This window comes from Nicotiana tabacum, chromosome 24 (assembly GCF_000715075.1).
Source record: "Nicotiana tabacum cultivar K326 chromosome 24, ASM71507v2, whole genome shotgun sequence".
NCBI classification, from domain to species: domain Eukaryota; kingdom Viridiplantae; phylum Streptophyta; class Magnoliopsida; order Solanales; family Solanaceae; genus Nicotiana; species Nicotiana tabacum.
In genome coordinates, this window is record NC_134103.1 from 74,545,951 (window position 1) to 74,618,039 (window position 72,089).

General features: G+C 39.7%; 1 protein-coding gene across 2 annotated transcripts; it reads right to left on the bottom strand.

The window, feature by feature from the left end:
* Positions 1-20,711: 20,711 nt before the first annotated feature.
* On the bottom strand, positions 20,712-34,660 carry LOC107816554 (kinesin-like protein KIN-7D, mitochondrial). Of its 2 annotated transcripts, none has more exons than XM_016642280.2 (25): positions 33,936-34,660; positions 33,555-33,652; positions 33,303-33,392; positions 33,130-33,182; positions 32,751-32,816; positions 32,510-32,563; positions 32,121-32,180; positions 29,533-29,611; positions 29,362-29,429; positions 29,131-29,187; positions 28,940-29,044; positions 28,639-28,743; positions 28,319-28,426; positions 28,113-28,244; positions 27,768-27,950; positions 27,109-27,300; positions 25,155-25,295; positions 24,294-24,413; positions 24,159-24,209; positions 24,029-24,076; positions 23,738-23,878; positions 22,019-22,762; positions 21,392-21,521; positions 21,190-21,310; positions 20,712-21,081 (listed from the first exon to the last, which is right to left on the bottom strand). In XM_016642280.2, the coding sequence occupies exons 1-24, from the start codon at positions 34,277-34,279 to the stop codon at positions 21,228-21,230; spliced, it is 3,252 nt and encodes a 1,083-aa protein (XP_016497766.2). In that variant the 5' UTR covers positions 34,280-34,660; the 3' UTR covers positions 20,712-21,081; positions 21,190-21,227. The 2 variants fall into 2 exon arrangements, with proteins under 2 accessions (XP_016497766.2, XP_075103252.1); XM_075247151.1 differs by having other exon boundaries at positions 33,303-33,388; positions 33,936-34,592.
* Positions 34,661-72,089: the final 37,429 nt, after the last annotated feature.

Here is a 72,089-nt window from a genome sequence, read left to right on the forward strand (position 1 = left end):
TATTTGTGGACCTATTCACCCACCTAGGGGGTCATTTAGATATTTTATGGTCTTAATAAATGCATTTTCTAGATGGTCTCATGTATGCCTATTGTCATCTCGCAAACTGGCATTTGCAAAATTAATGGCACAAATAATTCGATTACGGGCATAATTTCCCGATAATCCAATTAAGTCTATTAGACTTGATAATGCCACTGAGTTTTCATCCCAAGTATTTAATAATTATTGCTTATCAATTGGGATAAAAGTGAAACATTCTGTAGCTCATGTTCACACTCAAAATGTCCTTGCAGAATCTTTGATTAAACGTCTTCAATTGATAGCAAGACCATTACTCATGAAAACCAAGTTACCTACTTCAGTTTGGAGTCATGCCATTTTTCATACGGCAATGCTAATTCGTCTCAGACCGATAAATTATCATAAATATTCCTTGTTGCAATTAGTTTTGGGTCATGAACCTAATATATCCCATCTAAGAATTTTTGGATGTGTTGTATATATGCCTGTAGCACCGCTATATCCCACCAAGATGGGTCCCCAAAGAAGGTTAGGAATATATGTTGGGTTTGAATCTCCCTCTATTATTTGCTGCCTTGAAATATTAACGGGAGATTTATTCACTGCTCAATTTGCAGATTGTCGCTTCGATGAGCCATTTTCCCCAAAATTAGGGGGAGAAATTGGTGAAACCAAACGTGAAATTTTATGAAAAAATACATCATTGTCTCATCTTGATCCACATACCTCTATTAATTTTGTGAAAAAATACATCATTGTCTCATCTTGATCCATGTGCCTCTATTTGTAAAAAAGAGGTGCAAAAGATTATCCATTTATAGAAAATAGCAAATTAAATGCCAGATGCATTTACGGATCTGAAAAGGATAACGAAATCACATATCCCTGCAGAGAATGTTCCAATCCGTATTGATATCCCTGTTAGAAAATCTTCTAGTGTCATAGCTAATGAGTCAAAAGCACGCCTAAAGCGTGGCAGACCATTGGGTTCTAAGGATCGAAATCCTAAAAAAAGGAAAATAAATGATCAAGATGACACTACGAATGAGTCTCATAAAGAAACTCATATTTAACTAATCCTGAGATTCATGAGGAAATCAATGAGACTGAGACTCAAGAAAATAAGGAACTATCAATAAACCTAATCGATATTGAGACAAATTTTAATTGATTGAATATAATGGTAGATTATGTCTTTGCATACAATATTGCATCTAGCATTATGCAAAATAATGAGGATCTTGAACCTCAATCTGTTGGAGAATGTCGACAAAGACGTGATTGGCCAAAATGGCAAGAAGCAATCCAATCTGAGTTGGATTCACTTGCGAAACATGAAATATTTGGGCATGTAGTCCAAACACCTAATGGTGTTAAGCCTGTTGGATATAAATGGGTCATTGTACGTAAAATGAATAAGAAAAATGAGGTAAAGATATAAGGCACGCCTTGTTGCACAAGAATTTTCACAAAGGCCTGGCGTCGATTATGAAGAGATGTATTCTCCTGTTATGGATGCCATAACGTTCCGTTATCTTATTAGTCTTGTTGTCCATGAAAAACTTGATATGCATTTAATGGATGTGGTTACAGCCTACCTTTACGGCTCACTTGATAATGAGATATACATGAAAATTCCCGAGGGATTTAAATTCCTAACGCATATAATTCAAAGTCCAGGGAAATAATTTCAATCAAATTGCAAAGATCTTTGTATGGCCTAAAGCAATCAGGAAGAATATGGTATAACCACCTTAGTGAATATTTATTAAAGGAAGGTTATATAAATGATGTCATTTGTCCATGTGTTTTTATAAAGAAAATAACATTGGAGTTTGTTGTAATTTCCGTATATGTTGATGACATAAACCTTATTGGAACTCCTACACAACTCCAAAAGGTAATTGATTATTTAAAGAAGGAATTCGAGATGAAAGATCTCGAAAAGACAAAATTATGTCTTGGTTTGCAAATTGAACATTTGGCAAACGAGATTTGTTTTCATCAATCTGCCTACATAGAAAAGGTATTGAAACGGTTTTACATAGATGGAGCACATCCATTAAGCACTCTGATGGTTGTTCGATCACTTGATGTGAATAAAGACCCGTTCCGACCTCAAGAAAAGAATGAGGAGCTTCTTGGTCCTGAAGTACTATATCTTAGTGCAATTGGTGCACTAATGTATCTTGCTAACACTACAAGGCCTGACATAACTTTTTCAGTTAATGTCTTAGCAAGATATAGCTCTGCTCCTATAAGTAGACATTTGAATGGAATCAAACACATATTGCGGTATCTAAAAGGGACTACCGATATGGGCTTATTTCATGGCAATGATTGCAATTCCGATCTTGTTGGTAATGCCGATGCTGGGCATTTATCTGACCCACACAAGGCTCGATCTCAAACAGGTTATGTGTTTACATGTGGAGGCACTGCCGTATCTTGGCGATAGACTAAGCAATCAATCGTGGCTACTTCTTCTAATCATACTGAGATAATTGCTATTTATGAAGCAAATCGAGAATGTGTTTAGTTGAGATCTATAATACATCTTATTCGAGACAAATGTGGTTTGAAGTGTGACAAACTACCCACAATTTTGTATGAAGATAATGCAGCATGCATAACCCAATTGAAGTGAGGATTCATAAAAGGATATAGGACAAAGCACATTTCACCAAAGTTATTTTTTACACAAAATCTTCAAAAAAATGGTGATATCAATGTGCAACAGATTCGTTCAAGTGATAATATGGCTGATTTGTTCACCAAATCTCTATCGACGTCAACCTTCAAGAAACTAGTGTACAAGATTGGGATGCAAAGACTCAAGGATGTGAACTGATGCTCTCATCGGGAGGAGTTAATACGCGTTGTTCTCTTTTTCCCTTACAAGGTTTTGTCCCACTGGGTTTTCCTTGCAAGATTTTTAATGAGTCAACCAAAAAGCGTATTTCTAAACATGTGTACTTTTTTTCCTTCACTAGATTTTTTTTAAATAAAGTTTTAACGAAGCACATTATCTATGGACATCCAAGGGGGAGTGTTATAAGAAATATCAAATTATGATGGATGTCTACTCTTCCTCCATGATCTTCATCTCAAATGCTTAATGACATATTCAATGACATGTTTTCTATGTTTAATGACATATTCAATGACATATTTTTTTCACTTTTCATGCCTATATAAAGGCCTTGTAATAGATAGAAAAATACACACAATTGAAGAAGAAATAAGAATCTCTTCTTTCTTTCTCAATTTATCTCTTAGCTTGTTTTTCCTTGTTACTTTGAGTTATATTTTATAACAATAATCAAATATTCATATTTATCTATGTTCCATCGAGATTAGAGGGAGATACAATATATGAAATATGGTCCACTATATCATCTAAAGTCAACCATATAAATATATGAAAAGATACCAAATTCATTTTATCTCCTTCCAAAAGAAAAATATTAAAAAGAATTTTAGTATTGTTTACCCTTAAAAATGAGTAACAATTAAATTTGTACGCGGTTTAAAGGATACGTGATTTAATTCAATACGAATGATCTAAGAACAGCAAGTAATTAAACCAAAGAGAGAATGAACGATCAAACCAATCGTAATGGAATAGTCAAGCCTAGTCTTAAGTTGAATAGTGAAACTCGTCCTCGATCGAACCCTCGATATGGGCTTGGTTGCAATTAAAGAAGAGATTAACTGAAGAACACTTTGAATAATACCAAAAAGACAGAAATAAACTCTTATTTCTTTGATATGCGTGTCAACAGTATGTTAAAATAAAAAAAATTATCCCCTTTATATAGTAGAGGAATTTCAATCCTAGTACAAGTCTAAATAAGGTAAGCTCCGACACGAGGGATCCTTCGGCTTCTCTTGAAGTTGCATTGGATCGTGCTTCCCTCTCATTTCTGTATTGGGGAATCGGGGGTAACATTGTCCTCAATTTTACCTGTACACAGATAGACCCCTCACTTTTCGGAGAAGTGATTAATTAACCCTTGTTCCTTATTCCGTACGCTACACCCGGGTCGACGGGTCAGTGAAACGTCCCATTAGTCACGTCGTTATGACTTCGGACACGTGTCATCCATCAGTTGACCGCCCTCGAATGCGAAAAGTCACGCATTAATTACCTCTTCTCTATAAAAGCGTCGGTCCATTTTTCACTTTTTTACTTTCGGATTCTAGAACTCCTCAATTTACCCCCGAACTTTTCACTTGCTCTTAACCCCTTCAAATCTTCATACATAGTTCTTCATATCTTCATATCTTCATCTTCCCATCTTCAAATCTTCATACTTCATCCTTGAACCTTTAAGTTTGACCTTCAAATCTTCATCCTCATCTTCAAATCTTCATACTCACCTTCATACATTCATATTTCCCTAAACTCGATGGCGAAGACTTTGAAATCTGTGCCCCAACAGACTGTCCCTTCAACTTCTAACTCGACCACGGATGCTAAGGTGGTCATACCTGAAGTAGCCCTGGAACCTCCTCTAAAGAATTTCATCCACGGAGGCTGCTCTATAGAAAACGACTTCAAGGTCGAAAAAGCTTCTAGTCAAGGGGATCGAGGAGAGGAGGTATAGAGTTACATATGCTCCATAACCGAGGACACTCTCCCTACGGTTCGGGAGGACTACAAATGGGAGGGCAAAGAAGTGGTCGTCCCCAGTCTTGATGAGGACATCACCACACATGTGGAGGGGTATCTAAGTTCTTGCACATACTGCTTCACACTTGCCCCGGTGGACACCATAGTACTCGACTTTTGCCAAAGGTTTGAGGTCTACCTTGGGCAGATTCACCCGTCCTTTTGGAGGATCGTGATCCTTCTCCACCAATTTGTTAATAACACTGAGGCACCCTAGTTTATCCTCGACCATCTGCTTTGTCTCTACAATCCCCCAATCTTCCGAGGGGGATTAATCAAGCTCGTTCGTCGGGCAAAGAAAGCTCCATTCTCGAGCATTGACGAAGATAGGGATCGAGGATGGCATGGAAGATTCGCTTAGGTGAAAAATGAGGATCTCCTTCCCTCCGAGTTACTACCGTTCCCTGAAAAGTGGAACCTATCCCGTAAGTTTCTCTCCTTTTTGAGTATGTAGAATTTCTTTTGGATTTTTGTTCTTTTTTTTCATTGCCTGGTTCTACCATCATGTAGCGGTTGCCCGATTCCCCAACGCAGTTCCCTGCTTTAAAGAGTGGGTCGAGGGGATCTGCAACAACTGTCGTACTTCGAGCGCAAATGGCACAAACTCTCGAAGGGCAAGTGGGAGGCCCGTTCCCATTGTGAGTGCTCTCCATGACCAAGTCCACTTTCATACTCATCTTTCATTTACTCTAATTCCCTCTCTTTCTTTCATAGGTTTGCCAAAGACCACTGAACTCCGGGCATTGGACGAGGGCGAGGCTTCTTCCTCACCCGATAAACCCTCCGCTTTGGGACAGCCTGAGGCTATTACGAAGAAGGAGGAGAAAAGAGAAGAAAGAGGAAGTCTTCGGGTTCCCCGGACGCCGAAGCCAAGAAGAAGAGGGTAGCTAGAGGCGGAGCCAGAATTTGAAGTTACTGGGTTCAGGATTTTATCCTTTTTATGTTACTGGGTTCTAAAGTAAGAATTTGTACTTATTCAATGAATTTCTTAAGACAAATATAGGGTTTGCACTAAAGCTACTCGGTTCAGCCGAACCCGTTATCGAAGCTATAGCTCCGCCCCTGAGGGTAGCGGTCCGAGCCCAAAAGAGTAACAAGAAGAGTACTCGGCACAGGGTACCGGACCCCGATTCCCTTTACCGGCTCAGTGACTATCCTGAAGATGATGACCTAGAGTTCGTCGCCCATGGGCCGGCCGTTGATGAAGAAGAACGAGCAGCGACCGAGGGAAGTGACCGAGAAGTCGACCTTTCTTTTGTTCGGGAGCCCGAAGGAGAACCAGTGGCTATGAACTCCCAAGAAGCTACCCCTGCTCCGAGGTAAGCCGTAGGTGTCATTGACATCACGGAATTTCCATCTCACATAGAGTCTTTATTCTATGAGGCTCACGCCATCAAAGACAAACCAAACGAGACATCGCGGGGCCGCAAACGAGGCCCTCAACCTAATCTTTGAAGGCGTATACATCGGCGCATTGGAGGATTACTACGGGTTCGGTCACATGGAGATCCCGAAAAAAGACGTGCTACCATAAGCAAGCGGGCCAAGCTCGAGCCCAAAGCTGGTGAAGTAGTTCCCTGCTCCAAGGGTGGATCCCTATCGCAAAATAACGGTCGCGTTTACGATCCTGACGGATAAACGAGTATTGTCCGGACCCGTTGTTGTGGCCAACTATCTTTGTTGTTGGGTGACCCAAGAGGATCAGACGAAGGTGAACGAGGTGAGCGTATTGAGCCTCTTCAACGAGGCACAACAGGCACTAAACTGGGTATATTTCCCTTTCTTTGTGTCCTTCGTGTAGCTCATTTAACCTCACGTATCTTAATGATCGCATCAATTTGTTTTTGAGGCCTTGGTACTCCATTATGAAAGCTTCCATCGGTCTCGGATGGAAATGAGCCAGCTCGAGTTCGAGCTCAAGAGCAAGCCTGACAGACATACATGTACAAAGCTCTCAACGAGCAGAGAAATGAGGCCCTCAAGGACCTCCCCATTCTCCAAGCTGAGCTGGAAAAGGCTCAAAGGGAGGTTTCGTGCGTGAAACGGGAGCATGCCGAACTGGTCGAGAAGGTAAGGATATTTGAGTTTGAAGATGAGAGGTTAAGCGTAGTAGCTAATGACGCAACCTCGCAGGTTCAAGAGAAGATAGACCTGATTGACCAGCTTCGAGCCGAGATGAACGAGCTCAAAGCTTCGGCCGAGATGTTGAGGAGCAGGATGAACCTTCTAGCCTCCGAAATGGAGGCTACCAAAGAGGAGTTGGCATCGGTCAAGGACAAGCTTAGGGTGATGAAGGATAAGGTCGACAAGTAGTCTCGGCTAAATGATGAGCTCCGAGCACAACTGAGTTCAACCGTTTCAGAACGGGACGACCTCGGTCAGGAGTATACCGCGTTGAAGTCCAAGTTAGAGGCAACTTTGACTAATTCCTCTGAGGTCCAGGAGATGCTGGCCTAATATAAAAACGATATGGAAATAACCGGGGGCCGCTTGATAACAAAGGCTGAGTACATAAAGTGGCTATCCCGAAGGAAGACCCTCGAGGAAATTCACGCCCAGGGGTTCGATTTAATGGTTGAGATTGAAGAGGCAAAGAGGCTTGAGGCGGAGGCTAAAGAGATATATGAGCCCACGGGTTCCGGCATGAATCACGCTCTAGTGAAGACTAGGCGGAGATGCCTTAGTTTATTTTTTGTTTTCTTTTGTAATTTATTTTTTGTTTATTTTGAGGCCGTTTTATCGTGCCTTTTGAAATATATATATAAAATTTTCCCTTCGGCCATAATGTGTCTTTTACTTTTTAGTATCCATTTGAAACTCTTTATTTGAAGAATGTCATTAATGCCTTAGCATAAAATTTGACATAATCTAGAGTGCTCATTTCCCCGAAGCTCGAATGAGGCCTGGTTTCAATAACAACTATGAGTTGCTTAGGCTTCGAAATACCCGATAAAAATAAAGACTTTAAGATACTTGAATGTTTCAATCGTACCCAATGGTGTTTTGCCGAGGGCGACCTTTTAATAGGTTTTAATCATATGTAAGGACCTTACTTTCTGATTACGGACTTGGACGTCTCCGAGAAATTTTGAGTTGGCCGTAGCCTTTCATGTTCGAGCCCTTCCTAATAGGCTCGATGCCTCCGGGATTCGATGGCCCGAGCTGTCCGATCTTATTATCAGACAACAGTCCCCGACTCAGGGAGGCCTGTAGGCTCTAGGATTTAGGATCCCTTATTTGTTCTAAGTAACTCAATGAATATATCGATGGTGCAAATGCGACGTGATAAAATATAGAGGGAAAATTACTTTCATTACTTTGCATGTAGAGTATCGGAGACGCATAAGCTCTCTGTCATGGCAAGAATGAGCTACACGGGTACAGTTCGTTTGACCGTTTGATCCTTACAATGAATCCATTAATATACCTTAGATTTTAATATCAAATAAGAACACCTTCTAAAGATCCTAACTTAGGGCGTAATCCCCCCCCCCCCCCACACAGTATTTGAGACTAAACTTGCGAGGGCTCGAATACTGTCGGTCCAATACGGGTGGTCAGAAATTTCGGCCTTAGGCCGGTCTTCGTAAACAAGGTAGCACGTTTTACTGTTGCCTCATAAAACTCTTGTCGTAAAACCCACTTCTGGAAAAACTGGTCCGAGAGAAAAAGAGTACAACACATGCTTTCAGACCTAATTGTCAAATTTACCCTTGACCGAGTACCTGCATAAGTTAGTCCAAAGCATAACAAATTTCAAAGGAAATTGTGTTTGCACCTTAGCAGTAGTACTGTTTTAAGTGTGCCATGTTCCAGTTGTTCGGTAGTTGCACACCGTTCCCTGACTCGAGCTTATATGAACCTTTCCCTGTTATTCCGGCAACTCTATATGGACCTTCCCAGTTTGGGCCTAGTTTCCCGTCGTTTGGGTTCTTGGTGTGTAGTGTAACTTTCCTTAATACCAAGTCCCCGACTTGGAAATGTCGAAGGTTAGCCCTTTGGTTATAGTACATCCCCATTCACTGCTTTTGGGCAGCTAACCGGACCAGGGTGGCTTCTCGCCTTTCGTCTAATTAGTTCAAACTCGTGGCCATGGCCTCGCCGTTTAACGTCTCAGTAGCTAATCGCAACCTTAGGCTTGGTTTCCCCACCTCGACCAAGATTAGATCTTCCGCGCCATAGACTAAATAGAATGGGGTCGCACTGGTACTTGACTTCGGAGTCGTTCGATATGCCCATAAGATTTCGGGCAAGATTTCTTTCCACTTTCCCTTCCAATCGGCCGTTCTTTTCTTTAAGTTTGGGAGTATATCTTTGTTTTTTGACTCCGCTTGTCCGTTCCCACTAGGGTGGTAAGGTGTTGATAAGTTCTTTTTAATTTTTTGGTCTTCGAGAAACTTACTTACCCCTTGTTGCCGACGAATTGCTTCCCACTGTCGCAAACAATCTCGGGTAGTATCTCAAATCGGCATATTATATGATCCCATATGAAGTCGATGACCTCTTTCTCCCGAACCTTCTCGAACGCTTGAGCTTCGACCCACTTGGAGAAATAATCGGTCATGAGTAGTAGTATTGGGCTTTACTAGGTGCCCATGGCAGGGGACCGATGATGTCCATCCCCCAATTCATAAACGGCCATGACGATAGGACTGGGTGAAGCATTTTCCCTTGTTGATAAATCATCGTGGCATGTCTTTGTCACTCGTTACATTTTTGTATGAAGTATTTTGTATCCTTCTCCATCTTGTTCCTGTAGTAACCGGCTCTAATCAATTTCTGAACTAAAGATTCTACTCCCGAGTGGTTTCCACAAGTGCCTTCGTGTACTTCTCTCATGGCGTAGTCGGTCTCCCCCGGACCTAAGCACCGAGCTAGTATCCCGAAAAAAAATCTTCTAAACAATTTCCCCTCGACCAAGCTGAACCTGGCAGCTTTAGCTTGTAGGCTCTTGACTCCTTGGGATTCGATGGCAATTTTCCTTTCTTTAGTTAGTCTATGTATTTTTTTTCTCTAGTCTCAAGTCAAGCTCATCGAGTTCACCTCGGCTTGACATTCTTCTACCACCGAGTTCATCAGTTGTACTACTACTTCGAGGTCGAATTCATCGGAATCGACCTATGACCCCAAATTAGCCAATGCACCGGCCTCGTTATTTTGATCTCGAGGTACGTATTGTAGAGTTCATTCCTTGAATTGGTATAAGGTCGCATGCAACTTATCCAAGTATCTCCGCATCCATTCCTCATTTACTTCAAGCATTATATTGACTTGGTTCATGACTAGGAGGGAGTCACATTTGGTTTCGATCACTTCTCCCCCAGGCTCTTAGCTAGTTCTAGACCTGCAATCATAGCCTCATACTCTGCCTCGTTGTATGTCAAATTTAGGGTTCTAATAGACTGCCTAATTACGTTACCCGTAGGTGATTTTAATACGATGCCCAGCCCAAACCCCTTCACATTATAAGCACTATCCGTGGATAGGGTCTAGATCCTTGAGCTAATCCCCGAAGTGAGAAGTAATTCCTTCTCGACCTCGGGGACCAAGGCCGGCATAAAGTCCGCCAAAATCTAAGATTTTATGGCGGTTCGGGGTTTGTACTTAATATCATACCCGCTGATTTCTACGACCCATTTGGCCAATAGGCCCGAGAGCTCGGGCTTATGCATAACATTCCTCAGGTGGTGCGAAGTCACGACACATATGAGGTGGCATTCAAAGTACGATTTTAATTTTCTAGAAGCACTTTACAAGGCGAACGCTAATTTTTCTAAGAGTGGATACCTTGTTTCGTCATCGCCTAGGGTTCTACTAATATAATAAATAGGAAATTGCGTACCTTCTTCTTCCCGAACGAGGACACCACTTACCTCCACCTTGGAATCCGCCAAGTAGAGGTATAGATGTTCGTCCGCCTTTGAAGTGTGCAGTGAGGGAGGGCTCGACAAGTAACGCTTGAGTTCTTCTAAAGCTTGGTGGCACTCGGGGTCCAAGAGAAGTCTTTCTTCTTTTTCAATAATGAGAAAAACTGATGGCTCTTATCCGACGATCTCGAAATAAACCAGCCCAATGCGGCTATTCTCCCGGTCAGTCTTTATACTCCCATAACGTTGTCAATTATGGTGATATCTTCTATAGCTTTTATTTTTGTCTGGGTTGATTTCTATTCCCCGGTTAGATACCATGAACCCGAGGAACTTGCCCGATCTCACCCCGAAGGCACACTTCTCCGGTTTTAGCTTCATGTTGTACTTCCTCAATAGGTCGAAGCTTTCTTGCAAATGTTTCAAATGGTCCTCTGCTCGCAAGGACTTAACCAACATATCGTCAATATAAACCTCCATTGATTTCCCCATTTGTTCTTTGAACATCCAGTTAACTAGCCGTTGGTATGTGGCACCGACGTTCTTCAGCCCAAACGGCATTACGTTATAACAGTAGGTGCCAAATTTGGTTATGAAAGAAGTTTTTTCTTGATCGCCCGGGTTCATCCGAATTTGGTTGCACCTAGAATAAGCGTTGAGAAAACTCAGTATCTTATGTCCGATCGTCGCGTCGATCATTCGATCGATATTAGGCAAAGTGAAAGAATCCTCCGGGCCCTCCTTGTTTACATCCTTATAATCAACACATCCTAAGTTTGTTTCCTTTTTTAAGTACGACTACTACGTTAGCTAACTAACCCGGGTATTTAGCTTCCCGGATGGAACCTATTTTCAAAAGTTTAGATACCTCGTCTTTGAGGAATGCGTGTTTGATCTTGGACTATGGCCTTCTCTTCTATTTGACCGGATGGAGCTTTGGATCCAGGTTTAATTTGTCAGCTGTTATCTCCGGTGGGATCCCTGTCATGTCTAGATTGGACCAGGTGAAACAATCGGCGTTAGCTTTAATAAAATCAATAAGTGTTTTCCTGATCTTGGGAGTTAGTCCCATGCACAGGTATACCTTTTGATCTGGTAGGTGCTCGATCAGTATAACCTGCTACAAATCCTCGATCGTCGACTTAGTGGCATCGGTGTCATCGGGCGCTATAAAAGATCACACTGTAATCATCCTCTTTGTCCACTATGTGCTCCTCCTATTTTTTCGGCCCGGTTGAGGTCGGGATCATTGATTGCTATTTGGTTTCCTTTACTTCGGCTAGTTCCCTGCTTTTTGATGTCGAAACCACAAGCACCGGGATTACTTCATCGACATCGAACATTTCCTTTGCGGCAGGTTGTTCCTTGTAGATTGTTTTGACTCCTCCCAAAGTGGAAAATTCCAGCGCCTAATCTAAGGTTGAAGGCACACCTCTCATAATATGAACCCATGGCCTTCCGAACAAGGCATTATACCTCATACCCCCTTCGATTACGTAGAACTTAGTTTCTTGGGTGGTCCTGGAAGTGTTTACTGGTAAAGTTATCTCACCCTTCGTTGGTTCGCATGCCATGTTGAAGCCATTCAATACCCAGATAGTCGGTACGATTTGGTCCAACAATCCCAGTTGTTCTACGACCCTCCATTGGATGATGTTGGTCGAGCTACCTAGATCAATCAACACACGTTTAACCCAATATTTATTGATAAGTACGGATATTACCCGTGCATCATTTTAAGGCTGGATGATGCCCTCGGCGTCTTCGTCGCTAAACGAGATGGCCCCTTCCGGAACATAATCCCGGGTGCGTTTTTCCTCGTGATAGAAACTTTGGTGCATTTTATCATTGGCCCTTGGGGGACATCCACTCCCTCAATGATCATGTTGATCACATGTTGGGGCTACTCTTGTTCGACCTGTTTGTTGGAGTCCCTGGTTCTGAAGTGATTTTTGGCCCGTTTGCTTAGTAATTTTTGAAGGTGCCCGTTGTTGTATAATCGAGCTACTTCTTCCCTTAGTTGTCGACAATCTTCGGTCCTATGACCGTGAGTATCGTGGTATTTACACACCAAGCTATGATCCCTCTACGCCACTTGGTCTATTTGATGCGCCCTATAGCCGACACTATACTTGCAGCATCCACATTAAAATTGTATTCCAATAATCTCGGAGCTTCCCTACCCCTGGGCGACCTGTCAAAACCGCTTTTGCTCATCATGCCTCCGCTTCTCGGTCCTTGATCATTTCTCTTTTTGTTCCTTGTTGTGTGGTTACCGGATCCATTTCCCTTCCGATCTGCACCGTACGGCTTGTATCGATCTTGGACCTACCTTGGCTCATAATCGATGATTCTCTTAGACCTGTCATTTCCTCTGTTGGGGTAAACAGACCCTGGGGGGGCCTAGTTGGTCGTCCTCGACTCTGATCTTTGATTGATATCCGTTATGGACATCAACCTAGGTGACCGCCGGATACTCCACTGAGTTTTGCTTCAATTGTTGAGAAGCCACAAAACTTCGGGGATTGAGCCTGTAAGGCCCAGTAAAATTTTGCAAAGGAAAAATAATGTTTAGTTGTGCCAAACTGGGCTTACGTGAATGGACTAGAAAGTAAAGGGAAAAAAATTTGGGTAGAAGAAATGCACTTCTGCAGCCCATTATGTGATCACAAAATCACTCTACGAACCGCATAATGGCTGCAGAGTGAGACAGTCTTTTGGGACATTTTTTTATGCCATTTTTGCGGCCCATTATGCGACCGCAAGACCATTTTCGCGAGGGAGAGAGGTTCTGTGGCGCATTATGCGACCGTAGAACAGGTCTGCGGGCCGCATAATGACCGCAAACCGAGTTAGATTTGCCCAGTTCTGGAGGGCAATTATGCGGCCTATTATGCGGATTGCATAAGCATTATGCGTTCGCATATTCGACCACATACCCTGTTTCGGAGCTTCATTTTTGGGTTTTTATAACCCGACCCTACTTCGTTAAATAGACGATTTGTACCATTTTTGAGCTAAAATCTGATATTTTGAGGGTGAGGGATTGCCCTAGAGTGGGAGAGTGATCTTCAACAATTTTTTCTTCAATTCTTACTCGAATCTTTGAAGATTAACAAGGAAAACTCACTAGGTCTTCATCCTAGAGGTAAGATTCTACTCCCAAGCCCTTAATTTCGAAATTTATCTAAAAATGGGTAACTAGCAAGACAATTCTTGGGTATGGGAGTTGTTATCTTGCATGCATGTGTTATCAAAGAATGTGGGAAGGTTGTGAGCTAAAAATGGTAGAGAATGGGTTGGAGAATGATGGAACCTTTCACAAAAGGGCCTTAAAAATATTAATGCACATCTAGTGTTTAATAATGTGCTCAAATGAGGTAGAATCATGACCATCTTTCTTATTTTGGTCCAACTTGTTATATTTCTAAAATTGATCGAAGTTGCTAAGAATTTCGAAATATTTTAGAGTTTAAAGAAAGCTCAATTGAGGTATGTTGGCTAACCCCACCCCACCCCCCACCCCTCTTAGAATCGAATCCCACGGTGTTCATGTAATTGGTGTAAGTCCCAAGTTGATCCTAATAGAATTTGCTATTCTGAATGTGCTTGTGTTGAAGGATATATGCTCAATATATATTGTAAATACTTCATCATGTCACCTTATCATTGAGAATGTGTTCAAAACATGGAATATGTGTTAAAAATGTTAAGACTTCAAGTCAAAGTCGAAATAAAGGTTATGCCAAATTGTATGAAAAGCCTCTATATTCCTAAGATTCCCAAATTGCTCATACGTGAATTTAATGTCTTGAATGGGAAGTCTTATTGTTGTTGATAATGATAATGTTGTTTGAATGTGGAAAAGGGAAACTAGAATTATGAAATACGGCCAAGTGCTAAGAATGACTTTATAGTTGTGGCCACTAGTGCCAATGAATCAAAAGGATATGAAAGAGGTATGATGTGAGATGATTGATTGAAAAAGGTAATATCTCGGGTGAGACGGCCTAGCCGATCAGTCCGTGATCGGACGTCGTGCCGCACACATGGTGGTGACTATGATAGAAATTATAATGAAATTATGGTTATGGTTGATGTCTAAAATGAGACGACCTAGCCGATTGGGTCGTGATCGGACTCCGTGTAAGAATACGGTGGTATTGTGAATTATAGTATATCGGCAATAAAGATCACCCAACCTAATAACATGGAGATTGACTTGAAAACTTATGTGGTCCTTAACTTGATGTTTTAGTATTATTTGAAGCTCTAATTGAATTCTTGACTATTTCTCCCTTATATTATTATTCATTCTATTGAGATGGTGTTTAGTTTTACATACTAGTACTATTCGACAGTACTAACGTCCCTTTTACCGGGGGCGCTGCATCTTTAAATGGATGCAAGTAGTTCCATAGCAGGCAGTGTTGATCAGCGATAGTGGTACATCCTCTTCTCAGCAGACTTGGTGAGCACCACTTCATCCTGGGGTCACGTATTGTATCTTTTGTTCACATTATTATCACATCACGAGGTATAGCTGTGGCCTTATTTCCGACACTATCATAACACTCTTTTGTATCTTTTAGAGGATCCATAGATACTATGTGGGTTGTACATGGGTGCTAGAAAAGTCAAACAAGTTATGTTGTGTTTTGATCACTTGTTCCACTCAAACTATAAGAATATGTGTATTTTGAGACTTAAAAGTGAAGTAACTAATGAAATAATTTAGTATTGTGTACATGATCTCCCTACTGTCTAATTAACGAAACTATGTCTTCTCTTGATCATGGGTGCGTTGGGTAGAAAGCGTCTAACAGGCTTGTTTGATCGGGTTCAATCGGTTGGGCGCCGGTCGCGCTTTTCGAGTTTGGGGCGTGACAGAGCCCTTGAGTAAATGCCTGAACGGCCAATCGTTCGTGACCGGGGCCGGGTCCATCCGTTCTATCGGGAACCTCGATACGAACTCCATAAGCATCTCGTTATCCCTTTGCTTGACCATGAAAAGATCAAACTTCCTCGTCTCGACCTTGATGGCGATGGCATGGGCCTTTACGAAAGCATCTGCAAGCGTAGCATACGAGTGAATAGAATTTAGAGGCAAGTTATGATACAATATCATTGCTCCCTTGGACAAGGTTAAAAATAATTTTTTTCAACAACACCGACTTGTTCTCGTCGTCTTCTAGGTCATTACCCTTGAATACACATGTATAGGAGGTTACATGCTCGTTTGGATCTATAGTCCCATTATACTTGAGAATATCGGGCATTCGAAACCTCTTCGGGATCTGCTTCGGTGCCGCGCTCGGGGGGAAAGGTGTCTGAATGAATTTTATGGAATCCGGCCCCTTTAATATTGGAAGTGCTCCCGAGATCTGATCGACCCTAGAATTATAAGTTTCCACCTTCTTGTTATTGGCCTCTATCTTTTTCTCACCATACTTCACCCGCTTTTTCAATGCTTCGATCATCTTCATCACTTCGGAAGTTTCCCCGGACTTGAATTCATTCGGTTACACGGCAACTTGTTCATCCCTCCGAGTATTTTCCCTGATTCGCTCGGGCTCCATCTTGTTAGGGACGTGACTCTGGGTTTGCAACTACGCTATTGCTGCTTGTTAAGCTTACAACATTTAGAAAATCAACTGCAAGCTAACACCATCTTCTCCTTCGGGTGCTTCTCGAGCCGATGGTCGGGGTGCCCCGCGAATGCTATTTTCGGGGTCGGTTGGTAGATTGGTGTTGATAGAAACCTGTGAGTTGGCGTCGACCGGGTCGGCGACTGGGGCACCATTGGGATCAACAAAGGGCACATCATTATAGGGTACCACATTATTGGTTCCGCCGTGGTGTCCTGACTCGGCGTCAACATTCAAGTAGGAAGACTGAGAATTTGCCATCCTTAGGTTAACCTAAAATCAAAACTTCAAAGAACAAGTGTAAAACAGGGTGTGTTATGGAGATTCGTATCAAATCACCACTATTATCCTTTGCCCCACGGTGGGCGCCAAACTGTTTACTCTTAAAAATGAGTAACAATTAAATTTGTACGCGGTTTAAAGGATACATGATTTAATTCAATACGAATGATCTGAGAATAGGGAGTAATTAAACTAAAGAGAGAATGAACGATCAAACCAATCGTAATGGAACAGTCAAGCCTGGTCTTAAGTTGAACACTGAAATCTGACCTCGATCGAACCCTCGATATGGGCTCGGTTGCAAGTAAAGAAGTGAGTAACTGAAGAACACTTTGAATAATTGCTAGAAGACAGAAATGAACTATTATTGCTTTGATATGCGTGTCAACAGTGTGTTAAAATAAAAAACATGCACCACTTTATATAGTTGGGGAATTTCAATCCTAGTACAAGTCTAAATAAGGTAAAAAAAAATCCGGTAAATGTCAATCCGCAGTTGATATCGGACGAGATTTAAGTCGTAATATCCGGTTAAGGGCGAATATTACGGCTCCCTACTTGTCATGCTCAACCGTTTAACTTTTTCTCGTGGTCTCGAAACTTTACTTGGTTTGGATTCGTTGTTTAGCTGTGCCCGATCCAGATGCATCGTTCATCCCTCCCGAGCTTCGACACGAGGAATCCTTCGGCTTCACTTGAAGTTGCGTTGGACCGTGCTTCCCTCTCGTTTCTTTATTGGAGAATTGGGGGTAACATTGTCCCCGATTTTATCCGTACACAAGTGTCTTACTCAATTACAAGAAGAAACCACGAATTACTAGGTCTTATTGTGATTTACTCAATTCCGTTCTATTCAAGCCCATTTCATACTTGCCATATCAATCAACTAAAGTCTCAATCCTAAACAAGTTGGGGCAAGCTATATGAATCCTCTAAATTAATTTCAATTACTCCCTATGTTTTAATTTAGATGACACACTTTTCTTATTAGTTTGTTTCAAAAAGAATTAGACATTTTTATATTTAAAAATAATTTAACTTTAAACTTTTTACTTTACCCACTTTACCTTAATGAGAAGATTTATAGCCGCAAAAATGTCATGGTTCCATAAAGCTTTTGACTCTTAAGCTTTTAGGACCACATGTATCAAGTCTTTTTTTAAAAAAAATTTATACCAAGTCAAATTACATTATCTAAATTGAAACGGAAGGAGTGGTAGGGTTTTTTTGCTCATTATAGATTCAGACACGTTAATGAATTCCCATGAAGACAACTCCTCAAGGGCATCATAGGTATTGATTTGTGACTCGGAACTTGTGGCCATAGTGCGGTCTCTTCCTAGGAAACAAACTCGGTCTGATTTTTCTGAAATTGGATCAGGAGTTTTTTTCTTCTTTTGAGAATGGCTAAAGTAGTACTAGTTTGGAGCTGACCTGGGTAATCGGCTCTTAGATATAGTGATCTTACGAGTCCGGAACCTAATTATGATTCTTTTTGTCAAATGGGACGAAAATAAGTGTAAAAAAAAGAGTGATTTTTTTATGTATATCGCTCTTTTAAAGAACGCTATACATTAACGGACGTTTTGGGCGTTAACATATAGCGTTCTCATAGTTTTACGTTTCTCACTATTCCTCTCTTTTCTTGGCACGTATATTTATGCAGTATCTCAAAATTCAAGATTTAAAGCAACTAGGCCTATAAACTAATGACATCCAGCATGAAATATGGGCAAAGTGCACTACATGACAATTCCAGTATTATTCGCGAAAAAATATTGCTCTTACATGACAATTCCATATATAAATATATGGTGAGGCTCTTTTCTTCTCATTACAAGTCAGTTGGAGGGGGAATCCAGAGTAATTGGAAACACTATAGTAAGTGTATATATATATTAAGGGTGACAGACGAGCGGAGCGGGAGGGCGGATATGGACAGGTAGAAATGAGTATAAATTATCCGACCTAACCTATATATAATATGGATAGAAAATAAGTTAATCGAATACGATCGCTTTTGAGAATTCTCAATCTTCTAAACTTGAGCAACCCTCGATTTGACTCTTTAAAATATAAAAGTTAAACTCATTAGTTATTCATTGATGATTCATTTTCTAAGTGGATAATATGATTTTTATCCATATTTGACCCGTTTTTAAAAAGTTCATACCCATTTTTTAGTAGATAATATGGATGGATAACTATTTGTTATCCATATATATATATATATATATCTACTTTTATCTCACTACGTTTAAATTCTAAATCAACCACTACACTAATTATTTAGTAAACATCGAGATTTGCATAAATGGATCAGATTGCATTTGTTTTCTTGGTATTCACCAAATATCTTCAATCTACGTATAACGCTTTTATATATAGCGCTATACTTACATGTCTTATCAACTTCCATATAAAACGTGGTTTTTAAAAGAGCGCTATACGCTAACTTCCAAAACGTCCTTTAATGTATAGTGCTTTTTAAAAGAGCGTTATACATAGAAAAGTCACTCTTTTTTTTTTACACTTATTTTTGTCCTACTTGGCAAAAGAACTACAATTAGGTTCTGGACTCGTGATCTTATAGCGGTTTACCTGACGTGGTCTGCCATTTAGTGCTGCAATATTTACAAATATTGCCAAATGAACAATTTAGTTTAATTATAAGATTTTACACATTTTATAAATTAAAGTAAAAATATGTATTATTTAACCATAGTTAAGTAATCAAAGTTTGTATGCTAGTCTGTTGTGAGTAAGTTTTCTCTAATGTGTGTTACTCCTTCATTCTAATTTATGTAATGTATTTTGATTGGAAATAAAGTTTAAGAAAAAAAGAAATATTTTTAAAACATATGATTTGAAATTAACTATACCTATTTATGTAATTATAAATCATTTCAGGAAAGGTAAAATGAAAAAAGATACTATACATGACACTTCACCTTGTTCTATTTTTACTAGGAAAAAGGGTCAAAAATACCCCTCTACTATTCAAAAAGGATTATTTATGTCCTTTGTTATACTATCGGACCATTATTATCCCGCTGTTACAAAACAGGTGCATAAATACTCCTCATCCGTTAAGGCCCTCCACCATGGCCAACACCATCCCACATGACCTGATATTTTGTTGAGATAGATGCCACGTGGCATGCCACCTCACCGCCTTCTTTCCCCACTTCTTCCTCTACCACCATCTCCATTTTCATCTGGAAGCTCTTGGACCACCACCAACTTAGAATGTGGATTTCAATGCGGCAATTAGTAAACTCACAACTTTAAAATTAGTAGTATTTGTGAATTGAACTAAAATTCAATCTTAGTGAGAAGGATTTGGAGAAACCTGCCTGTTCATTTTCTTTTGGCACCCATGCTAAATATAACTTCTTCCATACTTTGCAATTGGCAAAGTTGCATTCCTCAATTTCTTTTTATTATAAATTAGACATATTCTCTATTCTCAATTGGAATTTGAGACTCATATCTTGGCTTATTTATGCAATTTCCATGTCTGCTAATGTATTTTAAGTTTTAACCAAGATACACTGTTTTTGCTTCGTGAAACTGAGGTTCCCCAAGAATGAATTTTGAATGTGCTGCTTTCTCAAATGTGCATTAGATACGATCTTGGTGTGTTTTTAATGAAAGTCTTTTGATTTGTTTAATTATTTGAAGGGAATGTCTTCTAAATGTACATTGTACATGATGTACCTTTTTTTTTAAAACAAAATCTCAGAGGCACACCCATAGCTGATTTTACAGAATGTGATGATAAACATTAATTACTTTGAAATCAAATGCTTCGGTTGGGATTTTATTTTAAAGAAATGGTGGATGAAGGGCGAGATGGTGGTGGAAGAAGAGGTGGGGAGGAGGTGGTGAGGTGGCATGCCATGTGGCATTCATCTCAGCAAAATATCAGGCCATGTTAGATGGTGTTGGCCATGGTGGAGGGCCTTAACAAAGGAGGGGCATTTTTGCACCTGTTTTATAACGTCGGGGGCAATAATGGCCCGATAGTATAACGAATGGCATAAATAATCCTTTTCAAATAGTAGAGGGATAAAATTAAACCGACCACACAAGAAGTAAACAAACACCGAAAGATGAAATATCAAATACCAAGTATTCCACCTCCCCTGAAAACGTGATAAATTGAAAGACATGGAGAGAACAAAAGTCAAAATGTTTAAAGCTCTGACGTTCTGTACGCTATCTATAAATGTTTCACACTAATCAGAAAAAATTGATCGAGATATGCGAAGTATAAAGACAGCCGAAAACTATTAATAGTCAAAAATTTACAGACACAAAAGCTATATGGTACTAGTTTGTATTGTTCTATACATTGCAGCTGAAGGTCAAGAGATCATAAATATGCCACATTACCTCCCTGACGACTTCAGATTTACTCATTTACATCCTTTCCTCTTTCTTCCCTTCATATTTTTGGGTCGTCTTATTTTACAGTTGTTGGAGAAGTACACAAGGGATAATTATATATCATTGTAAGGTTACAAAATACAGGTGAATTAATTAAAGAATGTCACTGAAATGGCGAGTTGACAATGAAAACCTGCAGTAAGGAAAAAAGGGAGGAAAGTAAGAAACTCCCACTAGTTTAAAAGTAATTTCGAAATTTGAACTGTATGAAGAACTGGAAAATACGAGGAACGGAAATCACCTTTCTTTTCACCATAATCATGAGTTTAAAAATTAATGTCAAGTAAAGGCAAAAATCCTATCTGCAATATTTGTCCGACATATGGGACACTCGAAGCAGGCAAGGGAACAAGACTTGCACACTGCAAAAAATCATCACATTGGAACAGCTTATACCGTGGGAGCAAAGATAATACGAGCGTAGAATGAAAAAGGAGACTTACAGCAAAAATGGCGGCATGGAAGAAGCATTGCAGCAGTGGATGATTCAAAACACACTTTACATACATTTGAATTTGCATCACCATTCCCCGAGTACCTATGTTCTTTTTCCTTCATCTCTTGCATACGAGCCTAGAGACATAAGTGTAAAAGATCATAAAACTTACAAATTTCTGGATTAATCAAGGCGCGTAAATAAACAATCACATGTCTTTCACAAATTTCAAGAAGTCAGCCATTTGAAGTTCTTTTTTTTTTTTTTGTGGTTTTCCTAATCAAACTAACTTCCAAGTGCCATTTTCTATTTTCTCCACTGCTACCAATACAATCTACAACTCAATGAAACAACATGGCTGATGAAACTGTCACATAAGTGTAATAGAGTAGCATAAAATGGCAGAGAGATTTCCATACAGAGCCAGTAAAGAAAATAGCTAACATTGCTGCTCCTACTAATGATTCTATGAAACATTTCAGAAGTAGCACTCTGTGGAATGACAGGAAGTCGGTGACTCAACACATAAAAGCCGAAGATTTAATTCAAGAGGAAAGACACCGAAGTGTCCAAACCCATACAAGTGTGTAAATATAGGTGCAGACAAGTGAAAAGAAAATGATAATGACATTACCTTCAAGCGGGCAACAAGCGGTTCTACCTTGGGAGCCTCAGCAATGGAAGTTGTATGATTCACGGCTTGGCTATCAATGAGGTTCGGGTCCTTGTGATCGATATCATTGATTTTTGCATCACTCAGACTGTCTTCTACATTTTGCCTTTCAGCTGCCAGCTTTGGATCTTGCCTAGCACCACTTTCTTTCTTCAGCTGAGCAACAAGTACCCACATATTTGCTAAATCGTTTTCCAAGGCTGCCTCCCTTTTCTTTCCCTCTTCAACCTTTTGCCTGTACTCATCTTCCACAACTTCCTTCTCAGCCAATACAGCCTCCAGAGCTGCCTCTCGCTGTTTCCTGGCCTGCAACTCCATCTTTAGATCTTCAGGGTCTAGGTCCCATGTGTCAAAGTCATCATGAATCGCTCCTGGAATTTCACTTCCTCTGCCAGGGATCCGACTTCTACGCCCTGATCGTAGGTTTTCACCATGCTTTCGGCTGCCAAAATTACCAGTTTGTGTAATGGAACTTCGAGAATTCAATATCTCTCTAGCAGCCAACAACTCTTTCTCTTGTTTTGCATTCTGTAACGAGAGCTTTGTGACTTCACCAGCTAAGTTTTTAAGTTCAACAGCAGCAGCAGATGCTAATTCTTTTGCATACAAAGCTTCCTCAGACAATTTCTGGTTCTGTACATGTAACCCGCTATTTTCCTCTACGATCTGGACATGTTCTAGCTTCAGTTTACCATTTTCAATATCCTGCTCAAATTGCAAAACAATATATAAGATCTGTGATACAAACTCATGCAGCACAAATGCAATGTTAATAATGTGCCTGTGAGGTGAAGACAGCAAAACTATGCATAATATCATATGAAAAAAGTTATAAAGATCCAGTCTGATAATTGGGATGGATATCAACTAACAGAATCAAAGAATTCTAACACAGAAGTACCCCATGGAAACAGAAAAATTGCAGATAGTTAATCAAAACAAATATTTGAAAAAAAATTAGCACCACACAAGCATAAAACACTTAATGAGGAAAGAAACAAGAGAAAGGTACGCCTGATAGATTCACTAATCAGATCACTGAAATTCCTCCAATGAACATGAACATATCTTAGAATAATTTTTGGTCTCAACATATCATCATGTTTTTTAACCACTGTTTGATAATATATGTGTTCTTATTCACATTCTATCCCATATAAAATAATACATAGATCCCCACAAAAATTAATACAGATATCAGTTAAAATCGCCAACCAAATGCTGCATTAGTTATGCAGGGATTTTTCTAATCTCTCAAACCAAAGATAGTATTGTTTTATGGGGGACTTTATGCTGGTATTATTATTTCTTATACCTCCAAACCAAACAACCCACTAGTGTTCACTTGCGTTTATTTTAATGCAAGGAAAGTTTTACATATCTAGACTCTGGAGGTAACAAGGGTTCACATGATCCCTTCTTTGTAACTTTTCCCTAATTAAAACATTGATATGACTCCAAAGGGACACCATGAAAAGAAGTTTGTTCATCACATCAAAGACCACTGTAAACATATACTGCGAGGAGTTTGGTTTAAGGCTTCAGATGCTCCCCACAGCTTCCTAAGTACTAGCAATTGATACTATATGTACCAAAAGTTTGTTTCAAAGGCAAGCAGTCCACTCAATTCATTAGATAAAGATGCAGACCAAGTGCTGGATAGAATGATATAGAAATCACCTTGGACTGAATTTTCTTTCTAAGCTCATCAACATATTCATCAGATACACGTTGTAATGGGTATGACTTTTCAGCCTTTACTGCATCCAGCTGCTGCTCAAGATGATAAATCTTTTCCAGCAGTTCCTTGTTCTCTGAACACTGGAAACAACAAAAAGATAACAGTCACATTACTCTTTAGAAAAAAGAAAGAAAAAAAAAAAACTACTAGCTTGAAATTGCATACAAGGTCGACAAAAATCAGTACAAATAGTGGACTTGCAATGAAGATAAATAACACTGCTATTTGACCTTGTTTTGCAGCTCTTCCTGAAGAATTCTATTGTCCGCTGATTTTATCTGCATCAGAGGATCAAATTTTAAACAGCTCAGAATAGAGATAGCTGCATAGCGTGTCAACAAACTCTTATCTGCTACAAACCTCAAGCTCAAAGCACTTCTCGCTACACTGTGTCATCAATTTCATCAGAGTCTGCTAAAAGACAGAAATATGAGACACACAAATTTGAAAGGAAAAATAAAAACAAAGAGGTTGAGAAGGATAATATGAGGCCACCTGCTGCATTTCAACTAATGATGCTTTAGAAACTGATGCTTCACCGTTTTCCACAATGCGCTGTTCCAGGATCCTCATTTGATTTCTCTTTTCTTGTATTTCGCGCTCTAAATGTTCGATCTGTCATAGGAGTTAGAATAAATACAGTTGCCTTGTATAACGAAAAACAGAACATTTATGAAGAACAAGACTATACTTCCTGCGATAATGATTCAACAAGCCTAAGGACTTCAAATATCGGAGATGTTTAATCATTTTTGCTAACAGCGCTAGAAGTGAATAAGTTCGAAACTTAACAGAAAGATTAGCACAAAACCTAGGATTTTGTGGTAAAAATCAAATGACAAATTTATATCCAGCAGTAGAATAGTAAAAAGACTGCCTGTTGGAAGAAAAATCTAAAGGAGACCCTAATTAATCGCAGCAGGTTAATGTTGGAACGGAGGTAGAAGGAGAAGCAAGAGAACACTGGTGGAAAACAATCCCTGCATGCATATGGTGTACTGTTTGGAAGGAAAGGAACATCAGATGTTTTTAAGACAAAGCTAACTCTTTTCAACAGATCAAGTTTAACTGCATAGTTTTGCTTTCTTTTCGGTGTAAAGATGAATTTGTAAATGAAGAAGAACCAATACTTACCTTAGAATCCCTGTAAAATTGGAGAAGGATTTTTCTTTTGGTTTTTTGCTCGTGTGTAATTACTACAGCACTTCCTTAGTGCTACCTTTATAATACAATTACCTTTCTCTCAAAAGGAATTACTCGCAGCAGGTTATAGCAGACAAACACATCATTATCTTATTCAAATTAACCATCAAATTGTTTTGAAGATGGAAAAAGAATTAACAAATGATAGCATACTTGAGTTCTTGAACTCTCAGGATCATTTACAGATTGCTCCATCAACCGCTTCAATGTACTGCTACTGAATGCAATCTCTCCACTAAGCATCTTAACTTGCTCAGCCAGGAGGTCCATTTCATCTGCCATTGAGATACCTTCCTGCATTCAAACAGAACAGACAATCAAAAATAGCAAAAAGTTAACCCTCGATAACGATCATCATGTTGCACCTTATACTATTCGTTCAGCGCATTAAACAAAGGACTAGAAAGATGTCCTAGCTATGCTGACTTTACATATAAGCAAATATAAGCATTTCCCAAAACCCATAGGGTCACTTAATCAATTGATGGTATAAAAGTGGATTATAATATAACTAGATCATACCGCGTCAAGAGAATAATATTACTAGATCATAGTGAGGGAATTATTAGCAAGGAGATGGACAGATTAGGGAGAGACGGGATTGTGGATTATCAATCAGTCATTCAAAGTTAGCTGAAGTTGGCTATATGACTCCATTATATCAATTCTGCTCTACTGGGCTCTAAGGGATTGTGAATCAGATTGGGTAAATTGTACACTAGGCTTGGTATGTAGATGACGTGTGATGGTAAATCTGTTCTGAACATGATAACCTTTTAATGTATACAATTATTATTAAGTTACACAAAATAACACAACAGGTTAGGTAAGAGAAAGGGTGACAGCTGATGAGCATGCTTAAGAAGGTGAGCGATATGGTAAAAGCTACTGCCAATGCTAAGGCCAAGGTAGAGAAATGATACAATAGTATTTTCGTGTCTAATCCATGGGATAGGAATTTGATCTCATAGCGGATCCCCCATGTTCCTTGCTCCCCCCCCCCCCCACCCAATGGGATTGCGATCCAAGCAGCCAAACACCCGACATGAGTAGGGAGTGGTACCGGCCCAAAGCTAAACCAAACTTCCGATTGGGAAGATTTATATAGCTATGGAACCACATAATTTATCAACGCCCATTAAGTGAACATGATTAGACTGACAAAAACTATTATATAGCTATGGAATTTCTCAATTCTGATACAAAATGGTGAGAGTATTCAAATATAATATCTGGATGGATGTTTGCTTAATTTGAAACTTCAGCAATGTATGTAAATAGCTAATGTCAAATTTTGGATATTGAAAATGACCTTAGCTAGGCATTGTATTGGTTAAATACACGGTTAAGGCAAATTTAAGCCCTGAAGCTAGGTGCAACAAAGGTTAAGCATCTCACCTTGCTAAGGTGGCACTTCCATACATGCACCAAGATGCAAAGGTGTGCGTGTCACTGTCAGCGCCAAACCCTTACTTTGTTCAGTGGCAGCACTAACAAGTATAGATGGTATATTAAATATTTTCAATAACTTTTTTTATGTAACATATTAAATATTATAATTACAAAGGAAATTTTTTGGATGATTATAGAAATGATTATGAAAATTATTTTAGAAATTTAGTATGAGAAATTTAGGGAACATCTGAATTAGAAACTTAAATTTGCATCTTTTTTAATCTAACCAAATTTCAAATGATTTTTGAACTTGATTGACATAGTTTGATTCATATTAGTATTTCCAATTCAGTTGCCTTTATAATGTTGTTTGTGTAAAGAGTTAACTTTTGTTGCTTTACATATAGACTTCTGTTTGTTTTTTATTTGCACTGTTTCCTACTGCAATGGCCAATGTGTGCCTTAATTGCATTTTGTACATAAAGCTTCAGTAGAACTCAGCACTTTTTTTCTTAGTCAAAGTTGCAGTTTTCAGTAAAATAAATTCAATTTATGAATAAGACCAACTGCAAATGTTAACTTACAAATCGTTTGAGTCCTTCTAAGGATTAAGATTCACATGCACTCAATTGGAAAATTGAATTAAAACTAAATAAGCAGCCTCCACTTAAAAGTTTTAAAATTGTGAAACAAAGAGAAGGAAGAGACATACTATGGGGAGCTTTGAACCACAGGAAGAACTGCTAAGAAGTTCACCCATCTCAGTCAATTCGGTAATCGTACTTCCAGCCTGTGATAGATCATCATTCCACTTGCTAGAGGATCTTTTGTTTTTTAAATCAGAACTATCTGACGAAGGGTCTTTCTGATTCTCGCTATCTGTGAGCATAGAACTGTCCAATTTCTGACGGAAAGGTAGAAAATAGAAGATCAATACAACTTTCTATCCTAAGATCAGATAAAGGCAGAAAAGGTTTGTCCAAATAATAACTGGATAGGAAAAGAAACGAGAGGAGACGTTTATATTACATTCCAATGTTTATGAGTTGAACAGTTGAGGTGTAGGTTTCTCTACTTTTTGGTATACTTCTTGTATACGGGGTTTCCCCCAACATTAATAAAATTATTTACCTTGTCAAAAATGAGTTGAGCACTTAAGTGAGGAATATAGTAATGATTAAGTAAAACATCTATGAAGTGCATAACTAATTGCAAAAGAGCAGGTAAATCTCGTGCAAAAAATACAATACACATGATGTTATCTTAAAGCAATTATCTAGGTGAAAATCCAGAAAGTATGCACAGAGGTTGAGCGAAGAAAGAACGGCATTGAAAAACACAACTCATGATATTATGGAAAGACAAGCCTACATCATCTTCAGAAGCAGAAACACTCCTTTGATGAGCAGCAGCATCACCCAAATAACCAGGAATTGAATTCTTTGAAGAAACAAGGATCAGTTTAGTCAGCCTCTGTATCCGACTCAGTAGAGCTGCCTTCTCTTCCTCTTCCTCTTCCAATCTTGACTGCATTTTCACTTGTCCCTCTTCCAACTGTAAAATGAATGAGAATGTAATTCAGTACAGAATCCCTTTGTGCTAAAAGAACACCCAAAAGCAGCTAATTGAGTACAGATATTAAACGTGCAATTAGTTTGACATGATCATATCTAGCTGTAGGGAGTCTTTACCACATCATTTAACTTTAAATCATACCTGCTGTCTCAAGTTCATAAGCTCTTCATGATTGACACCGACAAGCACCCCTCTTCTTAGCTGATCAAGCTCTTGTTTCAAACATGATATTTCCCTTTGATATTTCTTAATTAGAGATTTTTCATCAATTATCTGAAAGAAATACAAACCGAACTGTCAGCCTTCTCTATTGCAACTCTAGAAAACTGAAATGCTAAAGAGCAAACCTTGTTGCGTGATGCATAAATCTCAACACGTTTAGCCCTACTTGCAAATTTTAGTGTATTATGTGTTTCCTCCATATTGCTTGAAGCAGGAGTAAGAGTACATATGAGCTGCAGATCACAAAATGGGGAGAAATTAGTCACCCTGCCTGTGAAGCAATTGATGTCAAAGCAAGTACCATGAATATCAGATGGCAGTGTTTATTTATTTAAAAGAAAAGGAATGGAGAGCTAAGAGGCCAAAGATGCACATCAATAAAGCTGTATAAATAATAGATATGAAGAATAAAATAGAACTCCTTGTGTGGGCTCATCATTCTTACAGAAACATGTCCATGTCCACTCAGCGATGATTGGAGTAGGCGAGTAAGTTTAGAATCCCGATAAGGAACATGACATGCCTTCCCTTCACTAAGTTTTCCAATGACCTAATACATGAGAACACAATCAATGCATCAGCATTACGTTCAGACTATTATAATCTTTAGCCCGGCCTGAAAAAGGAATACAGCAATCATTCTGATAGGCAAGGACAAGAAACTGAATTATGACAACGGTGCATTATATATTTGTTATAGGAAACCACCATCGAAATGGTCAATGAGGGATGCTTAGAGTACGTACAGTTCCTAGAGTCAGCAGACTTTTATTTATGTATGATCCTTCCTTTCTCCGTAATCCCGTTGTTTCAGTTTTAGAGCTCTCAGACCCTGCTAAATCAATCAGGTTCTAAGGGGCCAAAAAAGAAAAATAAGTGAGATGCTATAATATAAGGCTTGACATTTGAATACAGAAAACAGTGTAAGTAGCCATACGAGCTGTGAGAAGATCACTCCATCATACTCATCACCATGGGCACTACTTTCAATCATCTGCAAAATGTGCAGGGAAGTGGACATAATAAGATAGGAGTACAAAAACCAAGTACAATGTGTGACTGTTAAGGAGGGAGGGAGAACTTTAAAGTGACCAAACAGAAGATTATGATCACAGACCTAGTAGATTTCATATACAGTAAAAACAGAAGATAGAACATGATATATTACCAAGGAGAATATTGTGTGACTGCGGCTACTGAACAAATTGAAATTATTTGAACCAACGTGACGGTGCTCTGCAATAGAAAAGATAGAAATCAATATAAATTGTCCATAACATGGCCTTGGCTGTCAATGATGGGTTTGGAGAGACAGAATCGGAACATACACAATAATTACCTTCCCCAGCAGCAATGAAAGAAAGAGCATGGCCGGGTGACAAAACAACTTCCTCCTTTATACCTTCAACATAAGTACCCTGCATATTTATAGCACGCGTGAATGATCAAGAAATATACCTTAGCAATAGAATCAACTATATACAGCAGCATAAACATCTGGTATGTAAAAGGCCAGCCCGGTGCACTAAGCTCCCGCTATGAGCGGGGTCCGGGGAAGGGCCGGAACCACAAGGGTCTATTGTACGCAGCCTTACCCTGCATTTCTGCAAGAGGCTGTTTCCACGGCTCAAACCCGTGACTTCCTGGTCACATGGCAGCAACTTTACCAGTTGCGCCAAGGCTCCCCTTCAAACATCTGTTATGTAGATGGGAAAAAATAGAGAGGAAACTCAGGATCTGTTGCTTAGGTGGTGGAAGAAAAAAAAAAGCAATGTGGAACTAACATCCTAAACGAAATATCTGGGAAGGCTCAAACCCGTGACTTCCTGGTCACATGGCAGCAACTTTACCAGTTGCGCCAAGGCTCTCCTTCAAACATCTGTTATGTAGATGGGAAAAAATAGAGAGGAAACTCAGGATCTGTTGCTTAGGTGGTGGAAGAAAAAAAAAAGCAATGTGGAACTAACATCCTAAACGAAATATCTAGGAAGAAAGCTAGAGTGGAAACCTCGGGAACTGTAGCTTGGGAGGTGAAAAGAACAGTACAAAGCTAATATGCTAAAGGTAACATACATTAGCTTTAGTTTGTTTCTTGAGTCATTTTCAGGGTTATTTGTGACTCAAGATATTTATTTATTTTTTGATAAGGTAAAGGTTTTATTGATAAAAGTAGAAGATGGTACATAAGATTATACCAAGATCAGACAACACCTATAATAGCATACTATCAGTTACAAGTTTCTTAACGCATCCAAAAACTCCATATATTGATCTAGACTTTCAACTAAACATTTCTTACACCAAAAAAATAGATTTTGAAGACAAGTATTTTTTATTCTAGCAATGTGATTCCTCTTGTCCTCAAAGCAAACATTGTTCCTTTCTTCCCAAATGGTCCAGAAAATGCAGAGGGATGGTCCACCATAGTTGCTTCTGATTCCTTGATACCTTCTGCCTTTGCCAGCTGACCACTAAAGATCTTATGTCTGGAGGCATAGTCCATGAAACACCACACAGATTCAAAAAAAGCTCCCAGCACTGTTTAGCAATTTTACAATAGATAAATAGATGATTAACAGTTTTCAACCCTTCTTCACATAAGTAGCATATGTTACTTAGGCAGAATCCCCTTTTTTGTAAATTATCTTGAGTTAAATTGGCTTCTCTGATAGCAAACCACCCAAAACAAGCCACTTTAATAGGTGTTTTGGTTCTCCATAACATTTTCCATGGCCAATTAGATTCATATTGATCATTTTGTTCCTGGAGAAGATTATAACAGCTTTTGACAGAATATCGTAAATCATTGCTTGCTGTCCAAACCATAAGATCCTCCTTGTCTTCCTCCATCACTGTTGTACCTAGTAATTGGAGTAATTGCCCCACTTCTTCCAACTCCCAGTCATTAAAGCCTCTTCTAGGATTTAATTGCCAACCATTAGTAGAATAGAACTCAGCAACAAAACCCTCTTTATTCACAGAGCAATTGTACAGGTTTGGAAATCTGTTACTTAAGCTCACACCCCCTAACCATACTTCAGTCCAAAATTTGATTTTTTTTCCATTTCCCAACTTCAGCTTTGTATATTGATGAAATTCATTCCACAACTTACTGATATTGCTCCAAATACTACCTTTTGTAGAGTTATGAACAATTGCAGGCCTCCATGTATCTTTCTTCACATACTTGACATCTATGAGTTTCTTCCAAGTGCTTTCCTTTCCATCATTATAACTCCATAGCCATTTATATAATAAACTCTTATTATGCATTCTCAAATTTCTAACCCCCCTTCTTCACAATCATTACCTTTTGCCATTTAACCAAATGTATCTTCCTTTTTTCTACATTTCCTTCCCATAAAAAATTACTTCTCATAGTATTCAATCTTTTCTCCACACTAACAGGTAACTGGAACAAGGACATCAAATAAGTTGGAGTACCATCCAACACACTACTAATCAAAGTAAGTCTGCCTCCAAAGGACAAATATTGCTTTCTCCAGGTAGTCAGTCTGCTGGAACAGCTATCCAAAACTCCCTGCCAGATCCTCTGTTCATTTTTCATGGCACCTAGGGGAAGTCCCAAATAGATTGTAGGTAATTTTTCCACCTTACACCCCATTACTCAAGATATTTATGAAACGTACAAGTTAAATTTACTCACAGCTAGTGATGACTGGTCAGAAGACATCATTGTTTTTGTGCAATTGTTTCCTATTATTGCCCTAAATGATGTCTATACGAATGTACAACTCTACATCCAGATCCCTCATATGAAACAATATGCTCATCTTTAGACAAAAATGTAGAAAGAACTATCAAAATGACCAGAATCATAACTTCAAGAAAACTGGCTTTTTAAAAACAAATAGAAAAAGTCTTGGCAGTTGGCCCTAAAAAAGCAAGTCTTATTAGCAAAAAAACCTGTGCATCTTCCCTGACACGCAAATTCTGGCCAGTAGGGTCCAGCAAGTCATTGATAACCTGACATCATAAATACGGAGAGTACACAAGTTAATTATGTTAAAAATGGGTATGAGAAAGTTAAAAATGTCTAGAGGTGATAAGTGCATAAAGACAAGTGCTAAATATACACTAAACAGTATTTCACTTTGTATAGGTCTATAGAAGAAACTTTATGATGCAGCTACGAAGGACATGAGCACAAATTCTAAACATAGACGTAGCATCGAAATAAAAAAGGCTCATCATATATGCGAACCACCCCGCAAAGTATAATGGTATTTTCGCATTCTAATCAGTGTCACTATCATTGTTTGTGAAAATATCTGGCTGATCTGCTCCATACTAACCTCGTTGTAGATTTCAATATATGACACTCGGAGTAAGAATTCGCGTCCAGGAGTCTGAAAATTTTAAGAGTTAGTCACTCTCTCCATAGAATAATCAATACTTGAAACAAGCATGGCTCTTCAATCCTTACGGAAAGATGATTGAGGAAAATGAATAGCGACATATCGCTCTAGGGTGTCATGCCAGACAAAAATGCAACACTAAATTTTCAGAATGAGGTAAACTTCCGAGCTTACTTACATCTTGAATAATGCTGAAAACGTCCTTTATCGCCAAAGGAATTATGCCCGGACAACTGTGATCTCCCTGTTGAAACCAAGATCTCAAAAATCAACATGCAGATAACAAACTAGTGCACATGGGAGGAAGGGGGAAGGGGGAGGAGAAAAAACAAAATTCAATTAGCAAAGAGGAAAATGAAGCAAGTAACTACAATTTAACCATCAATTTTCAACAAAACGTGCAATAAATATAAAGATTGTGCAGTATTACAGGGCAGCAGCTTTGTCAATAACAATTAAAAGTTCCTAGACAGTTCATTGGCAATGTAACTGAGTCGGTGAAGCTTTCTTTCAGTTCAAAGGGAAAAAGGATATAACACAAAGGAAAATTGATTTACATGCATAGTGTGCGTCTTTCCACTACTTGTAACTCCATAAGCAAATACTGTGCCTGCATAATCAGCAGGTCTCAAGTCAAAATACAAAAAATAATAGATGAACGCAATTAAATTGGACAGCACGATGTATCACACTTAAATGACAACACATTCGGTCCATGAAAAAAAATTACCATGTATGCCTTCCATTGCAGCCTTGACCACAGGTCGAGCAGCTACTTCATAAATTTCCTGAGTAATTGTTTGAGGTCCAAACACTCTATCTACCCAGCATCAAAGCATATATTACCAAAATAACTATATCAACTTCGATGAAAACCTAAGTACTAAGCAATTCCATATTCTTCCCAGACTAATTAAGGAGATGTTTTAACAGTTAGCAGGATCAGAATCATAATGAAACCCGAAAGTGTCTAGAATTGTACCAAATGCATAAGCTGTGGCTGGATTATACTCGTTCCGCACAATTTTATCACCATCTGCATACCATGCAATTTCATCGCCCTTCTGATATTCTCGTTCGCTGTCACCATAAATTACAACAATTCCAGATATTACTACATTGTCTCAAAACTCACATCCCTAAAATTCAGCTGAACATATTTCTAAAGTGTTTAAGTCCTATGAACTGGCACTGTAAAAAACTATTTTTAATAGCAGGTAATTATATATAATAAGCATTGATTAGTAATCCAAATTAAATCATATACCAGTCGTAACAGGTCTCACACTGATGGTATAAATATTTTCTACACTATATAATTTAAACCCATATCTAAATTAGTTCAAACAGATCTAGAATTTACCTCATTGGGCGAAACCTGACAGTGACTGAAATGCTATCTCCCGATCTAGACATATCATCAACTGGTTCATCAACCAACTCCTCTTCCGCTTCCGACGTGTAACTGACCGGCGTACGATTTTCGTAACCTTGCGAGTACATCGAATCGGAACGACTCATGGATCTGGAATTGTAGCCATTTGAAGAGCCGTAAAACGACGTCGTAGATGAAGAGTAAGATCGCGGTAGTAGCTTAGGGTTCATGACGGATGATGAGGATGACGAAGATGAAGAGTACGGAGTTGAAGGTTTACTACGGTACTGAAATGGTGAACTACTTCTGCTACCTCTCGATGATGAAGCCATCAACGACCTAGCTCGAACTTGAGCTCAAGCTAAACTTCTCTAGGTATGTACACGCGCTTGTGGCTGCGTTTGGAGTACACGCATTTCTATGGAACAAGAAGAGAGAGTGAAGTAATGGATTTTGAATTGGTGCTTAGGATTTGAAGCAAAATGGTAGTGAGAGAGAAGCTTCAGACGATGAATACACTGTGTGTCTGTGTGTAGATTATGTAGTGTAGTTGCTATAATTGTATAACTAATCTGAAACTTGTATTCTTCTTCTTTAAGACAAAGAAGAAATGCAGAGAAGGGAGAGAGATGAGGAGTGAAAACTGAGGAATAATGGGAGGGTGAGTTTGAATTATTTTTGCTACAGTGGATTTTTAAATTTAAATAAAATATACATCGCTATAGGAGATTGGGGAGTATTTAATTTTATCTTAATATAGTTACTCTAACTTTTTTCAAATGTAAAGTAATTTTGGTCCATTTCAGTTCAGCTGGCAGAACATCAAAGCGGTCAATTAAAACTGATAAAATTGTCATATGTGTTTCACATGACTAGTTGGTAAAAGATAATTTCGATTGAGATTTTTTTCCTAATTTCGTTTTCATATTAAAGCACTAAATTACATTATAATTAAAAAAATCAAAGAAGAGAAGCAATGCAAACATAAATAAAAAAATCCTATCTGTAATGAAATAAACTGCAATCGGATGAAAATTTGAAATTAGGTAAGAAGACCCTCGCAATCATTATTTAGCTTGAGCGTGTCAAAAATAAAATTGATTTAAAATTTCGTTGTTCGAATAAAAGTGCTCAATTTTATGAACTAAAAATTTATGTATGCTCAAGTTATTATAATACCAAATTGATAGCGCTCTAATGAGGTTCCGGAAGAGCTACTCCCCCAGTTGCTAGAGGCCGAGGGAAGGCTCCACCTTGTGGTAGGGGGCGAGGACATCCCAGGACTGTTTCAGTTATGCCGTCAGTGGGTCCAACAGAGAATCTCATTATTGAGGAACAGGGTGAGATGTCTGTGGCAGAGCCAACTCCGGTGGATTTCACATATGCACCGGGATTTCAGGATATCATGGGTCATATGCTGCGGTTCATGGACATTATGACTCAGGCCGGTTTATTTCCGGCAGACCCAGCCACATCTCAGACAGGCGGGGGAGCACAGACCCCTACCGCACAGGCTTATGGGCAGGCAACTGCTATATATCAGACCCAGGGTGCACTACTCGTGGGTGGAGCACAGCCAGTGGCAACAGCTACACTTGAGCCTAGGCCAGCTGCAGCCGCTGATCCGCAGAAACTATTGGACAGATGGACTATACTACATCCTCCTGTCTTTGGGGGTGAGCGACATGAGGATCCCCAGGATTTCATTGATCGATGCAAGGATAGACTGTACAACATGAGAATATTGGAGTCTCATGGGGTTGACTTTGCTACTTTTCAGCTAGAGGGCAGGGCCCGTAGATGGTGGAAGTCTTATATTCTTGGAAGACCTTCAGATTCTCCTCCCATGACTTGGGATAGGTTCACCCGTATCTTCTTGGACAGGTATATTCCACCCTCCCAGAGGGAAGAGTTGCGGTTTCAGTTTGAGCAACTTCAGCAGGGTCAAATGTCAGTGACCGATTATGAGGCGAGGTTCTCTGAATTATCTCGCCATGTACTTATGATACTCCCTACTGAGGCGGAGAAAGTGCGAAGGTTTGTTGCGGGTTTACATACTGGCATTCATGCCACTATGGCTTGAGAGGTTGAGATGGGTATTTCTTATGAGCTAGTCATGGAGATAGCCCGGAGGATTGAGGGTGTGCGTCAGCGTAGCCGAGAGCAGGTTACTAGAGATAAGAGGTTTAGGTATTCTGGAGAGTTCAGAGGTTCTCCATCTGGGGGCAGATGTCAGTTCGTGAGAGGGTAGTCCAGTAGGTCACCATATCCAGCACCACCGCCTCCTCAGGGTCCTCCAGTGCGACCTTATTTCGGTGCTATACCCGAGAGTTCTTATCGCCCACCAGCTATTCAGGGTTCTTCCAGTGGGTATTCAGGTCACCAGGGCCAGATTCTTAGTCAGCAGCCCATTGTGCCGAAAAGTTGTTATGAGTGCGGGGATCCCAATCACATACGGAGATTCTGCTCTAGGCTTCGGGGTAGACCAGTGCAGCAAGGTCAGTAGCCTATGATTACCGCACCAGTTGCTCCACCAGTCGTCCGACCACTAAGAGGTGGAGGAGAGGTGGGTAGGGGTCGTCCTAGAGGTAGAGGTCAGCCAAGCGGAGGCCAGCCAGTTGGAGCTCCAGCTCGATTTTATGCTTTTCTGGCCAGACCAGATGCAGAGGCCTCAGATGCCGTAATTACAAGTATTATTTCTATTTGCGGAAAAGATGCCTCCGTATTATTTGATCCAGAATCTACATATTCCTATGTGTCATCTCTATTTGCTCAATTTCTGGGTGTTTCTCGTGAGTCCTTGAGTACTCCTGTTTATGTGTCAACTCCTATGGGCGATTCTGTTGTTGTAAATCGGATCTATTGGTCCTGTATTATTACACTCTGTGGTTATGAAACTAGAGCAGATCTCCTATTGCTTGAGATGACCGATTTTGAAATTATCCTGAGCATGGACTGGTTATCTCCATATCACGCCATCCTAGATTGCCATGCCAAGACTGTTACCTTGGCTATTCCAGCATTGCCTAGGCTGGAGTGGAAGGGTTCGTCTGTTAGTTCATTTAATCGGGTTATTTCTTTTATGTAGGCTCAACACATGGTTGAGAAGGATTGTTTAGCTTATCTAGCCTATGTTCGGGATACTACTACAGAGACTCCGGTTATTGATTCAGTGCCTGTAGTTCGGGAGTTCTCCGATTTATTTCCTTCAGATCTTCCAGGTGTGCCACCTGATCGTGATATTGATTTCTGTATTGACTTGGCTCTAGATACCCAGCCTATATCTATCCCACCATATCGCATGGCTCCAAATTAATTGAAAGAATTAAAAGAACAACTTGAGGAGTTACTAGCCAAAGGGTTTGTCAGACCGAGTGTATCGCCTTGGGGTGCACCGGTATTATTTGTGAAGAAGAAAGATGGAACAATGCGAATGTGTATTGATTATCGTCAATTGAAATGTTTGACCAAGCTTCTAAAATCTACTTATTTTGAAAAAAAATACTTTTTTAAAAAGTATATTTTGTGAGAAGTAATTTATGTTTGTCTAATTAATTTGAAAAATACTTTTGAGCAACAATTAGTATATGATCAAGCTTTTAAAAAGTGATTCTAAGTATATTTTTCTCAAAAATATTTTTCAAAAAAAATACTTTTAGACAGAAACTATTTTTTTCTGTTGTTGTTTCTACTCAAAAGTACCTTTTTCCTTTAAAAACTTGGTCAAACACCTTGATTTTGGCAAAAAAAACACTTTTGACAAAAAAAAATTATTTTGGCAAAAAATTAAGCTCGGCCAAAGAGGCTATGAATTCGGTTTGAAAAAAAGATGGGGTTGTGGTGACGTGGAAATGAGAAATGGCTTACCGCGCTCTGGTGAAGGAAGCTTTTATTCGAAAACTCAGTTTAAAAAAATGAGCTGCAGAGAACTGCAGACAAATTAAAAAAAGAGTTGGTAGCATCTGCCATCTGGCCATTAGCATTTGAATTTGGTTCCTTTTTCTTAACTTGTGAACTTTTCTAAAAGAAACTTTAGAAAAAAAAACTGAACTTGTCTTATAGCCTCTTTTGTGCGTTTTTTTTGGCCAGAACAGACAAGCTTTTAGATGGAAAAAAATATTTTTTGAGTACAAATAAAAATAATTTTTGAGAAGTAAAAAAAAATAATTTATCCTAAAAGCACTTTTTTTAAAAGTATTTTTATGAAATATACACTTAGAATTATTTTTTAAAACCTTGATCAAATATTAATTATTGCTTAAAGTATTTTTTAAATTAATCAGTTAAATACAAATTATTTTTTATCAAAAAAAAAAAATGAAAATCACTTTTGCAAAAAATATTTTTCAAATAAATTGATTTTAGCAGCTAGGTGGCTATTAATTTGAACTGTACTCTGTGGCCTGGACATGGAAAACTACACTGCGCGCAACACCCGACATCATATAGTATTAAATTGTATACGGCATTTTTTCGAATTTGGCCATGGGAGAATGTGGTGATTGTTTCCTCTTCTTTTCAGAGTAAAAGCTTTTATTACTATTTTGACTAACTTTTTTATTCGAAAGTTTTGTCGAGCAGCTTAATTAATTCTCTAAAATAAGTAATGGAGTACTATTATTTTTTAGATTTAGTACTTCTTGTTTTTCATAAACTTTGACCAAACAAGTTAAACCTTGTCCATCACATTTCAAAAGAAATAAATAACAAAACAAAGGATGAACCTCTTACATGAAACATATATTAATAGTTCTAGAAATGGAGAGGAACATACTCTTCATTTGATTGAGTGACGGTGCGACGGTGTCGTTATTTGTGGTGCGAATATTGATATTTGATATATAGTAGACAAAGACAAATAACAAACATGACCAACCAGTAAGTCATCTTGCTTTAGGGGTAATGGGGCCTTTCTTGGTTTATTTATTATTTTATTCAGAATTTTGAATTGTTATATGATTATTCATCAATTACGATTCCTAAGATAATAGTAGTAAATATTATAAATATTATTATAATATTACTCAGAGTAACAATATAGAACAAGAAGAAGAAAAAAACAAGCTAAGAGATATAGAGAGAAAGAGAGGAACAAGAGATCTTATTTCTTCTTCAATTGTGTGTTTTCCTATCTATTACAAGGCCTTTATATAGACATGAAAAGTGAAGAAAAATATGTCATTGAATATGTCATTAAGCATAGAAAAATATGTCATTGAATATATCATTAAACATTTGAGAAGATCATGGAGAAAGAATAGACATCCACCATAATTTGATTTTTCTTATAACACTCCCCCTTGGATGTCGATAGATAATGTGCCTCGTTAAAACCTTATTAGAAAAAAATCATATGGGAAAAAAATTCAAGTGAAAGAAAAAGAATACACATGTTTCGAAATACGCCTTTTGGTTGCCTCATTAAAAACCTTGCAAGGAAAACCCAGTGGGACAAAACCTTGTAAGGGAAAAAGAGTACAACGCGTATTAACTCCCCCCTGATGAGAGCATCAATTCACATCCTTGGGCCTTCACATCCCAATCTTGTACACTAGTTTCTTGAAGGTTGACATCGGTAGAGATTTGGTGAACAAATCAGCCATATTATCACTTGAACGGATCTGTTGCACATTGATATCACCATTCTTTTGAAGATCTTGTGTGAAAAATAACTTTGGTGAAATGTGCTTTGTCCTATCCCCTTTTATGAATCCTCCCTTCAATTGGGCTATGCATGCTACATTATCTTCATACAAATTTGTAGGTAGTTTGTCACACTTCAAACCACATTTGTCTCGAATAAGATGTATTATAGACCTCAACCATACACATTCTTGACTTGCTTCATGAATAGCAATTATCTCAGCATGATTAGATGAAGTAGCCACGATTGATTGCTTATGGTTCTAGTTATAATCCCGAAACGATTCATGTATATATTTTACAGAAACGTGAAATCAAAGTAGGCGATAAAGTAGCTGGAAGACACGGAAATAAAGGTATCATTTCCAAATCGATCGCAAAGATATGGCAGTGCCTCCATATATAAACACATAGTCTGTTTGAGATCGAGCCTTGTGTGGGTCAGATAAATACCCAGCATCGGCATAACCAACAAGATCGGAATTGCAATCATTGCCATAAAATAATCCCATATCGGTAGTCCCTTTTAGATACCGTAATATGTGTTTGATTCCATTCCAATGTCTCCTTGTAGGAGCAGAGCTATATCTTGCTAAGACATTAACTGAAAAAATTATGTCAGGCCTTGTAGTGTTAGCAAGATACATTAGTGCACTAATTGCACTAAGATATGGTACTTCGGGACTAAGAAGCTCTTCATTCTTTTCTTGAGGTCGGAACGGGTCCTTATTCACATCAAGTGATCGAACAATCAGCGGAGTACTTAATGGATGTGCTTCATCCATGTAAAACCGTTTTAATACCTTTTCTATGTAGGCAGATTGATGAACAAAAGTCCCGTTTGCCAAATGTTCAATTTGCAAACCAAGACATAATTTTGTCTTTCCGAGATCTTTCATCTCGAATTCCTTCTTTAAATAATAAATTACCTTTTAGGGTTCTGTAGGAGTTCCAATAAGATTTATGTCATCAACATATACAGCAAGTACAACAAACTCCGATGTTATTTTCTTTATAAAAACACATGGACAAATGGTATCATTTATATAACATTCCTTTAATAAATACTCATTAAGGCGGCTATACCACATTCTTCATGATTGCTTTAGACCATATAAAGATCTTTGCAATTTGATTGAAAATATTTCCCGGGACTTCGAATTATGTGCGTCATGCATTTTAAATCCCTCGGAAATTTTCATGTATATCTCATTATCAAGCGAGCCGTGAAGGTAGGTTGTAACCACGTTCATTAAATGCATGTCAAGCTTTTCATGGACAGCAAAACTAATGAGATAACGAAACGTTATAGCATCCATAACAGGAGAATACGTCTCTTCATAATCGATACTAGGCTTTTGTGAAAATCCTTGTGCAACAAGGCGTGCCTTATATCTTTGTACCTCATTTTTATTATTCATTTTATGTTAAAAAAACTCATTTATAGCCAACAGGATTAACACCATTTGGTGTTTGGACGACAGGCCCAAAAACTTCATGTTTCGTAAGTGAAGTTAATTATGCCTGGATAGCATCTTTCCATTTTGGCCAATCATTTCTCTGTCTACATTCATCAACAGATTTTGGTTCAAGATCCTCATCTTGTTGCATTATTTCAACATCGACATTATAAGCAAAAGTATTATCGATAACAATATTATTTCGGTTCCATCTTTTTCTCGTTGAGACATAACTTATTGAGATCTCTCCATTCTCATCATTTTCAGGTACCTAAACCTACCTTGAGATTTTATCATTTGTTATGTCTATGTGCTCTTCTTGAGCCACTACCTCCGTATTATGATCACTTTGATCATTTGTTCATTTTCTTTTTTGAGGATTTTTATCCTTAGAACCGATTGGTCTACCACGTTTCAATCAATTAAACTCATTTGATTTAATTGATTGTCCTACCGGGATATCAACTCGAAATTGAGCATTAGCAGCTGGAATATGTGACTTAGTCACCCTTGGTAAGTCAATGAATGCATTTGGCAATTGATTTGCACTATTTTGCAAATGAATTATCTTTTGAACCTCTTGTTCACACTGATTTATTCGGGGATCTAAATGAGATAGTGATAATACATTCTAATCTATCTCCTTTATCAGCTGTTTATTTTCTCCCCCTGATGTTTGGTATATTGATTCATCAAAATTAAAATCAGAAAATTTTGCAGTAAATAAATCTCCAGTCATAGGCTCCAGATATTTTATAATAGAAGGAGATTCATACCCAACATATATCCCCCAACATTCTTTGGGGGGCCATCTTTGTGCGTTGTGGTGGAGCAATTGGAACATACACCGCACATCCAAAGATTCTAAGATGAGAAATATTTGGCTCCTGACCAAAAGCCAATTGCAACGGGGAGACTTTATGATAACTCGTGGGCCTTATCCGCACAAGTGTTGCTGCATGCAAAATAGCATGACCCCATACTGAAATGGGGAGTTTTGTTCTCATAAGCATTGGTCTAGAAATTAATTGGAGGTGTTTGATCAATAATTCTGCTAGACCATTTTGTGTATGAACATGAGCAATCGGATGCTCAATTGTTATCCCAGTTGATATACAATAATCAGTAAAGGCCTGAGATGTAAACTCACCAGCATTATCAAGACGAATTGTCTTAATTGTATAATCTGGAAATTGTGCTCTTAGCTTTATTATTTGAGCCAACAATCTCGCAAATGCCATATTGCGAGTTGATAATAAGCACACATGTGACTATCTTGTAGATGCATAAACCAAAACCATATAATATCTAAATGGTCCACATGGAGGGTGAATGGGCCCACATATATCACCTTGTATACGTTCCAGAAATGTAAGGGATTCCATCCTAACTTTAATAGTTGATGTTCTAATAATTAATTTGCATTGAGAATATGTAGCACAAGAGAATACCTTAAATTGAAGAATCTTTTGGTTCTTCATTGAATGTCCATGTGAATTCTCAATTATTTTACGCATCATATTAGAACCACGATAACCCAGCCGGTCATGCCAAATAATAAAATTATCTTGATTAGTAAATTTTTCATTTACTATGGCATGCGTTTCAATCCTGCTAATACTTGTGTAATATAAGCCGGAGAAAAGGGCAGGTAGCATTTCAAGCACATATTTCTTACCCGACTTTATTGTAGTAATATAAAGATATTCAATCTTTTCATTATTTGTAGTCTCAATGTGATATCCATTTTGGCGAATGTCTTTGAAACTTAGTAAGTTTCTTTGAGACTTACTATAATATAATGCTTCATTAATAACCAAATTTGTTCCTCCGGGTAGTAATAAATTTGCTCTTCCTGAGCCTTCAATTAATCTTGTACTGCCAGATATTGTATTAACATTAGCTTCTTTCATCACCAAATAAGAGAAATATCTTGTATCTCTTAAAATAGTATGTGTTGTAGCACTATCCAAAAGACATATATCATCTTTATTGATCTTGGATCTAACTGAAGACTCGAGAATTTCCATATTCTTCATAAATAAACAAAAAGTACTTCATAAGAAATACGAAAGACTATAAATAAAAGAAACATTAGAAATTACACGAGGAATAGAGAAACTAGCATATATGATGCTTTAGGAAAGTACACTTAAGAAGAACAAACTACAGAAAGACATAATATGAAAATAATAACTTTTCTTAAAACTTTATTCCTCACTAAGATAATCAATTCCTCAGTCAATATCATCAAAGAAGTCTTCAGCTTCTAAATGAGTAATACTTGCAAGGCCTCCAAAATCATCATCTTTATATGCAAGATTTGCCTCAGCATCATCATATTTGTTTGAGGGGCCTGCTTTATCATCATCATTTTGAAAAGTCAAGTGTGCTTCCACATTGTTATCTTTTCTTTTATTGGATGCTTGATAAAGTTTGACAAAATGGTCAGGTGTACGACAAACACGAGCCCAATGACCTTTCATACTACACCTGTGGCAAATATTAACTCTGCTTTTCAAAGGACTATTTTGAGGATCCTTATTATTTTCTTGTTTATTTCCGCCATGATGACGATAATTATTTCGTCCCCTTCCATGTCCTTGTCCACGTTCACGACTATGGCCACGGCCACGATCACGATAATGACTTTGTCTTCTTTCAGACTTTTGAGTAGCTGCTACCATATTCACTTCAAAAAATTGTGTAGATCCAGTGGGACGAGCTTCATGATTTTTCATTAAAAGGGTATTATGTTGCTCAACCACCAGGAGACATGAGATTAATTCAGAATATTTCTTTAAACCCTTTTCACGGTATTGTTGCTGCAATACCATATTTGATGCATGAAAAATAGAAAGAGTCTTTTCCAGTAAATCCTCATCATTCACAATTTTCCTACATAATTTAAGTTGGGGAAGTTATCCTGAATACAACAGAATTATATTTACTTACAGTTTTAAAATCTTGTAACCGTAAGTAAATCCATTCATATCGAGCTCTTGGCAATATCGTTGTCTTAAGATGGTCATATCGTTCCTTCAAACTGCTTCATAATTCAAATGGATCCTTTAGGGTTAAGTATTCAGTCTTTAACCCTTCATCGAGATGATGACGAAGGAAAATCATAGCATTTGCTTTATCCTGGCAACTGATGTTTCATTTCCTTGTATAATAGTATTTTCAAGAGCTTTTGCAGCAAGGTGAATTTCAGCATCAAGGACCCATGATAAATAATTCTTTCCGGAGATGTCAAGTGCCACAAATTCAAGTTTTGATAAATTCGACATAATGAAAACTATCATAAAAAAATAGATAAATAGAAGCAATTTGGGTAATTATGAAACAAGAAAAAATAATAATAAGTCATGTAATATGGTATTCATATTTATATAAACAGAATTTACCAATTTTTTTTTTAATCAATAAAATTAACCGAAATTTTTTGTGCCAAATTCTTAATTGAATTAAAAGAAAAATAAACAAAAATAGAGGTAAACGCTTAGCTGTAATTATGACAAAGTCTTGTTACGAAATGATTTAATATACGTATTCTATAATTTCTTATAATATCTTAATAATAATTTTATAATGATCTTACAATCTAAATTAACTAGATTAGCAATCAACCTTGAAAAAAAGAAAATTCTCCGAACGTAATAACAATGATATGACAATTTTAAAAGAAACATACCAAAAAGCAGAGTGGTGGTAGCTAGTGTGTGCCGGATCGGACTTGAGTAGAAGTTAATTCGTGCTGATAACGTATTATAAATATTATTATAATATTACTCAAAGTAACAATATAGAACAAGAAAAATAAATAAGCTAAGAGAGATAGAGAGAAATAGAGAAAGAGATATTCTTATTTTTTCTTCAATTATGTGTTTTTCTATCTATTACAAGGCCTTTATATAGACATGAAAAATGAAGAAAAATATGTCATTGAATATGTCATTAAGCATAGAAAAATATGTCATTAAATATATCATTAAGCATTTGAGAAGATTATGGAAGAAGAATAAATATCCACCATAATTTAATTTTTCTTATAACAGTAAACAATTACTTATTCTTTCTTTTAGTTAAATTTAAGAACGTATTTTTCGATAAAGTACTCGAAAAGACAAGAATAGGTGTTTGGTATGTTCTTAAAAAGAAATACAATAATAACATACTTAAAGTGTATCTACAACCGATAGGGCTTGCGTGGTACGTAACTAGTCAAGTGTTACAACATGCAATAGATTATACATGAAGAGCGATCAAATCATCAAACAAGTTGGTTGTGCGAACAAAGTCTCATATTGGTTGTTGAAAAGATTGAAAACCTACATATAAGGTGTATGAATCTCTTAATGTGTGAAATCTTTTGGGAAAAACCGTACGGGCTTGACAAAAAATGAATAATGCCACACCATGTTAAGAGTGTCTTTGGGTTAGTTTAGCCCAACAACTGGTATTATAGCTCAGGTTCGACATGACGAGTATAGCGATGGCTAAGTGATGGTGCGGGCCTCGGTATATTTTTAGGTGGACGAACAAAGTCTCACATTGATAGCTGAAAAGATTAGGAGCCTACATATAAGCAGTGGCGAAGCCATAAAATTCAATAAGGGTGTTCAAATTTTGAACAGCCTTTGCCAGTGGGTCATGCAAGGGTGTTCAAAGTCTATTTTTAATCAATAACAAGTAATATTTTACCTTATACGTAGTATAATTTTTCGGCGAATGATGGTTAGTTGACCACCCTTGGGCCAACATTGCTTTGCCCCTGCATATAAGGTATAGGAATATTCTTTTAATGATATAAGGACTTTTGGAAAAAACCGTGTGGACTTAGCCCAAAAGTAGACAATAGATTGGGAGTATACATATAAGCAGGGGCGAAGCTATGTTGGCCCAAGGGTGGTCAACTGACCACCCTTCGCCGAAAAATTATATTACGTATAAGGTAAAATATTACTTGTTATTGATTAAAAATAGAGTTTGAACACCCTTGCATAGCCCACTGACAAAGGGTGTTCAAAATTTGAACACCCTTATTGAATTTCTTGGCTTCGCCACTGCATATAAGGTATTGAGATCTCTTAATGGTATGAGGTCTTTTGGTGAAAATCATGTGAATTTAAACTAAAAGCGGACAATATTACACCATATTAAAAGTTATTTTTGGACAGGTTTAGCCCAACAAAGCATGACTTGCTTCTTTTTTTTCAACAATAGGCGTGACTTGCTGCTTAGTTAATGAAAAAATGTTTTGTTTAAAGCCCTTCTATCGATTAGGCAAGACAAAAAAACTCCAAAACATATTACGCATGAAAAAAAAAATAGAAATGTCTAGTGGCTTTATATTCTTACATGTCTCCCTTTATTTCATAAGTTTGAGCACGTCGTGCGTAACTTTTGATAAAGACTCAAAGATTTTGGTTAACAAGCTGAAAACAAAAAACAAATATTGCTTACCACAAACAAAAGGTGTGATTTTCATAAATAATTTGTTATTTTCCAAATATGTTAGTAAGGGTTTGGCAATCAACTACTAATATAAATTTGTCGTTTAGAAGCTCTTTTCAGGTGTTTGCACTAGTGTTGCTCTTTAAAGGACATAGCATTGTTAATTATCTATTTCTAATCATCATCAGGTGAAAGACAATAGTAAATGCTTTGTAGTCATCATGCTGTGATGATTTCGACGCTAATTTAATCATGTAATTAAATGAATCCATTTTTTCCTGAAAAAAATCATAATTAGAAGGATTGTTTGACTGCATGGATCATACTATATTATAAGTGTAAAACCAAAAAGTCAAAGATAAAAGACTAAAATAACCCTATAATTCTAATAGACTTTTATATTCTTTAATGGTGTTTACCCGAAAAATCGGATAACGTTAAATTTAGATATGGTTCTAAGGGTATGCAAATTCCTTTGATACAAAATGACAATACAGATATTTTTGCTATAAAATGGGAATGATGGACGGGAAGACTAAAATGAATTAGAAAAACAAGCACAATGAAATCTTAATGTATCTTGGAGGACTTGCGTCTATTGCAGTCTATCTCCATTTTTATAGTAGAGGGTCACTGCTTTATCTATAACAATATAATAAAATAATACATATAGTGGAGGACCCATGATGGTTTGTCTCTTCCTTGATTCTCGCCAAGATTTTCTCCCTCGGTGCGGTTGTAACGGCTCTTGTCTGCGAGCTTGGCACTGGCTCGAGCTCGATGTTAGATCGAACCCCCAGTCTTGGTTCGAGCTCGGTTCTGCCTTGGGTCATCGATATTCGGGGCATGTGTCGATTGGTGTTGCCCCGTAGTCCGATTCGGACACGGGCTCAATAATGATATCGAGTTTTGCCGTTGATTGGTCTTATAGCTCGAAGCTCGACGTCCCTACTTTGGGATTCGTCTGAGCTTGTCATGTGAATACCCTTCGATTGAAACGTCATTGTCTCGACCGGTCTTTATGACTGAGAATCGATTTTGACCGTACACAGATAGTCCCCTCGTTTCTCGGAAAGGATGTGGCGAGGAACGATATGATTTCCCTGCGGCTCGATCAAATTTATGCTGACGTTTCTATCGAACCCGATCTTGACGTATGTGATAGCTGCACATCGGCTCGGTTTTACCGAAGCATTTAATGTGTGTCAGACGGTGGTCGGCCACCGCTGATACCGAACCGTCATGCCTTAGTCTATAAATAGTCTTTCCATACAACCTTTACCACTTTTGCACCTTCTCTTCTTCCAAACTTTCTTATTTATCCTCTCTATTTCGCTGCTACGGGGCCGCCCATACCAGAATTTTGGTGATGTCTATTTCTTCACCTTCTTTTACACTCTTTCCTTTCATATCAATGGTGAAAACTTCCAAAACCGTACCTCAGAAGGAGAAAACTTCTTCCTCACGGTCGTCTAATGATAAGGAGCCGGTGGAGCCGTCAGTTCATGACTATGTTCCTGGTCCGTGCACTTTGAAGACCGATTTTAAGGTGGAGAATCCTTCCTCCGTTCCGGGTCGATGTGAACACGTATCGATGTATACGTGCTCTATAACGGAGGATCACCTCGAGGCCGTCAGAAAAGACTGCAACTGGGGTTCCGAGGTCGTGTTGCAAATTCCATCTTCCAATGAGAGTGTTACCATTTACGTGGAGGGTTGTTTTAAGTGTTTATACTTATCCTTTCACACTGGGACCCGTCGACCCGGTGATTATTGATTTCTACAAAAGGTATCAAGTCATCCGTGGCCAAATTCATCCCTCTTTATGGCATATAGTGATCTTATTGCGCTTCTTCTCTATCAAAGCCGGGGGGTTGGATTTTTCTCTGAACCACCTCATACGACTGTATCGGCCTCAGATTTTTTGAGGACTAATCAGACTTCATCGTCGGGCATCGAAGGCTTTGACGTCGAGCATCGATAAAGACAAGGATCGGGGGTTGGATGGGTCGTTATATTCGAGTGAGGACCCGTGATCTCATTCTGGAGGAGAAGATGTCGTTCCTTGAAGAATGAAATTTTGACCGTAAGTGATTTTTGTTCACTTTTCATGTCCTTTTCCGATTTTTTCGGATGTCCTTCCCTGATGTTCAGCTGCCCCTTTGATGCCACAAGTGGTGCCTGACCTCGAGGACTGGGTTCAGAAATTAGCCTCGACCTCCTCTTACGCCGAGCGCGCTAGGTGTGATTTGGCAAAAGGCAGATGGGAGGCCAAGAACCATGGTGAGGTTTGCTTCTTGTTTCCTTCAAAGTATTCTTTGCGTTCTATTCGTTACCGATTTCCTTTTGTGCAGGCGTAACCAGGGATGTCACTTTAAGGCCTTCGAGCGGTGAAGAATGAAACAAGTCCTAGTCCCTAAACAAGGGGAAGATAAGAAGCGAAGAGCTTCCTTTCGGTCAGAGGACCCCAAGCCCAAAACTTGAAGGGTGAGGAGAAAAGCAATTTCCCTTTCGATTGACTCGGTCCAACGATTGAGAGAAGAAGAAGAAAATAGCTCCTCGACTTTGGTAGTCCGATCTACGGAGGCCATCGAGGTTGCTAGAGCTCCCGAGCCGATGGCGGCTGTGCCTGTCGGGGTTATTTCCGAAGACCTGAGTCTCGACCGGAGTACTCCGAGTGATTTGCTCGGGGCTATGACAATGGGTCATTCGCTTTCTCTTCCATCTTTTTCTGAGGAGGAGTTGAAGGAAGCTCGAGAGTTGAAGACTCCCGATATTGGCGCAGGCTCTGGTGCAGGGGATCCTTTTAGGGATTGTTTTACTGGAGTCGACGATGGTTCCGATATTGGTGACGCTTCTCTTTTATTAGAGGAGGCTCAGCGTTTCATTACTCGGGTAATGATTCTTCCATACTTGGTTTCTTTGTTCTTTTCTATACTTGACTCGTGTTTCTTACTGTGCAGGCTATTAGTAGGTTTTGAGTCGATCTTAGCCAGTGTGAGGCCGAGCTCCGGAAGGTCTCAGGTGAGAGAGATGCCATGCGGCTTCTTTGCAGCCAAAAGGATGAGGCTATAAAGGACCTCCAAGCGGATTTGGTTGAGGTCCGTGACGAAGGGGTCGAGCTTGATAAGCAGGTGAGCCTCGTTCTATTAAAGTATGGGTCTGACTCAACCGTGGAAGTTAACCCTTTGTTGTCTCAGTTGCAGCAAAAGATCAAAAAGATCGGGTTACTTCGGGAAGAAGTCGACCAAATCCGAGCTGAATGCAATCGGTGGAAGGAGACCCTCGATCGCCTGGCAGCGGAAAAAGAAACCATCTTAACAAAATTAATATCGGCCGATGTTCAACTTCGAAGTGTCAAGAAAAATGGGTCGGTTCAAGCTAAGAAGATCGATTAGCTTGAAACATGACTTGCTGAGGCTAAGGCGTAGGTTGAGTCGTCGAAAGTCTTGGCGGATAAGTCCATTGCTGTATATCGGGCTGATGCTGAGGCTGCTCAGATGGAGGCCCGGGAAGATGGAGGGAGACCCTAGAGTAGATACACGCTCGAGGTTTTGACCTTACCGAAGAGGTAAAAAAGGCAAAAGAGCTCGAAGTGGAAGCTGAAGCCTTGGCTTCTGATGATGATGATGATGATGGTAGCAAAATCGGATCCGAGGATGGGGAAGAGCTCGACCAGGAAGCTTAGTTTCTAATTCTTCATGTTTGTAAATTAATCACGTAGGCAATTTTTGTATATATATGTATAACGAGGTCGACTTGTTTTTGTTTTGTGAAGACTTTTAATCGAATGTTGACCTTGTATTCTCTCTGATCGATCAGATTTGTAGCCCCTGGGTTTGCTTGTTGAGTCGATGATTCAAACTTTGAAGGAACATAATCCGTAGGTGTAATGTAATGGTTGAGTTAATGTAAACTGAGAGTAAAAGTAGCTTATTAGCCGTTGAGTGAATGTTTTGAACTTGAAATATTGTAGCCCATAGGCGTAATGGTCGAGTAAGTGCTTGCTCGAACTCGGAATAACAGTAGCCCGTAGGCTTAATAGTCGAGTGAATGTTTCAAACTCGAGATAATGTGGCCCATAAGCTTAATAGTCGAGTGAATATTTCGAACTCGAGATAATGTGGCACGTAGGCGCAATGGTCGAGTGAGTGTTTCGAACTCGAGATAAAGGTAGCCCGTAGGCTTAATAGTCCAATGATTGTTCCAAACTTGAAATATCGTAGCCCGTAGGCATAATGGTCGAGTGAGTTCTTGCTCGAACTCAGAATAACAGTAGCCCGTAGGTTTAATAGTCGAGTGAATGTTTCGAACTCGAAATATCGTAGCCCGTAAGCGTAATGGTCGAGTGAGTGCTTGCTCGAACTCGGAATAACAGTAGCCCGTAGGCTTAATAGTCGAGTGAATGTTTCAAACTCGAAATATCGTAGCCCGTAGGCGTAATGGTCGAGTGAGTGCTTGCTCGAACTCGGAATAATAGTAGCCCGTAGGGTTAACAGTCGAGTGAATGTTTCGAACTCGAGATAACGTGGCCCGTAGGCTTAATAGTCGAGTGAAGAACTCGAGATAATGTGGCCCGTAGGCTTAATGGTCGAGTGAGTGCTTGCTCGAACTCGGAATAACAGTAGCCCGTAGGCTTAATATTCGAGTGATCATTTCGAACTCGGAATGAAAGTAGCCCGTAGGCTTAATAGTTGAGTGAGGTTGCACAATAAATCTCAAGTCATTGCACATGTGTTTATGTTTGGGCCAATCTATATGAGCATGGTTCATTTTGACCATTTGGCTCTTACAATGTTTCCTGTTGGAACCCTATTGTTGTGAGATGACTTTCTTGCATCTGAACTCGATGTATTTGAGGGCCCTGATGCCCCCCCGGTATTCGAGGTCGGTTGGAAAGAGGCCTCGGATATTGTTAAAAGTGCAGCACGATCGATGGTTGCCTCATTAAAAACCTTGCCGAAAAACCCATTTGGGAGAAAATCGGTCTAAGGGAAAAAGAGTGCAACGCGTGCTTTTAAGCGAAAGATCTTCTTCAGCTCTTGTTCGGACTTCTGCATGGGTCAGTTAGATGAATATGGAAAGGTCGTACCTTAGCAGTAGTACCGTTTTAGATATGATACATTTCAACTGCTTGATAGCTATTTGCCGTTTATGATGTCGAGCTTGTATGATCCTTTTCCAATGTTCTCGAGCACCTGGTATGGTCCTTCCCAATTTGGTCCTAATTTTTCCTTCGTTTGGATTTCGAGTATTGATGGTGACTTTTATTAACACTAAGTCCCCGGGCTTGAAATGGCGAAGTTTAGTTCTTCGATTATAATACCTTTCGATTCGTTTCTTTTGGGCGGCCAATCTGATGAGGGCAGCTTCTCGTCCTTCGTCCGATAATTCAAGGCTGGTGTTCATAGCCTCGTTATTTGATTCTTCCATCATGAATCGAAATCTGGGACTAGGTTCACCGACTTCGACTGGTATCAATGCTTCGGAACCATATACTAAAGAGAATGGGGTCGCCCCCGTACTGGATTTTGACGTTGTTCAGTATGCCCAAAGTACTTCGGGGAGAATTTCTCTCCATTTTCCCTTCGCGTCGTTCAATCTCTTCTTCAGGTTTTGAAGAATAGTCTTGTTCGTTAATTCGGCCTGACCGTTCCCACTGGGATGGTATGGTGTTGATAATATCCTTCTTATTTTGTGATCTTCGAAGAATTTAGTGATTTTGCTGCCAACGAATTGGTTCCCATTGTCGCATACTATTTTGGCGAGTATCCCGAATTGGCATATGATATGATTCCAAATAAAGTCTATAACTTCTTTCTCTCTTATTTTCTCTAACGCCTGCTCTTCAACCCATTTAGAAAAATAATTAGTCATAAATAAAATAAATTTGGCTTTACCTGGGGTCGATGGCAGAGGGCCGACGATGTCCATTCCCCATTTCATGAATGGCCATGGGGATAGGATCGAGTGAAGTTGCTCTCCGGGTTGATGGATCATTGGCGCAAACCTTTGACATTTATCACATTTACGAACAAATTCTTTCGCATCTTTGCCCATATCGATCCAATAATACCCCGCTCTAATCACTTTTTAAACTAATGTGTCGGCACCGGAGTGATTGCCACAAGTGCCCTCGTGTACTTCCCGGAGGATGTAATTGGTATCTCCCGGACCCACGCATATTGCCATCGGTCCATCGAATGTTCTTCGATATAGTGTTCCGTCCACATCTAACGTAAATCGAGCAGCTTTAGTCCGTAGGGCCCTAGAATCTTTAGGGTCTGAAGGGAGCTTTCCGTTTTTTAAGTATTCAATATACTTGTTTCTCCAATTCCAGGTTAAGCTAGTAGAATTTATTTCGGCGTACCCATCTTCGATTATCGATCTTGAAAGTTGAACGACAGTCTCCGAGCTCAAATCATCTACCTCGACCGACGATCCCAAATTTGCAAGAGCATCGGCCTCATTATTCCGTTCTCGTGGAACATGCCGTAGGGTCCATTGTTTGAAATGGTGTAAAGTGATAAGCAGTTTGTCCAAATACCTTTGCATCCTACCTTCTCAGACTTCGAAGGTTTTGTTTACTTGACTCACCACCAGCAAAGAGTCACAATGCGCCTCAATGACTTCTGCTCCCAAGTTTCTAGCTAGTTCGAGACTTGCAATCATGACTTCATACTCGGCCTCGTTGTTAGTTAACCTAATAGTTTTAATAGCTTGCCTAATAATGTTACCCATGTGGGGTTTCAAAACTATGCCTAACCTGTAACCCTTTATATTTGAAGCACCGTCCGTAAAAAGAATCCATACCCCAGACGATATACCTGATTTCAAAAGGAGTTCCTTTTCGACTTCGGGTATGAGGGTTGGCGTGAAGTCGGCCACAAAGTCTGCTAAAATTTGAAACTTTATGGCCATACGGGGTTGATATTCGATATCGTACCCACTGAGTTCGATGGCCCATTTAGCCAATCGGCCTGATAGTTCGAGCCTATGTAAAATATTACGGAGTGGGCAGGTAGTTAATACGCTTATGGGGTGACATTTAAAGTACGACCTTAACTTTCTAGATACGCTTACCAGCGCAAGTGCCAATTTTTCTAAGTGCGGATACCTAGTTTCCGCTTCCCCTAAGGTCCGACTTACGTAATAAACGAAACATTGCGTACCTTGCTCTTCTCGAACAAGAACACTGCTTACGGCGACTTCCGATACCGCCAAGTACAAGTAAAGTTTTTCGTCAGTTTTTGGAGTGTGAAGCAGTGGTGGGCTCGATAGATATCGTTTCAATTCTTGTAACGCTTGTTGGCATTCCGATGTCCAGGCGAAGTCGTTCTTCTTTTTGAGTAGGGAAAAAAATTTGTGACTTCGATCTGATGATCTTGAAATGAACCGGCCTAAGGCTGCAATTCTTCATCTTAACCTTTGTACAGCTTTCACGCTGTCCACGATGGTGATGTCTTCGATGGCCTTGATTTTGTCGGGGTTGATCTCAATTCCCCGATTTGACACCATGAAGTCGAGGAACTTGCCAGAACCGACCTCGAAAGCATATTTTTCGGGGTTGAGCTTCATGTTGTATTTCCTCAGAATCTCGAACGTTTGCTGCAAATGGGCCAAATGGTCCTCTGCGCGCAGGGACTTAACTAGCATGTTATAAATATAAACTTCCATTGTTTTACCTATTTGTTCTTCGAACATTCTATTTATTAGGCGGTGATAAGTAGCTCCTGCATTTTTTAGCCCGAAGGGCATTACGTTATAACAATATGTTCCATATTGGGTCACAAATGAAGTCTTTTCCCGGTCGTCCGGGTTCATCTGAATTTGATTATACCCGGAATAGGCGTCGAGAAAGGTGAGGATCTCGTGGCCGGCCGTGGCATCGATCATGCGATCGATGTTGGGTAGTGGAAAGGAATCTTTGGGGCATGCTTTGTTCAAATCCTTATAGTCCACACACATTCTAAGTTTATTCCCTTTTTAGGTACTACAACCACATTGGCTAACCATTCGGGGTATTTTACCTCTCGAATGGACCCTATCTTAAGAAGTTTGGTTACCTCGTCCTTTATGAATGCGTGCTTTTCCTCGGACTGGGGCCTTCTTTTTTGATTCACCGGTCTGAACCTAGGGTTCAAGCTTAGCTGGTGCGCCGTTATGTCCGGCGGGATCCCTGTTATATCTAGATGGGACCAGGCAAAACAGTCGATGTTATTGATAAGAAATTGAGTGAGTTTCTTCCTGAGTTCGGGGCTCAAACCCGTTCCCAGGTATACCTTTCGTTCGGGCCAGTGTTCGATCAGTATGATTTGCTCCAGTTCCTCAATTGTTGATTTGGTGGCATTGAAATCATCGGGGGTTACGAAGTATCGAAGGATCCATCGATTATCATCATCTTCTTCAATGTTTTTCTTACCTGGCTGGGTCGAAGCCGATGTCTGTGATTGTTATTTGACGCTCTGCTCTCCGATTGTGTCTCCTTCTAAACCTGATACTTTTATAGATGAAGACGAGGATATTGATTTTGCTTCCTTGACGGAGAACGTTTCCTTTGCGGCCGGTTGTTCTCCGCACACTATTTTGACACCTCCCGATGTTGGGAATTTGAGGACCTGGTGTAGGGTCGAGGGTACGGCTCTCATGCTGTGGATCCACGGCCTTCCGAAAAGGGCGTTATATCTTATATCACTTTCGATCACGTGAAATGTTTTTTCCTGGATGGTTCCGGTCACGTTTATCGGTAGGGTAATCTCGCCTTTGGTGGTTTCACATGCCATATTGAATCTGTTTAGAATCAGAGTTGCGGGTACGAACTGATCTTGCAGGTCGAGCTATTCTACGACCCTCAATCTGATGATATTGGCCGAGCTACCTGGATCAATTAACACACGCTTAATCTTAGTTTTATTCATGAGTACGGATATTACCAGTGCATCATTATGGGGTTGGATGATTCCCTCTGTATCTTCATCACTGAAGGACAAAGTCCCTATGGGTGTATAATCTTGAGTTCGAGATCGCTTTTCCCTCACAATCGATGTTTTAGTGCGTTTAAGCATCGGTCCCTGAGGGGCATCGACGCCGCCGATGATCATGTGAATGACGTGTTGCGGTTCTTCTGGCTTGTTTTGCTTGCCGAATTCCTTGTTCCTAAAATGGTTCTTCGCCCTATCACTTAGAAATTCCCGAATGTGTCCTTTGTTAAATAAGCGGGCCACTTCCTCTCTTAGTTGCCTGCAATCTTCCGTTCTGTGGCCATGGGTGCCATGATATTCGCACATTTGATTGGGATTCCTTTGGGCAGGATCGGTCTGTATGGGTCGAGGCCATCTGGTGTCTTTGATGCGTTCGATGGCCGATACGATGGCGGATGTATCAATGTCGAAGTTATACTCCGATAATCAAGGGACTGCTATAAGATCGACATATTTATCAAAGCCGCTCTTGCTCATAAGTCCCTGATAATTTTGCCCCCGATCAGTCCTTCGGTTGTTTCGAACCGTATCACGTGCTGAACCGTTGTTCATTCGATCTGTGCCGTATGGTTGGTATCGGTCTCTGTTGATTTCCCTCTGATTTTTAGTGGTTGTGTGGTTCTGACGTACGGGCCCATACGGAGCTCCCAATTGATCATCTTCGACCCTAATTTTTAATTGGTACCGGTTGTGTGCATCTGCCCAAGTTATTGCTGGGTACTCGATCAAATTTTATTTCAGCCGACGTGATGCTGTCGAACTTGGCCCGTTCAGTCCTTGGGTGAAAGCTTGTACGGCCCAATCATCTGTGACCGGTGGCAAGTCCATACGTTCCATTTGAAATCGGGATACGAATTCCCTTAGCATTTCGTTACCCCTTTGTTTTACTTTAAAAAGGTCTGATTTCCTTGTTGCAACCTTTATGGCACCAGCATGTGCTTTTACGAACAAATCTGCTAACATGGCAAAAGAATCAATGGAATATGGTGGTAAGTTTTGATACCAGATCATTGCTCCCTTTGCGAGGGTCTCTCCGAACTTTTTCAACAACACGGATTCGATCTCATCATCCTCCAAATTGTTGCCTTTGATGGCACATATGTAGGAGGTGACGTGTTCGTTAGGATCGGTCGTACCGTTATATTTGGAAATTTCGGGCATACGAAATTTTTTGGGGATTGGTTTTGGGGCCGCGCTCGAGGAAAAAGGCTTTTGTATGAATTTTTTTGAATCAAGCCCCTTTATCATTGTTGGAGCCCCCGGGATTTGATCGACCCTAGCATTGTACGTTTCCACCCTCTTGTCGTTGGCTTCGACTCGTTTTGTGAGTTCCTCGAGCAATTTAGTAATTCCGGGAGTAGTCCCCGATTCTTGCTCGTTTGATTTCACTATGGCGGGCTCTATTATGGGGGTGACTTCTCGAAGTGGATTGGAATCCGGCCTGCTTTGTGCGCGAGTTTGGCTCTGTAGCTGAGCTATTGCTACTTGTTGGGCTTGCAACATCTCAAAGATCATACGTAAGCTGGCCCCGATTTCCCCCGCATTTGGGGTGTCTCGGGCTACGGGTCGAGTACCGCCCGGAATGCTTCTTTCCGGTTCGGAACGCTGGTTCGCCTCCAAAGATATTTGTGAATTGTCATCCAATGGTATTTCGGCTCGAATTTTGGGTACTTCGATTCGAGCCTTAAGTTGTTGGTTTCATCTTGAAGGCCAGCTTCGAGGTCGATAGGTAGAGCCATTGCTGATTTGAAGTTGTAAGCTGGAGTGTACTGTAGATTTATATCAAACAATCACTGTTACTCTTAGCCCCACGATGGGCGCCAAACTGTTTACCCGAAAAATTGGATAACGTTAAATTTAGATATGGTTCTAAGGGTATGCAAATTCCTTTGATACAAAATGACAATACATGTAGTTTTGCTATAAAATAGGAATGATGGACGGGAAGACTGAAATGAATTAGAAAAACAAGCACAATGAAATCTTAATGTATCTTGGAGGACTTGCGTCTATTGCAGCCTATCCCCCTTTTTATAGTAGAGAGTCATTGCTTTATCTATAACAACATAATAAAATAATACATATAGTGGAGGACTCATGATGGTTTGTCTCTTGTATTATTTTATTATGTTGGCGAGAATCAAGGAAGAGACAAACCATCATGGGTCTTCCACTATATGTATTATTTTATTATGTTGTTATAGATAAAGCAGTGACCCTCTACTATAAAAAGGGGGATAGACTACAATAGAGGCAAGTCCTCCAAGATACATTAAGATTTCATTGTGCTTGTTTTTCTAATTCATTCCAGTCTTCCCGTCCATCATTCCCATTTTAAAGCAAAAATACATGTATTGTCATTTTGTATAACGTTATCCGATTTTTCGGGTAAACAGTTTGACGCCCACCGTGGGGCTAAGGGTAACAGTGATTATTTGATATAAATCTACAGTACACTCCAGCTTACAACTTCAAATCAGCAATGGCTCTACCTATCGACCTCGAAGCCGGCCTTCAAGATGAAACCAACAACTTGGCACCCGAGGCTTGAATCGAAGTACCCGAAATTCCAGCCGAAATACCATTGGATGTCAATTCACAAATAGCTTTGGAGGCGAACCAGCGTTCCGAACCGAAAAGAAGCATTGAGGGCTGTACTCGATCCGTAGCTAGAGACACCCAAAACGCGGGAGAAATCGGGGCCACCTTACGTATGATCTTCGAGATGCTGCAAGCCTAACAAGTAGCGATAGCTCAACTACACAGCCAAACTCGCGCACAGAGCAGGCCGGATTACAATCCACTTCGAGAAGTCACCCCCAGAATAGAGCCCGCCATAGTGAAATCTAACGAGCAAGAATCGGGGACTACTCCCGGAATTACTAAATTGCTCGAGGAACTCACAAAACGAGTCGAAGCCAATGACAAGAGGGTGGAAACGTACAATGCCAGGGTTAATCAAATCCCGGGGGCTCCACCAATGATAAAGGGGCTTTATTCGAAAAAATTCACGCAAAAGCCTTTTCCCTCGAGCGCGGCCCCAAAACCAATCCCCAAAAGATTTCATATGCCCGAAATTCTCAAATATAACGGTACGACCGATCCTAACGAACACGTCACCTCCTACACATGTGCCATCAAAGGCAACGATTTGGAGGATGATGAGATCAAATCCGTGTTGTTGAAAAAGTTCGGAGAGACCCTCACAAATGGAGCAATGATCTGGTATCATAACTTACCACCAAATTCCATTGATTCTTTTGCCATGTTAGTAGAGTCATTTGTAAAAGCACATGTTGTGCCATAAAGGTTGCAACAAGGAAATCAGACTTCTTCAAAGTAAAACAAAGGGGTAACGAAATGCTGAGGGAATTCGTATCCCGATTTCAAATGGAACGTATGGACTTGCCACCGGTCACAGACGATTGGGCCGTACAAGCTTTCAACCAAGGACTGAACGGGCTAAGTTCGACAGCATCACGTCGGCTGAAACAAAATTTGATTGAGTACCCAGCAATAACTTGGGTAGATGTACACAACTAGTACCAATCAAAAATCAGGGTCGAAGATGATCAATTGGGAGCTCCGTATGGGCCCGTACGTCAGAACCACACAACCACTAAAAATCAGAGGGAAATCAACAGAGAACAAAGGTCGAACAGAGACCGATACCAACCGTACGACACAAATCGGATGAACAATGGTTCAGCACGTGATACGGTTCGGAACAACCGAAGGACTGATCGGGGGCAAAATTCTCGGGGACTTATGAGCAAGAGCGGCTTTGATAAATATGCCGATCCTATAGAAGTCCCTCGATTATCGGAGTATAACTTCAACATTGATACATCCGCCATCGTATTGGCCATAGGACGCATCAAAGATATAGATGGCCTCGACCCATGCAGACCGATCCTGCCCAAAGGAATCCCAATCAAATGTGCGAATATCATGGCACCCATGGCCACAGAACGGAAGATTGCAGGCAACTAAGAGAGGAAGTGGCCCGCTTATTTAACAAAGGACACCTTCGGGAATTTCTGAGTGATAGGGCGAAGAACCATTTTAGGAATAAGGAATTCGACAAGCAAAATGAGCCAGAAGAACCGCAACACGTCATTCACATGATCATCGGCGGCGTCGATGCCCCTCAGGGACCGATGCTTAAACGCACTAAAACATCGATTGTGAGGGAAAATCGATCTCGAACTCAAGATTATACACCCATAGGGACTTTGTCCTTCAGTGATGAAGATACAAAGGGAATCATCCAACCCCATAACAATGCACTGGTAATATCCGTACTCATGAATAAAACTAAGATTATGCGTGTGTTAATTGATCCAGGTAGCTCGGCCAATATCATCAGATCGAGGGTCGTAGAACAGCTCGGTCTGCAAGATCAGGTCGTACCCGTAACTCTGGTTCTAAACGGATTCAATATGGCATGTGAAACCACCAAATGCGAGATTATCCTACTGATAAACGTGGTCGGAACCATCCAGGAAATAAAGTTTCACGTGATCGAAGGCGATATGAGATATAACACCCTTTTCGAAAGGCCGTGGATCCACAGCATGAGAGTCGTACCCTCGACCCTACACCAAGTCCTCAAATTCCCAACATTGGGAGGTGTCAAAATAGTGTATGGAGAACAGCCGGCCACAAAGGAACTGTTCTCCGTCGAAGAAGCAAAATCAATATCCTTGTCTTCGCCGATAAAAGGATCAGGTTTAGAAGGAGACACAATCGGAGAGCAGAGCGCCAAATAGCAATCATGGACATCGGCTTCGACCCAGCCAGGTAAGCAGAACATTGAAGAAGATGATGATGATCGATGGATCCCTCGATCATTCGTAACCCCCGATGATTTCGATGCCGCCAAATCAAAAATTGAGGAACTGGAGCAAATCATACTGATCGAACACTGGCCCGAACGAAAGGTATACCTGGGAACGGGTTTGAGCCCCGAACTCAGGAAGAAACTCATTCAATTTCTTATCAATAACAACGACTGTTTTGCCTGGTCCTAACTAGATATAACAGGGATCCCGCCGGACATAACGACGCACCAGCTGAGCTTGAACCCTAGTTTCAGATCGGTGAAGCAAAAAAGAAGGCCCCGGTCTGAGGAAAAGCACGCATTCATAAAGGACGAGGTAACCAAACTTCTTAAGATAGGGTCCATTCGAGAGGTAAAATACCCCGAATGGTTAGCCAATATGGTTGTAGTACCTAAAAAAGGGAACAAACTTAGAATGTGTGTGGACTATAAGGATTTGAACAAAGCATGCCCCAAAGATTCCTTTCCAGTGCCTCACCTTTCTCGACGCCTATTTCGGGTATAATCAAATTCAGATGAACCCGGACGAACGGGAAAAGACTTCATTTGTGACCCGATATGGAACATATTGTTATAACGTAATGCCCTTCGGGCTAAAAAAATGCAGGAGCTACTTATCACCGCCTAGTAAACAGAATGTTCAAAGAACAAATAGGTAAAACAATGGAAGTCTATATTGATAACATGCTAGTTAAGTCCCTGCGTGCAGAGGACCATTTGGCCCATTTGCAGGAAACGTTCGAGATTCTGAGGAAATACAACATGAAACTCAACCCCGAATAATGTGCTTTCGGGGTCGGTTCAGGCAAGTTCCTTGGCTTCATGGTGTCAAATTGGGGAATTGAGATCAACCCTGACAAAATCAAGGCCATCGAAGACATCACCATCGTGGACAGCGTGAAAGCTGTACAAAGGTTAACGGGAAGAATTGCAGCCTTAGGACGGTTTATTTCAATATCGTCAGATCGAAGTCACAAATTTTTCTCCCTACTCAAAAAGAAGAACGACTTCGCCTGGACACTGGAATGCCAACAAGCGTTACAAGAATTAAAACGATATCTATCGAGCCCACCACTGCTTCACACTCCAAAAATCGACGAAAAACTATACTTGTACTTGGCGGTATCGAAAGTCACCGTAAGCAGTGTCCTAGTTCGAGAAGAGCAAGGTACGCAATTTCCCGTTTATTACGTAAGTCGGACCTTAGGGGAAGCGGAAACTAGGTATCCGCACTTAGAAAAATTGGCACTTGCGCTGGTAAGCGCATCTAGAAAGTTAAGGTCGTACTTTCAGTGGGTACGATATCGAATATCAACCCCGTACGACCATCAAGTCTCAAATTTTAGCAGACTTCGTGGCCGACTTCACGCCAACCCTCATACCCGAAGTCGAAAAAGAACTCCTTTTGAAATCAGGTATATCGTCCGGGGTAAGGATCCTTTTTACGGACGGTGCTTCGAATATAAAGGGGTCCGGGTTAGGCATAGTTTTGAAACCCCCCACGGGTAACATTATTAGGCAAGCTATTAAAACTATCAGGTTAACTAACAACGAGGCCGAGTATGAAGCCATGATTGCAGGTCTCGAACTAGCTAGAAACTTGGGAGCAGAAGTCATTGAGGCGCATTGTGACTCTTTGCTGGTGGTAAGTCAAGTAAACAAAACCTTCGAAGTCCGAGAAGGTAGGATGCAAAGGTATTTGGACAAACAGCTTATCACTTTACACTATTTCAAACAATGGACCCTACGACATGTTCCAGGAGAACGGAATAATAAGGCCGAGGTAGATGATTTGAGCTCGGGGACTGTCGTTCAACTTTCAAGATCTATAATCGAAGATGGGCACGTCGAAATAAATTCTACTAGCTTAACCTGGGATTCGAGAAACAAGTATATTGAATACTTAAAAAATGGAAAGTTCCCTTCAGACCCTAAAGATTCCAGGGCCCTACGGACTAAAGCTGCTCGATTTACGTTGGCTGCAGATGGAGCACTATATCGAAGAACATTCGATGGACCGATGGCGGTATGCGTGGGTCCGGGAGATACCAATTACATCCTCCGGGAAGTACATGAGGGCACTTGTGGCAATCACTCTGGTGCCGACACATTAGTTCGAAAAGTGATTAGAGCGGGGTATTATTGGATCGATATGGGCAAAGATGCGAAAGAATTTGTTCGTAAATGTGATAAATGTCAAAGGTTTGCGCCAATGATCCATCAACCCAGAGAGCAACTTCACTTGGTCCTATCCCCATGACCATTCATGAAATGGGGAATGGACATCGTCGGCCCTCTGCCATCGACCCCAGGTAAAGCCAGATTTATTTTATTTATGACTGACTATTTTTCTAAATGGGTTGAAGCGCATGTGTTCGAGAAAATAAGAGAGAAAGAAGTTATAGACTTTATTTGGGATCATATCATATGTCGATTCGGGATGCAGCAAAACCACAAAATTCTTCGAAGATCACAAAATAAGAAGGATATTATCAACACCATATTACCCCAGTGGGAACGGTCAGGCCGAATCAATGAACAAGACTATTCTTCAAAACCTGAAGAAGAGATTGAACGACGCGAAGGGAAAATGGAGAGAAATCCTGCCCGATGTCCTTTGGGCATACCGAACAACGTCAAAATCCAGTACGGGGACGACCTCATTCTCCTTAGTATATGGTTCTGAAGCATTGATACCAGTCGAAGTCGGTGAACCTAGTCCCAGATTTCGATTCATGACGGAAGAATCAAATAACGAGGCTATGAACACCAGCCTTGAATTATCGGACGAAGGACGAGAAGCTGCCCTCATCCGATTGGCCGCCCAAAAGCAACGAATCGAAAGGTATTATAATCGAAGAACTAAACTTCGCCATTTCAAGCCCGGGGACTTAGTGTTAAGAAAAGTCACCATCAATACTCGGAATCCAAACGAAGGAAAATTAGGACCAAATTGGGAAGGACCATACCAGGTGCTCGAGAACGTTGGAAAAGGATCATACAGGCTCGGCATCATAAACGGCAAACAGCTATCAAGCAGTTGGAATGTATCACATCTAAAACGGTACTACTGCTAAGGTACGACCTTTCCATATTCATCTAAGGCCCTCAAATACATCGAGTTCAGATGCAAGAAAGTCATCTCACAACAATAGGGTTCCAACAGGAAAAATTATAAGAGCCAAATGGTCAAAATGAACCATGCTCATATAGATTGGCCCAAACATAAACACATGTGCAATGACTTGAGATTTATTGTGCAACCAAAATTAAGATTCAGCCTACGGGCTATTTTCATTCCGAATTAGAAATGATCACTCGAATATTAAGCCTACGGGCTACTGTTATTCCAAGTTCGAGCAAGTACTCACTCGACCATTAAGCCTACGGGCTACTTACATTACTTCGAGTTCGAATCATTCACTCGACTAAGCCTATGGGCTATTTTTATTTTGAGTTCGAGCAAACACTCACTCGACCATTACGCCTACGGGCTACACTACTTCGAGTTCGAATCATTCGACTATTAAGCCTACGGGCTACCTTTATCTCGAGTTCGAGCAAACACTCACTCGACCATTAAGCCTACGGGCCACATTATCTCGAGTTCTTCACTCGACTATTAAGCCTACGGACCACATTATCTCGAGTTCAAAACATTCACTCGACTGTTAAGCCTACGGGCTACTATTATTCCGAGTTCGAGCAAGCACTCACTCGACCTTTATGCCTACAGGCCACGATATTTCGAGTTCGAAACATTCACTCGACTATTAAGCCTACGGGCTACTATTATTCCGAGTTCGAACAAGCACTCACTCGACCATTACGCCCCCAGGCTACGATATTTCAAGTTGGAACAATCATTCGACTATTAAGCCTACAGGCTACCTTTATCTCGAGTTCGAAACACTCACTCGAGCATTGCGCCTACGGGCCATATTATCTCGAGTTCGAAACATTCACTCGACTATTAAGCCTATGGGCTACTGTTATTCCGAGTTTGAGCAAGCACTCACTCGACCATTATGCTTACGGGCTATAATATTTCAAGTTCAAAACATTCACTCAACGGCTAATAAGCTACTTTTACTCTGAGTTTACATTAACTCAACCATTACATTACACCTACGGATCATGTTCCTTCAAAGTTTGAATCATCGACTCAACAAGCAAACCTAAGGGCTACAAATCTGATCGATCAGAGAGACTACAAGGTCAACATTCGATTAAAAATCTTCACAAAACAAAAACAAGTAGACCTCGTTATACATATATATACAAAAATTTCCTACGTGATTAATTTACAAACATGAAGAATTAGAAACTAAGCTTCCTGTTCGAGCTCTTCCCCGTTCTCAGATCCGCTTTTGCTACCATCATCATCATCATCATCATCATCAGAAGCCAAGGCTTCAGCTTCCGCTTCGAGCTCTTTTGCTTTTTTTACCTCTTCGGTAAGGTCGAAACCTCGAGCGTGTATCTCCTCGAGGGTCTCCCTCCGAGACCTACACTTGGCAAGTTCGGCAACCCAATGAGCTCGAGTATCGACGGTCTTCGCCACTTCCCAGGCCTCCATATGAGTAGCCTCAGCATCAGCCCGATATACAGCAATGGACTTATCCGCCAAGACTTTCGACGACTCAACCTACGCCTTAGCCTCAGCAAGTCGTGTTTCAAGCTACTCGATCCTCTTAGCTTGAATCGACCCATTTTTCTTGACACTTCGAAGTTGAACGTCGGCCGATAATAATTTTGTTAAGATGGTTTCTTTTTTCGCTGCCAGGTGATCGAGGGTCTCCTTCCACCGATTGCATTCAGCTCGGATTTGGTCGACTTCTTCCCAAAGTAACCAGATCTTTTTGATCTTTTGCTGCAACTGAGACAACAAAGGGTTAACTTCCACGGTTGAGTCAGACCCATACTTTAATAGAACGAGGCTCACCTGCTTATCAAGCTCGACCCCTTCTTCACAGACCTTAGCCAAATCCGCTTGGAGGTCCTTTATAGCCTCGTCCTTTTGGCTGCAAAGAAGCCGCAGGGTATCTCTATCACCTGAGACCTTCCGGAGCTCGGCCTCACACTGGCTAAGATCGAATTGAAACCTACTAATGGCATGCACAGTAAGAAACACGAGTCAAGTATGGAAAAGAACAAAGAAACCAAGTATGGAAGAATCATTACCCGAGTAATGAAACGCTGAGCCTCCTCTAATAAAAGAGAAGCGTCACCAATATCGGAACCATCATAGACTCCAGTAAAACAATCCCTAAAAGGATCCCCTGCACCAGAGCCTGCGCCGAGTTCCTTCAACGCCTCCTCAGAAAAAGATGGTAGAGAAGGCGAATGACCTATTGTCATAGCCCCGAGCAAATCACTCGGAGTGCTCCGATCGAGACTCAGGTCTTCGAAAACTACCCCGACATGCACAGCCGCTATCGGATCGGAAGCTCTGGCAATCTCGATGGCCTCCGTAGATCGGACTACCAAAGCCGATGAGCTATTTTCTTCTTCTTCTTCTTCTTCTTCTTCTCTCAGTCGTTGGACTGAGTCAATCGAAAGGGCAATTGCTTTTCTCCTCACCCTCCGAGTTTGGGGCTTGGGGTCCTCTGACCGAGAGGAAGCTCTTCACTTCTTATCTTCCCCCTGTTTAGGGACTAGGGACTAGGGACTCGTTTCCTTCTCCACTGCTCGAAGACCTCAAATCTGCATCCCTGGTTACGCCTGCACAAAAGGAAATTGGTAACAAATAGAACGCAAAGAATACTTCGAAGGAAACAAGAAGCAAACCTCACCATGGTTCTTGGCCTCCCATCTGCCTTTTGCCAAATCACGCCAAGTGCGCTCGGCATAAGAGGAGGTCGAGGCTAACTTCCGAACCCAGTCCTCGAGGTCAGGCACCACTTGTGGCATCCAAGGGGCAGCTGAACATTAGGGAAGGACATCAGAAAAAATCAGAAAAGGACATGAAAAGTGAACAAAAATCACTTACGGTCAAAATTCCATTCTTCAGGGAACGACATCTTCTCCTCCGGAATGAGATCACGGGTCCTCACTCGAATATAACGACCCATCTAACCCCGATCCTTGTCTTCATCGATGCTCGACATCAAAGCCTTCGATGCCCGACGATGAAGTCTGATTAGTCCTCGAAAGATCTGAGGCCGATACAGTCGTATGGGGTGGTTCAGAGAAAAATCCAACCCCCCGGCTTTGATAGAGAAGAAGCGGAATAAGATCACTATACGCCATAAAGAGGGATGAATTTGGCCAAGGTTGACTTGTTACCTTTTGCAGAAATCAATAATCACCGGGTCGACGGGTTCCAGTGTGAATGGATAAGTATAAACACTTAAAACACCCTCCACGTGAGTCGTAACACTCTCATCGGAAGATGGAATTTGCAACACGACCTCGGAACCTCAGTTGCAGTCTTTTCTGACGGCTTCGAGGTGATCCTTTGTTATAGAGCACGTATACATCGATACGTGTTCACATCGACCCGGAACGAAGGAAGGATTCTCCACCTTAAAATCGGTCTTCAAAGTGCACGGGCCAGGAACATAGTCATGAACTGGCGGCTCCACCAGCGCCTTATCATCAGACGGCCGTGAGGAAGAAGCTTTCTCCTTCTGAGGTACGGTTTTGGAAGTTTTCGCCATTGATATGAAAGGGAAGAGTGCAAAAGAAGGTGAAGAAATAGACAACACCAAAATTCTGGTATGGACGGCCCCGTAGCAGCGAAATAGAGAGGATAAATAAGAAAGTTTGGAAGAAGAGAAGGCGCAAAAGTGGTAAAGGTTGTATGGAAAGACTATTTATAGACTAAGGCATGATGCTTCGGAATCAGCGGTGGCCGACCACCGTCTGACACACATTAAATGCTTCGGTAAAACCGAGCCGATGTGACAGCTATCACATACGTCAAGATCGGATTCGATAGAAACGTCGACATAAATTTGATCGAGCCGCAGGGAAATCATATCGTTCCTCGCCACATCCTTTCCGAGAAACGAGGGGACTATCTGTGTACGGTCAAAACCGATTCTCAGTCATAAAGACCGGTCGAGACAATGACGATTCAATCGAAGGATATTCACATGACAAGCTCGGATGAATCCCGAAGTAGGGACGTCGAGGTTCGAGCTATAAGACCAATCAACGACAAAACTCGATATCATTATCGAGCCCGTGTCTGAATTGGACTACGGGGCAACACCGACCGACACAGTCCCCGAATATCGATGACCCAAGGCAGAACCGAGCTCGAACCAAGACTGGGGGTTCGATCTAACATCGAGCTCGAGCCAGTGCCAAGCTCGCAGACAAGAGCCGTTACAACCGCACCGAGGGAGAGAATCTTGGCGAGAATCAAGGAAGAGACAAACCATCATGGGTCTTCCACTATATGTATTATTTTATTATGTTGTTATAGATAAAGCAGTGACCCTCTACTATAAAAAGGGGGATAGACTGCAATAGAGGCAAGTCCTCCAAGATACATTAAGATTTCATTGTGCGTGTTTTTCTAACTCATTTCAGTCTTCCCGTCCATCATTCCCATTTTATAGCAAAAATACTTGTATTGTCATTTTGTATCAAAGGAATTTGCATACCCTTAGAACCATATCTAAATTTAACGTTATCCGATTTTTCGGGTAAACAACCATCTTCTTATAAGTTTGCTAAATATGATTAGCATTTATTAATTTTAGCATCTTACACTTTTTATCTACTTATTTTCTATTTATATCTCAGACATATTTTTAATATATTTATGTATTTTTGTTAAACTTTTATGTACTAATATAGGATACACGCGCAACGCGCGTAACGAAAAATTGATAATAATAAAAAAAAAAAAAGTGTAGTTATTAGTTAGCACTACATTATGGTGCTCCAATTGTTTGACCCAAAATTTAGATTTAGGTTAAACAATTAGATTTTATAATAGAATAGGGTTAATCCTGGCCAATATTAATATTCAAACAGTGTTCAAATGTTTTCATAGCAAGATGTCACAAGTTCTATTAAAAGAGCAATAAATATGTAACAACAATAATATTTAATGGCCCAAGAACAAAGAAGGTAACATTAAAGAGTAATAAATGAGATATAATGGCATTCAAGTAAATACATGCAAGTGAGGTAAACGAAAAATGGAGAGATTCAGTTATATTCCTCCTAACAATGATAAGTGATTGATGAACCTTTGAATATTCGTCTTATTCTCGGATCGTGGGAGAAAAGTTAAGAATAGATATGAGAAAAGGTATATTTTGTATGTATATAAAGCAAGAATCTTCACAGAATGTGAAAGTGTTATTTTTTTACAATAAGTGTCCAATCCCCCTCTGTAACTACATATATTTCTATTTATAAGGGAGCATGGGTTACAAAACCCTAATAGTACAGATTCCCAGGATATCCACTACAATATTCTCTTTAAAATCTTATTTGTAAAACTAGTTGTTATTGCTCCGTTAAGGAGAGTACTCGTCCTCAACCTCGATTTTTGTTGACTCATCGACCTCACATTAGTTCTTCGTTGAAACCGAATTGATAACACATGGCGACCTTCAAAGGCCTTCTTAATATCGATTAGATTTGTGCATAAATATGGTAATTTTTTGCCCATACACCAATCCTATGAGAAGGGCTACAAGTTAAATATTTAAACTACAAATAATCTAAATTCTCTTCCTATGAGATAGGGGTGGCTAATCTTAATTCGAATCACAATATTGCAAGTTCAAATTTAGGAACCGTTTGGCCATAGATTTTGCCAAAATAAATTTGCAGTTTTATTTGGCAAACACACGTTTGGCCATAGATTTTGCCTACATTTTAGCAAAATCCTAAATCCCAAAACCAGCTTTAGGCTAAAATATCACTAATACATTTTTTTAAAAATTACCCCAAATTTTTGTACTTTATAAAAGATCCCGTCATTTATTATTTTGTAACAATGTTGCTTCGTCTTCGCGGTCACCTAATAGTGTATCATGTAGTTCATTATAAAAATAATAATTTTGTATCAAATTTATTTATGTTCAGGACTATGGTTTGCGATAATATAATGAATGTTATTGATAATGGTACTGTTGGGTAGTTGTGATAGTTTTTAGAACTTGTGGGTATAAGTCATATTTCATGTTTTTTCCAAAATAAATTTGGAAAATATATTTTGAAAACTGATGTCCAAACATATTTTCATCTTCAAACCAAACTTTACCCAAATCAGATTTTTCAGAATAAATTTGGGAATCTATGGCCAAACGCTAGCTTAGTGGTTTCCTATCTGACTTGTCTTCTTCCCATAGTAATTATGCTATTAAAAAAAGGTCTACTCTTAAAACACCCAAACCTCTAATTAACATAATTTGAGCATCACAAAAAAAAAAAATACAAGTTATACTTTATTCTCACTAGTCCTCGCCAGGGGCGGATTTAGCTATAGCTATCATACATTTTATTGGTTCATCCTAAAGGTGTCAAACGGGGCGGGTTGATCCGGTTTTGGACCGACCCATATCGGTTTTAGCCCGGACTAGATTAATCGGACCAGACTGGACCGGTTCAACGGCTATAAATTAATTTTTTTAATATAGTTGGCAACGGTCAGCTGCCATTTTGACCGTTGCCCAACGACTATTTTGCAAGAATAGCCCCTTTTTGGGTATTTTTTCAAAAATAACACTTTTAATATTTACTAATTTAGTCCTTTGAAAAACTATAAATATATCCTCCCCCCCTTCATTTCTTCAATCATCTCTCAATTCTCAAACCCAACTTCTCAATTGTCAATCTCTCATTCTTCACCTAAATTGCAATCAACTATTTGGCTCTCATTTTTTTTGAAATTTTATTTATGGTATTATTTGAAGTTTGAACTTTGAATAATTGACGTTTCTTCGTGGTAACATCGGAGTTGCAAAATTCAATCTCAAGGTTTTAAAAATCATCAAGTGTTCAATTTATTGCGGAATTCGCTGCACTCCTTCCAACTATTTCTCTTATTTAATATTTTATTTGCATATTTAATTTTTATTAGTAATTAAATTTTTACAATATGTTTAATGCTGCAAAAAGAGTTTGTAATAAGGTTGCTAATCGAGGTAATCGGAGAAATAGAAAAAGAGGTACTAATTCAACTTCTAGTAGTAATTTAAATGACTTTGCACATATTTCTGAAACATCACCTGATAATAATATAGATTATAAACAATTACAGGAAGATTTCGGTATAGAAGATAATGAATTAGAAATTGAAGATGAGACACTACTTACACCTAGTAGTGTTGGAGTTTGTAGCATGGGTGGTGGTCGTGGCACTAGTAGTAGACCACCTGTGGCCCTGACTGGTAATCGGAGAAGGAGAAGTAAAGTTTGAAAGTATTTTGAGAAAATAAAGAATTCTGATAGAGTTAGATGCAAAATTTGTAAAGATGATTTTAAACATAAGACTAGAGGAAGTTTAGGGGAAACTGGGACACTTAGTAGACATATGAGAATTACTCATCCTATAGAATGGGGATCTGATTTAGATGAAAATCAAGTAACTCTAAACTCTAGTACTGAAGGACTTATGAAATATGATAAAATGAAGGATCACGAGGAGTTAGCAATAATGATTGCTTTGGGTTGTCTACCTTTTTCTTTTGCTTCTTCATCATATCTTATTATGTATATTCAAAGGATTTATAATCCTTTATTTAAAGGTATCCCTAGAAGTACTTATAGATCTGATATCTTTAAACTTCATGGACAATATCACATATACATACGTTATTTGTTTGACCACCTTCCTTGTAGAGTTTCTTTAACTTCTGATATTGGTCATGCTATTAATGGAAATGATTATTTGATAATTATATGTCATTGGATAGATGATAATTATTGTATGCAAAACTGTATTATCGCTTTTAAATATGATGAAGATCAAAGTCATACTGGTATTTTTATAAGTACTAATATTTGCGAAGTTGTTGCATTTTACAATCTTAATAAAAAAGTATTGTGTATGTCTTTTGATAATGCTTCTAACAACAATGCTGCTATTTCAATATTAAGACTACACTTGAAACCACTACTTGACAAAATTTTCATATTAGGTGTGCACGTCATATTTATAATTTAATTGTTAAAAGTGACATTGATTTATTTTAAAAATTTTACCTCCTATAGCAAAGGTATACACCATATTTATTATAAACCAAAATTATTTTAAAACCTTATTTTCTATAGCTACCTTTTATATTTTATAGCAAAATAAGTATTTTATGGTATATACTACCATTGAGGCATGAAATACGCTATTTGTATTTTTTCTTTCTCTTAGACAGCTGGACATACCTATTTTTAAAAGATTGTTGTTACTGTATTCATGAATACATGGCGCGAATACATGTGAGTACAACTGTATTCATGAATACAACAACACAAATACATGTGAATACATGCGCGTACAACTGGACTGCCCCGATTTTAGGCATTTTTTGTTGCTGTATTCATGAATACATGGCGCGAAGACATGTGAATACATGCGCGTACAGCTGGACTGCCCTGATTTTAGGCGCTTTTTATCGTTGTATTCATGAATACATCAGCGCGAATACATGTGAATACATGCGCGTACAGCTGGACTGCCCTGATTTTAGGCGCTTTTTACTGTTGTATTCATGAATACATGGCGTGAATACATGCGCGTACAGCTGCACTGCCCTGATTTTAGGCGTTTTTTGCTGCTGTATTCATG

Bases quoted from the DNA above. Each gene is read 5' to 3' on its own strand.
- LOC107816554 (XM_016642280.2), bottom strand. From the start codon at position 34,279: ATGGCTTCATCATCGAGAGGTAGCAGAAGTAGTTCACCATTTCAGTAC. The intron at 29,045-29,130 runs GTATGGCTACTT...TTGGCCCCTTAG, and splicing joins GAGTGATCTTCTCACAGCTC to AACCTGATTGATTTAGCAGG. The intron at 23,879-24,028 runs GTCAAATAGCAG...TGTTGTTTCCAG, and splicing joins AGGAAGAGCTGCAAAACAAG to TGTTCAGAGAACAAGGAACT.